The sequence below is a fragment of the Lygodium microphyllum genome, chromosome 26 (assembly GCF_053477565.2).
Source record: "Lygodium microphyllum isolate KBCC chromosome 26, Lygodium_microphyllum_v1.1.10, whole genome shotgun sequence".
Lineage (NCBI taxonomy): Eukaryota > Viridiplantae > Streptophyta > Polypodiopsida > Schizaeales > Lygodiaceae > Lygodium > Lygodium microphyllum.
Genome location: NC_141160.1, coordinates 84,557,755 through 84,625,848, shown reverse-complemented (window position 1 = coordinate 84,625,848; position 68,094 = coordinate 84,557,755). Strand labels below are relative to the sequence as shown.

At 39.6% G+C, this 68,094-nt stretch overlaps 1 protein-coding gene across 4 annotated transcripts; it reads left to right on the top strand.

The window, feature by feature from the left end:
- Window positions 1-29,426: 29,426 nt before the first annotated feature.
- On the top strand, window positions 29,427-34,643 carry LOC148013488 (KH domain-containing protein At4g18375-like). 4 transcript variants are annotated; one of them, XR_015688793.1, is made up of 10 exons: window positions 29,427-29,632; window positions 30,244-30,937; window positions 31,108-31,620; window positions 31,814-32,062; window positions 32,217-32,498; window positions 32,937-33,007; window positions 33,105-33,219; window positions 33,303-33,495; window positions 34,313-34,422; window positions 34,525-34,643. XR_015688793.1 is itself a non-coding variant. In XM_087667467.1 (9 exons), exons 2-8 carry the CDS (start codon window positions 30,257-30,259, stop codon window positions 33,468-33,470), a joined length of 2,079 nt encoding a protein of 692 aa, XP_087523593.1. In that variant the 5' UTR covers window positions 29,427-29,632; window positions 30,244-30,256; the 3' UTR covers window positions 33,471-33,495; window positions 34,313-34,643. The 4 variants fall into 4 exon arrangements, 2 of the variants coding, with proteins under 2 accessions (XP_087523593.1, XP_087523592.1); XR_015688792.1 differs by having other exon boundaries at window positions 33,714-34,422; XM_087667467.1 differs by having other exon boundaries at window positions 34,313-34,643.
- The last annotated feature ends 33,451 nt before the right edge of the window (window positions 34,644-68,094 follow it).

The following is a 68,094-nucleotide window of genomic DNA, read 5'->3' as shown; positions in this document are numbered from 1 at the left end:
TTGAGCTACATTGGATGCTTTAGAGCTTTGGCTTTATGTCTCACTTGCTTTAGTCATTGACATTATGGGTTTAAAGACTTGGGTTTAATGCTTCCAAATATATCGTGTATTCCGAATGGTCATGTACTCGATGTCTTAAGCTTATATTACTCATTTGACATTCAAATTTGTTTTAGTGAGAGCCTTCTTTATTATGTATTTGCCCACAGTTGGATTGACATATACTGCTGTCTTTATTTCAACATTGTTGCAATCATAGTTTTTAGCATTCTTTATGAGAGTAAATACTTGGATTTATTAGTATATTCCTTGCAGTTGGTGGATAGCCCTCTACTGTGGTGTTCCCCCGATTTCCCCTTGGTTTGGTTGAATTTTGGGGCCGATTTGCAATCGTTCTCTTGAAGTTTGCATTGATATGTTATTATTATGACTAGTTTGTGAAATGATAGTGCTATTTTCAATATTGAAAATATATGGCACTAATTTCACCTATTGAAAGACACGGGTATGGCAAGTATTGGTGCAAAAGAAGCAAGTTAGACCATTGAAAAATAAGAGTGTAAAGCCCAAGGATATTGATCAAGATAATTGGGATGAGTTGGATGAGCTATGTAAATCCCCTCTTAAATCGTCATTGTCTAAACAGGTTTATTTCGATGTTGTAGCACTTGAGGATAATGCTTGGTAGTTATGGAAAAAGATATACAATCTTTATGACATCAAGTAAAGTCATACTTCACAGATGTGTTGACCTTCACATGAAGGAAGGGACTAGTGTGTCTGCAAATTTGAACGAGGGTTCATTCAATTTTTAGATAGTTGACTTTACAAGGTATTGAGTTTAAGAATAATCTCCCTCCCTTGTTCTTGCTTGTGACACTTCATGAGTCATGGGATACTTTCCATACTACCATGTGTGCTAATATACATAAGGATGGTTTGAAACTCCAGGATATTGAGGGTGCCTTACTCACAAAGGATATAAATAGAAAGGAGATATAGCCTGCACTTCTCATGCATTAACTGCTAGGGGGATAGACATCATGGTAAGAGTGATAATGATTGTAATGATTGCCATGGTAGAGACTCTTAAATGTTTCAATCTTAGGGTAGTCTTGTTGTAAGTTCCATGGTAATAAGGCCTCTCTTACATGTCATTACTATGGGAAGCAAGGTCATATGCGAGAGAAATGGCGGGGTGACCCTTTGGGCCTCCCCCTTGCCCCAAAAATTGATGCAATACGGGGGGTGGCTTTTTTCTTCTTATTTCAGAAAAATGAAAAAATCAAGGGGAGGGGGGGCAATGATGTGAAAATGGAAGAGTGGGGGGGCATAAGAGCCATGGTATGCTGTGAATACCTATAGCAACACATCCTTTCTCCAAATTTTTGCTTCAAATCACCACCTTCACCTCCAGATTTGATAGCCTAAGTAGGAAGAACCAAATCTGGTCTTTCTCTCTCCTCTGTCTCTCTTCTCTTGGGGTCAATTCATGTGAGAAGAATGGAATAGAAGATCGAAATGAGGAATGGCTATCAACTTCTATATCCACTTGCATGGCAATGCATGTTTCCCACTAGACAAAGAAACTGTTGGGGTAAAAGGCCTCTAGGCCTACCCGTGTACACTGTGACCACCCATTCTTTATTCATATATAATATGATAGTGCAATAAGGTTGTCAGTTCAGTTGGACAACACCTACATTGTGTGTGCTCTTCTCTCCCGCATCTTCCTCTTCTCATTCTCCAGCGCCATTGCATCCCCTTTAACTGGTATCAGAGCTTTGGATCAGAGCTTGATTGTGGAGCTTGGCCCGGCATTACTTCAGCTCTGATTGAAGACCTAGAACTTGGAGCTTCAATGCCAGCCATGGCTTCTTCCCCCCGAGGTAAGATTTCATCTCGCACCTCTCCTTGGCCCTCATAGGATCTTTGTAGGTGTTCCTTGGCTTCATTGGTCACCTTGTATGCCCCCATTTGCCCCCTTATCCTCAGCATAACTAGCAGACCCCACAATAGTAGCTCACGTTTTTTTATGTATGTTTCAAAATCTAGCTCAAAAATCCCATTTTTTTTCATATCTCGGGCACCCGGAACCCAATTTAGGCAAGGTAAGAGTCTAAATTGGGGTTTTGGCACTCTCCCGACGCAATGGTGGTGCCAGATCTACCAAATTCTGACCACAAAATTTTTTGTAACAGATCTAAGTTGATTTACAATAAGACAATGTCATGCTCTTAGCTTATGTGATGCTCACAAGGCTTGATATTTGATTCCCAAATGCTTTGGGGATATTTGCCCAATGTTTTGAGATGCTTTGGGACTTGGTTTGAGCTTCCATAGCTTGATTTATGCAGGGATTTACTACTGTACATTGTTTGGGCAGCAAGGTTTTATCAGGGACGGCTTATGCATAATGCTCTTTGTTGACATTCGGGCATCCTATTATATGTATTGATGCTTGGTCATCATGGTTTAAGCCCGGATATGCTATTTGAGAGCTATTGAGCCTTGATTTGGATGTAGACACTTCATTGTTGGTTGGGATTTATGCTACCTTGGTTGACATGTTATTTTACCTCTAGTTTGGTTATGTCTATGGTCTACGAGTGCTCCCGACTACTCGGGATGATATGCTGATGTATTTGGATGATGCCACTTTGATGTTTATGCTCCTAGATGCTTCTTGAGCAAAGAGTAGAGCTCAATTCTTGGCTCACTGTCATTTTCTTTGTAGCTAGCATTTCATTCGACAAGGTTTATGCCCCATGCTACCCATTATGGGACTGATGTTTGATGTGGATGCTTTTGGGTTCGACTATAGTATGAAAAATGTTTGGGCTTGAATGGACTTGCATTTGAGAATTTTGTGGAGAAGTTTGCATTTGGTTGATTTATCACTTATGCAGCTTGGATGCTATTTGGTCCTTAATGCCTCGATTATGGATCTTGGATTTACTTGGATGCAAATACATGTTTGAGCAGTGCTTGCTCCATTGTCTTGGCAGTTGGTTATTGAGCTTTCATTGCTCATTGATGCTTGGTTCTTTGTGGGTTACTCCTTGATCAATGGACTTCTTGATAGTGCTTGGGTTTAGCAGCTATGGCTTTGTTGCTTTTGTGTTGCCTAGCTTCTATGCTAGTTGGGTTGCTTTTGCCCATCCCAATCAGAGAGCAGTTGCTCTTGATGCTTACCCTGCTATGCACTTTGTCTACTATCATTTACTTTATGGAGCAACTTATTTGGATGTTGTTGTACAGATACTTGGGCTTCTCCTAGAGCTTGACCATTGCAGGATCTTATGCCACTTATCGGTCCTGCATTGACTTGGATGCTACTATGTGGTCTAATGTATTGCAGAGTCTGTTTGCCATTATGGTTATGGGATGATTTCATGGCCGAATACCATAAGCTCTTATGGCAGATGTCTTATGCTTTACCGTATTGTGGTTGGTTATGTCATGCAATTGATTACAACTCTTCTTCATATGGGAGCTTTTGCATCCTTGGTTGATGCCTTTATGTTCTCTCGTCCCTTGAGGTTTCATGAGCCTTTGCAGCATGCTTCTACCACTGATGTACTTGCATATGATTGTCTTTATAAGCAGGTTCCCTCCGTTGGGATAGCCTTTGACTGCTTGAGCTCCGTGGATGTTATGGATAGCCCTATTCATGATAATTTGGAATCCTTGTCGTCTTCTATAGGTTCTTCTACTTTAGATGATGTTTGCTTCCATTGTGGGAAGCTTGGGCATGTTCAAAGAAAATTCTTTAGATGGATTAGAGAGCAGCAGAGACAGAAATAGACTCAGCATGAGCAGAGAGTCAGAGATACAGTAGATGCAATAGGTGTTACCACTCTTACTAGTGGTGAGGTACATGCAGTTACCCATGATGATGTAGTTGAGCATGTACTCCTATCATCTTGTTTCCCTATAGCTTACTTGCTTAGTGATCAGGACTATGCATTTGATTGGCTTTTGGACTCTATGGCATCATGTCATGTTACCCCTCATAGAGCATGGTTCTCTTCTTACACGGAGGTTGACAGATGTATTGATTTGGGCCTTGAGCAGTCTTATGCTATTGTTGGTACAGGGGATATACACCTAGCTTTGCCTAATGGGACTTCTCTTATACTAAGGGATGCTTTACATGTTCCCATGCTCACTAAGAGCTTGATTTCTGTCAGTCAGTTGCATAATGCAGGATATACTATTTCTCTTTAGGATAGGTCATGGAAGATCTATCGTGGTTGCTTGGTTTTGACCAGAGGTTCTAGAGTTGGTTCTCATTACCTAGTGCATGTCTCTCATGTGGGAGATTCTATGGTTGTAGTTATGGGGATACCACATGCATTATTATGGCATTATCGCCTCGGTCATATGCACCACAGAGAGATGGAGATCTTGTCTAGTTCAGGCTCATTGCTGCCTCCTATGTCACTTACAGATCTTGATGCTTGCCCTGATTATACTCTTGGTCCTTGCAAAGCCCCCTTGGCTTATAGCGATCGTATGAGGCATGCTCCTCTAGATCTTGTCCATTGTGCAATATATGGACCTATGCCTTCCCAATCACTTGGTGGAGCGTCGTACTTTGTGACCTTTGTTGATCATGCTACCCACCGTGTTTGGGCATTTCCCTTGGTACAGATTGAGGATGCTGCAGTTATGCTTGACAGGTTTATGGATTCTACTAGTAGCAGGGCTAGGTGCTTGCAGATGGATTATGAGAGTCATGCTCTCTCTCCTAGCTTTCAAACCTCGTGTCAGCAGTATAGCATTGATTTCTTGTGCCCACGGTATTATGGGATTGCTCATGGCATATGCCTGACCTTATAGGCAAAGGTTGCTTCTATGCTTACCACAGCTGGGTTGTCTTATGGCTTTTGGGTTGAGGCCCTTATGACCGCAGTCTATTTGGTTAATAGGATGTCGTGCTTAACCTTGGATGGTATTACACCCCATGAGGCATGGAGTGGCATGCAACCCTCCTATGATTACTTGAGGATGTTTGGTTGCCAGGCATCTATACGTATGCTGCATGATCCTATGTCACGAAGATGTATCCTCCTTGGTTATGGAGATGGTGACTTTAAGGCCTACAGATTATGGGATTTGGATTCCCAATAGGTCGTACACAGCCGTCATGCTGTCTTCTATGAGACGCAGACACCTCTCAAGCCTCTTGATGAGTTTTCAATATGCTTTATGGCTGATTTTACAGCAGCTATAGTGCCATTACAGCAAGTTGTTTATGCTAAAAACGAGGCACTTATTGGCCCAGATGACATAGCTATGCATAGCAGTCAGGGTCAGGATGTTGGTGGTCAATTGCTAGACCCCTTACAGGCTCATGAGAGTTATTTTCTTGTAGTTTTATAGGCTAGACAACCAACCATATGTTAGTCTTCCGCTTCGTTGAGGCCACGTGTAGTCTTGAGACCCTGTTGGACGAGTGTCCGGGATGTTGGCTCTCTTTCAGTGATTGACTCTGGAGAGTTTGACTGCTCTCTGTTGTCTTGTATGCACTACGATGATGCTATGCGTGACTCTGATGCTTTATAGCCATGCACTGATGAGTTGTGCTTGCTTCATGGGAAGCATTCTTAGATGGCTCCATTGTATGGAGCTGCAGGATCGCTTATCTCCTGGATGTCATGGACTCGGGGATGCTTGACTCTTCTTCTGCAAAGGTTCCCGACACTTCTTGCATAGCTCGCTTTCCGATTGGGTATTGGGTGAGATTTTATGATTCCTCACCTTGTATTTTTCTTTTCTTTTCTTTGTTTTCACTCCCTAGCCACATTGGCCTTTTAGTAGGAGGTTATTGGGGTAAAAGGCCTCTAGGCATGCCCGTGTATACTGTGACTGCCCATTCTTTATTCATATATAATATGATAGTCTGTTCGATTGGACAACACCTACATTGTGTGTGCTCTCTTCTCTCCCGCATCTTCCTCTCATCCTTCTCCATTGCCATTGCATCCCCTTCAGAAACCAAATCCTATGTATGGTTTTTCTATAGTGAATCAAGCTCATATTGCATGGCCCTCTTCCAAGAGTGACTATCATCTATGTGCATGGTGTCCTCATAAGTAAGGGACTCACCAAAATTTGTCACCATAACATAGTCCATGGAGGGTGCAAACCAATCAGGCTAACGTCTTCTCTAATAGACCATCTCAAAATAGATTGTGGGGCTTGTACACCCTATCCAACATCATGATCATGGGTCATTATAACATTAGTTGGCTAACTGTCTAGCTGCCTGTACGATAACATGAGGCTCCTCTTGAAATATCACCTTGTACACCTCAATTACATGCTAAGGTTGTTTATGTATATGACTAGCTGTTAACCCTCAGATGAACGTGGAAAATCTGGAAAAGCTAAAGCAGAAGACAAAGGCCAAGGCAAAGTGAAACGGAAGATGAAGGTGCGCCAAGAAAAATCTAGAAACACAAGAAGTGCAGAAAAGTCCTAAATAAGGGAACAAGGCGCACAAAGAAAAGTCCAAGTCAATACTTTTATAAAAGAGCGCAAGTACATCATGGTTTAATTCAAGGAGCGCCGAGCTCTCACTCGTGCAATTTGTAAATGTAGACGGGCGGTGGAAAGGAAGCTAGGAAGATAGAAGGACAATGGGGAAAAGGGCCTAGGCCATGGCCGGCCATGTAAAAAAGGAAATAAGGGGATGACCGCCCAAAAGGGATTTAGGGTTTTGTACATAAAGTTGAAAAGTGAATGAGAAGGTCATTCTTGTGTGTGGCCAAAAGTGGCTCTCATCTTCTTCTTCTTCTTCTTCTTGCTTGCTTGAGCTTGTGCTTGAGAGAGAGAGTGTGAGAGTGTGAGGGAGTGAGTGTGTGAGGGTGAGGGACCGAGGTGGAGAAGCTCTCCATCTTCTCCTCTCTTCTTCTCTTCTCTCCTCTTCTCTTGTCTTGCTCGCAGCTATGGAGCTTGGAGCGTGGAGCTTGAGGATGGAGCTTGCTTGAAGCTTGCACTTGGATCGTGGAGCTACCGGAGTGCGCGAAAGAGGAGGTAACTCGATCGGAATGGAGGTAAGCTCACTACACCCGTAGATATGGATGGCGCGTCGGCTATGTGAGAGGTAGCCATTAGTGCTCGGCTTGGAACGCTTGAAACAATAAGCGGTTCGTGGGTCTTGGTGGTTGAGCGAAAGCTCCCACATTTTGGTTCCGTTTGCCGAGACCAACGGATTCAAGCCTTGAGCACTTGCGCGCTTCAAATCGAGCATTGAAGTAGGGTTTTCCCCGAACCGGTGCTTGAGATAGATAGATAGGAAGCGAGGGAGTTTGAAGAGGTATTCGATCTCCTTAGCAAGTAGGTTTTTGTTGTTTTGGACTTGGGAAAGCATGATGGAGTTGTGTAGGTATTTTTCTTATAAATTTTTCTTGCATTTAGGAAGGATAGGAACAAAACCTTGGAACAAACAATAGGGTTTTCTGTTGCTGTATAACAGCCTGAAACAGGAAAATAGAGGCACAGATTCAGAATTCTGGGTGGAAGAGTGTGAGGAACTAACTTCTGAGGTCACAACAGGCTGGGATGGGGCAATAAGAGGCCCAGGCAACCAAGAAAGTCCACATTTGACATCCTGTCTTCTGAGAAGAGAGTGAGCTTGAGAGCCAAGGAGAGAGCGAGGGAGAGTTAGCGGCGGGGAGACTGTTGAAATGCTGATCAATTCGAGCACTGCATCGTGTCCAGGTACGACAGGCAGTTTCCTCTGTTGCTTTGCATCTATTTAGAAGGTATGGCACGTTTTGGTGGAGTAGACATTGACCTAGGGGCATCACTTGCAACTCGCGGACCGTCAGCTGCGCCGTCAGACCAGTTCATCCGAGTCCCAGAATAGGATTGCCCAATCTCTAGAGTCGGACCATCCGACTCCGAAAATCGGACCTCTCTGAAAATCGGACCTCTCCGAAAACCGTTCGACTTCAAAAATCGGACCACCTTTCCGATCCGATTCCTAGAATCGGACCACCTTTGCCTGCCTAATCGGACACTCAACCGTCTGATTTTGAAAATCGGACACTTGGACCCTGGAAATCGGACCACTTGGAATCGAACATCTGTCAAAATCGGACGTCTGATTTCAAAAATTAGACGTGACCAAAATCGAACCATTGGGCCTATCGGACCAACCAAAATTGGACGTCCGATTCTGATAATCAGACTCCTGAAAATTGGACATCTGAGAATCGGACAGAAAACTGTCAAAATCGGACAGGTATCTATAATACAAATTTTGACACATCTAAACCCTGAAATTGACCCCAAAGGCGACATAGAGCTAAAGGCACATCACAGATCCATCACTGGGCTGAAACTTAGAGCAAGTAGTTCAAAATTTGGCTATAAACGGTCCTTCAAATTGTGCATGGTGTTTACCATAACGGCCCTGCGGGTCGGGGGGGACTGCCCGCCCCCCCGGACCCCCGTAGAGGGGGTGAGAAAACGCACACCGTGACAGGTCCTCCAAATTAGACCCTAGTGTAGTAATGGCTCTACGCAAGCATGCACTATCACTTACAAAAGAGCAACCAAAAGCCCATACCCGAACAGAGAGGAACAGAGACCCTAGAACATCAATGGGCCAATCTAGCCAACAAGGGCAAAAAGGCCACACTGCAAAAACATGTACGTGTTGCATTCGGACTGCATCTAGTCAAAGCAAAAAGCAATGACATCAAGCTATAACAGTGAGAATGACTAGATATGAAAGTCCTAACGATAGATGCTCCTTGAATAGCACTGCACTGACCATCCAAGACATCATTGGAGAATCCACATCTGGTCGTGCAGTTGCGAACTCAAGGGCATTTGTGAAAAGGCTTAAATTTACAAGCCAAGACCTGGAAGACGAAGACATAGTACCACCTACTTATCTTAGGGTCAAACTCACCATGAAAAAGAGAGCACACTATCAATGCTTTGATTGATGAAGGAATAGATTTGAATATCTTGACCTATGAAGCATGGATCCTACTAGGCCAACCAGAGCTCACACCGATTAATGCAACTCTTAGCCCTTATGGGGGACACCCACGAGCGCTCATGGGGAAGTGCAAAATCCGTGCGACAATTAAAACTGAAAGCTTGCCTATCCTATTTCATGTTCCTCCAAATAGTGCTAGCTACGGGAAAGAAACCCTCTTAGGAAGACCCTTCAAAAGGGCGACCAAGTGTGAGGTCGACTATGTAGCACAAAGGATACACCTAACACAACCGGGGGTAAGGATAGTCACAACCTTTAGCAAGGGTGACCTCATCGAACCTCGAGGGAAAGGCAAAGAGGGCGCTGACATAACAGTCAAGCCTGCTAACGAGAGCAAGGGCTTGTTGGAAGAGTTGATACAAGCACAGGTCGAATAACGAGAACCAGTGAGTGAGGCCATGCCTAAAACAAGAAGGTCAAGAGACAATGCCAAGGACGGGCTTTGGACTTACAAATATCGTAGAAGACCCCAAAAGAAGCCCAAGCCTTATAGACGAAGGCATCGATGGAGGGTAAGCACAACGTCAAGATGGATATCCAAAGCGTTGCTACATGCTCAAGGGTATTATGCAAGTAATCGATGGGTCTGGGTACCAAAACCCCCTGCTAAACCTCTATCAGATGAAGGCCAGATTGCATCAAAAGCAACAAAGCACAGGAGGAAATCTAAGAGAAAATCCAGGTCTTGAGCCAAGAAACCAAACATGAGTGTTTGAAAGAATGAGCCTCATCCTAGCATGCTTAATAAGCAGATGTCATATGTAACCATTGAGCGTGCGCAAAGACCACTAGTGCTCAAGGAGCTTTTGACTTCCCAAGAGGATAATGAGCACCATAGGCACAACACTGCTCGTGAGAAGGCTGATTACTCAACAAAGAAAATGGCACAATCGCCTATTAGCCTCGAGCAAATCATTCAGCTAGTGCCACGTCCACCTAAGAGTCCTAGATCTCCTACAACCTCTTTTTCCAAATGGACACAGGAAGCACAGCAGCGGTCGTCAAGGGTGGCTGCTCACTCCCAATCTCTATCTCCATCTAAGCTTCCAAATGTCTAAGAGGTGGAACATGACACTAGCCGTAGCTCTCGGCCCAAGGATATGCCTATGCAACCTAATGTGACTAAATCAACTCATGCTTGATCTACACAAATGAATGCTCAAAGGGCAACAAAAGACACGACCACTTCCGATCGCCCTAGGGACCTGACACCGCAATCCACCAAGAGTAGCCAGCCCACTGAACTAGCCGCTACTACTTCCAATTAGGGATCACAGCAGTCACAACCCTTGGCCGTGACAATGCCCCTTGAGAAACGTGTCCTTAGTAGTTCACCTGTGGAGGAGGTGTCACAACCAACTTCCTTGGTAACTCCAGCGCTTCCAAAGTGCCTAAAGCCTAGGTTGGAGGAGTTAAACACAAGGGAATTGGCTGAAGAGCCAGACTCTCCAAAAAGAGAGGTAGTTGTACCCCCACAACCTAAGGAGGCTATTCAGCAGGCCACTGCTATGTCCCATAAGGACACACTAGAGAAAGAGAATGCTGAGGCCCAACCAAGCACATCAATGGTTGACCTGGTCCAGGGTCCTGAGTCATTGAGAGATACACCTTCACTGACCAAGAAAAAGAGGAAAAAACAATGAAAACAACAATAGTTAAAGGTGGTTGTGGACCCCAAGAACATTGAGGTGAAGAGCACTGGAGAAACCCATTGATGCCTCTTCTAGTAGCGGTGAAACCTCAGACACATCCATGTGCTCTGAAAAATCAAAGCAGTTGTTACCATCAATGGTTGCTTCCAACACTCAATCCACCGACAATAGAACTCGCATTGACCAATCAAGAGTGGATACAACGATGTCACAAGAGGGTGACAAATTTATACCAATCACATCCAAGGAGAACCATAACGCAATAACAAAGCCTCAGGACAAACATGGAAACCCCAAGAGCATAAGAAATCCTAGCGTTGGCCAAACTTGCTCATCTAGGCCTAAGCCCCCCAGCTATGCTAAAGCCCAGGCAAACTCCTAGAACCTTGCATGAGATCGCAATCGAGCAAGCCCTCGTTGAACATAGAAGCGTCACAAAATGCTTAACCGAGTTGGATGCTAAGCTCAAAGTGTTCGCACGTGTCTATGTCTTGGCAGACATGGGCGCATTCCCTAAAGAGCAGCTTGAAGAATACTTGCCATTTCCCTTATCCTGGGAAGAGCAAGAACATCTTGACGAGCACTATAACAGGCTCCTGTATGAACGCATGCGACTCATCTCTGACGAGGAAGCCAACGAACTACGCTTAACTGTAACATTCAATGATGTGCTCTGCCAACCAAATCTCTTAGAGATAGAGCAACTAAAGCGACTATCAGAGGGTTGAAGTCAATTTGAACAACGTTGATGTGAAAACTGCATTGCAATGGCCGAACTAGGAGCCCAGATCTTGACTGTCTCAGGGAGCGATTGGCCAAATGGCGGTCTCGAAGAGACCCAACCTATGTGGCACCAACTTCCTTTCGAGTGCTGACTACCATTCGGGGTACGGACTTAGCTGAAACTAGCTAAGAGAACTCTCTATCTGATAAGGTTCTCACTGAGGAGGAGTTACATGTTGCCAGTAGACTCGGACAAGGTTCCATGCTACTCGATGTTGCAAAATATCTATCGGTATTGAGTAAGCTGCACGAGTACTAGATGTGTGTGCCACGCTTCACCAGTACAATCCAGGGCTCTACAATTGGCTTTTATCCTCGTGAAGTGACATGGATTCGTAGATATGTATATAAATAAATAATGACTTTTGTGACCCTGTATAGACAATGTCAACACACACAAGCAATGATAGTCAAGCGCAGGGAGAAGAATTGGGTTCAACAAGCTAAGCTCCTCAGGTCCTCCTCTCACCACACATTTAGAAGTTGTGTGATCATTCACGCCTCCAGGTGAAGGGCATACAACCCTCATCACCACCATAGGAAGCTCTGACCAACATATCTGAGGGTGTGGACAGGGTACCGTCCCTTCCTATACACCTTTCCCCTGTATGGTCTATCCTTTCGAGGATGAGCCCCGCCCTGCTCCCTGACAACCAGTCCACGCAACTTAGCATAAGCCAAGATCTGCTAATGGCTGGAGGCCAAATGAACATCATCATAAGGGCCATCCCTCTACTACAACCATTGCATGCCTCACCACTCCCCTCCTCGTATGCGCTTGATAACCCACTATATAATCCCTTCCATGCGAATGGTTTTATCCTGTCTCAAGGCCTAATCCTTGGTTCGCATTTTGCAAGTCCCCCTACGTAGCAGACATGGAGCACCCAGTGCAGCTGGCTTGCAAAGACGCTCTCTGCCGTCGAAGGGAGCATGCAACACAAGCTCCTCCGCTGAAATGCTACGTGCCTAGCCTCAAAATGTATGCAAAGAAACGAGGCCCCAAGCAATAGCGCCCCGGACATAGGTCGAAAAATCCCCAGGCCAGGGGAATAGAAGTTCAAGGGAGCACACAAGGCGTGGCAACACCGGTTGTGCGGGCCCCCAATAGACGCTCGAGCACCAGGTGCTCGAAAGCAGAGAGGGTAGCTCGAGACAAGGAAGAATTTGATGCATTGTTCAAAAGCATTTTGGAAACAGTTGCACTACACCATTCAGGTCACGACCAACATCTTCCCTGCCCAACCTCACAAGAGCCCCTCACCAGCAGCAGAGCCTTAGTCACCTGACCAACCGGACTCACCCCACCTCGTGCAAATCGAGTAGCCCCTATGATATATAAGCAACTTAACAAAGGCGATGCATCCTGCCATAACTTTTTGTCTTTAAATGGTTAAAGGGGCATGCTCCCCACTTGTACACACTTCCCTTACCTATTGCTAATATATGCCACGTCTTTAACAAGCACCGGAATAGGCATCGCAATCAGCATCATAGGATTTTGAAAAAGTAATATCTTGACATGATTGCATTTGTTCGTTGTACTTGACGCATGCGACTTGCATACACTCTCATGAAGTGACAAGTGGATGCAAGATGACACAGGTCTTCATGCAAACGTGTTCAATGCCCAAGTTACCGCAAGACCACCAACCTCACAAAGAACCGCGACAATGCCACGCTGTCGAAAGCAAAAAATCACCCTTGCGAGTGCCCACATCGCATGACCCAAAGCATAGTCATAGGCTACGCTCTCTTTTTGGGTCAAGCTCTACAGTTGGCTCATGACAATTGTTACCTCACTTGTATCGACATCGCATGTCGCAAAGAGGTTTGCAATATCTCATGTGTATCTCCCCATCTCAACAACTGATTCTCTAACAATGAGGCTGGGACACAAAGATCACTATAATATCCATTTCCTGAGCCTTTGAAGCTTGACATTTCCCAACCCATTGAAAGGCTGATAGCCTCAACATATTGCAATGGTTGTACTCAAGCAAGTCAAAAAAAAAAAGAGAGAGAAAAGAGAAGAGAAAGAATGAAAGAAGAAAACAGAAAAGGAAAAAAAAAAAAGAGAGGATGAAAAGATAAGAAGCACCCACGATCACAGCACATCACCTAGGGGTCCTCAAATTAGGTGCGTCCAGTGACCTTGGTCGACTGGCTCCGCCCCTAGTCCCCTAGCCCCTTAACATCACCCACAATTGTTCCAGGCACATCAAGGGCAGGACATACCTAGGGAGCTTGTCTTGTCTATGGTTAGGCATGTCACCCTGACCCATTCACACGATTCCCTCTTGCACTCTACCTTAATACCATTGCAATCAATTGTGGTAAGCACCACACGAATGGCCATGAGAAGTACATTGTCCTCATTATGCAGGTCCAATAGCTACCAGACCGATAGTGCAGTGTCCCTGTGTTCAATTATGTTACATCGTGCAGTCACAATGCAAAGGATGTCGCATACACACTTTACGAGTACTTCTTCTCAACATGGACAACTTTGCTTCATCCACACATCGTTATGAGAAACCAGCCCACGGTCTTCTAACTACATAATATCTAAGTATGCACGAGCACTCACCTAATATCTGCACCAAAATATATACACAGTTTCGATCCTCAAGTGCAAGACAATACTCTCAGCTTGCTTAGAGTTCGACCTGTCTCCCAAACTAATTAAACTATGTCTTGTGCATGATAGAGAAGACTAGCATTACCCCTAGGGAGAGACCACCTATGAGAGGTTTTCAATTGCAGGTATTGAAGCCTCCAACGAAAGTGTTGTTCGCTCTTCATCGACACCCAACTCTGAATTCTTATCCTTTATCATCCTGCAAGCCCGCCAAGAATCGTCATGTACAGAATCCCCAACAAACCGCCACTTGTACTCCATCAGTGCAATCCCCACAAAGAACAGCCCTACCACCAACTCCATTAGCCCTACCACCAACCACCTAGCCACCAACGTGTCCCCAACAACCTTCCTCCCCACCACTACCAACACTCCTCCATGGCAACCATAGACGTCCTTGCCATCCACTTCTTCGGTGCATGCTAAAGCCTGCTACCTATGATAGTGAGTGCCATGGGACTAGCACTCGTCTAGAAGGGGGGTAATGTTAACCCTTAAACGAACAAGGTGGAAAATCTGGAAAAGCTAAAGCAGAAGACAAAGGCCAAGGCAAAGTGAAACGGAAGACGAAGGCACGCCAAGAAAAATCTAGAAACACAAGAAGCGCAGAAAAGTCCTAAATAAGGGAACAAGGCGCACAAAGAAAAGCGCAAGTCAATACTTTTGTAAAAGAGTGCAAGCGCATCATGGTTTAATTCAAGGAGCGCCGGGCTCTCACCCGTGCAATTTGTAAATGTAGACGGGCGGTGGAAAGGAAGCTAGGAAGATAGAAGGACAATGGGGAAAAGGGCCTAGGCCACAGCCGGCCATGTAAAAAAGGGGATAAGGGGATGACCGCCCAAAAGGGATTTAGGATTTTGTATATAAAGTTGAAAAGTGAATGAGAAGCTCATTCTTGTGTGTGGCCAAAAGTGGCTCTCCTCTTCTTCTTCTTCTTCTTCTTCTTCTTCTTCTTCTTCTTCTTCTTCTTCTTCTTACTTGAGCTTGTGCTTGAGAGAGGGAGTGTGAGAGTGTGAGGGAGTGAGTATGTGAGGGCGAGGGACCGAGGAGGAGAAACTCTCCATCTTCTCCTCTCTTCTTCTCTTCTCTTCTCTTCTCTTCTCTTCTCTTCTCTTGTTTTGCTCGCGACTATGGAGCTTGGAGCGTGGAGCTTGAGGATGGAGCTTTCTTTAAGCTTGCACTTGGATCGTGGTGCTATTAGAGTGCGGGGGAGAGGAGGTAACTCGATTGGCATGGAGGTAAGCTCACTACACCCATAGATATGGATGGTGCGTCAGCTATGTGAGAGGTAGCCATTAGTGCTCGGCTTGGAATGCTTGAAACAATAAGCGGTCCGTGGGTCTTGGCAGTTGAGCGAAAGCTCCCACACTAGCCAAATAAAGTGGATTATCACTAATACGCGTGGGTGGATCTCCCTTTACTTAAGGAGATTTTCCCCTCTCAAGAGGTCGACTCATTTTCTTCCTTGGCTGTCCAGCTATATCAAGAGGATGTTTCATTTCAAAGGGTCCCTTTCTAGTGTTAGGATTATTCATTTGACCCCGTGAAGGTATCCCTATTGGTGTACAATGATACCTCACTATTATACCAGTGTTGGTCTGCACAGGTCAAGCGTTAAAGAGGGATGTTATGAAATCACCTAGCCCTTTAGGGATTGTTAGTATACCTAAATAACAACACTATAAAATTGACATTGTGAAAAATGCTAAAGAAAAAAAACACATAGACTATGATGTAAAGGACATCGTTATTGGGTATCATAATAGAAAAGCGCCCCACGCCCACAACTATTTGCTTAAGGTTATGGCTTTGTATCTCAGCTCCATCAGGTCCCTTCCCATTGAAAATTTGGACGTACTCCATTCTACGAACAAGTAGGGATGTGGATAGATAAGCAAGGCTGATGGGTATGACAATTCTCCATAAACCTTGCATAGTCATCTCACAAGTTCGTTCTCTTAGTGAGTCCATTCGTCTTTTTTCTATACAAAATCTAAAGGGAGAGGTAATAACGTATGTAGGAAGGAACAAAATAGATCAGGCGAAACCAGGAACTATATATTGGCATAAAGACCCAATAAAGGAGCCCAAATGGGACACGTGCTGGTCTTCTCAGGGGAGGACGCATGACCAAGCTTCTCTCCCATACCTTTGTCACAATATCTAGCACAATAAGTTGTTGTTCATTGGATGAGAGTTTTTTACTTTGCTTTAAAGAATCACAAACGGATTCTTGAAAATAACGAAGGCACTGCATTAAAACCTGACTAAATACATATTTCATGACTCCAAAGGTGGTTATGTGGTTCATAAGATCCTTCGCTTATTAAATAGATTAGTGAAAGAAATAAGGAAGAGCCAAATTGAGAAAGGGTGTTAGTGATTAATCATCCCTTGGACTAGTATTTTCAAGCTACAATTGGTGCAGATAGTTTGGCTTAGGTGGAGCTATGCATTTTTCCTATTACTTTTGAGCATTCCTAATAGTCACTAGTCGTAGTCACCATTTCTTGGGTAGGTCATAGGCAACAGTGCCACATGATAGCTAGGATGAAAATTGTTGATTATTTTATTGATTGAGTAGCAGTCAACAACTTTATTATGCTAGTCGACCAATTTACTAGTTGCTTGCATTATTTTATTAGTCCTTTTCTTGCTATTTATAGTCAATGGGTTGCTTGCCTTCCTTGCTTGTCTTTTTAGGTGGTGGAGAGAGAGATCGACTCAAGGAGATACTTCGACAACTTGTTATATATCTACCTTCTTCATTTTATCATTCATTGATTGAATTTTTTGCATTCTTTTGTCTCTTTTCTCTCTCCCAACTCTCTTATGGTCATTGTCTTTTAGTATTGTCCATATGCTTTTGCATTCATTGCACTTTGAGTGCCAATGGAAGGACTAGTTTTCACTCACATTGTGACTTATTATTGCTAGATCATGGGCCTCCTAATTCAACAAAAATACTTATTCCAAGGATTCACAACTTGTAGTGTGACATTGATGATGACCTTATTCTAATTTGTTGAGTTGCTACTATGGGAGTGCTAACTGTTGGAGAGTGTTGATCAATTAATTGTTTGGCTATTGCAACGAGGCATTAATAGTTGAAAACTACAGGGTACCAAATAGTTGAAGATGATGATCACTTGATTTCTCAATAGCAGAGCAAGTGCTATGGGAGAAATGTTGCAATGACATTAATGCTACTATGGGGTGCTAATTGTGCTAATGATGATGACCCTACAATGGGGGAGATGTTGAGACAATGTGGGTAAACCTTGGTTAGGAAGGACAATAATATGGATGATGAAGACATCACTACTGTTCAAGGGTCTCACAACATTTTCAAAAAAACCTAATTGTGCTTCCTTTTCTCCAAGAATAAGATATGCTTTTCACAAAAAAAAGCACTATCTTGGGGCAAAGGGATAGTCAATAGTACGATGCTGCACATTAGGGCTACTACCACACCAAATTCATACATGCCTAGAGAAACTCAACTTATACTGATTTTTTACATGCCTAAAACACATGATTCCAATACACACACCCTTCCTTTTCTAAGATGGAGGTCTTTGTTTTTTGTAGAGAAAGGGAGAGACCCCTACTCCACAATATAAATTTTTAGGGGGGAGGGAGAGAGAGAGAGAGAATATCATCCCTTCATCTTGCACCATGAGAAATCATTCATCTACCTTGACCTACAATGCAAAAATAAGAAAAAGGCATAGTGTCTCAAGCCAACTTGCACAACCCTTAAATCTTGGATTGACATGATGAAGCATGCATGCTATAAGCTTATGGAAGAGTAGCTTAAGTACAACTTACTCGATCACTTTCCCTCCTTGCACCAACTTGTCAGTTGCCTCAACCTCCTCATCACATAGAGATCTCTCTACTCCAATCTACAATGGAAAAATAACAAAAAGCCAAAGTGCTTAGCCAACCTATGCAACCCTTAAATCTTGGATTGAGATGATGAAGCATGCACACTATAAGCTTACGAAAGAGTAGGTTGAGAACAACATACTTGATTGCTTTCCCTCCTTGCACCAACATATGGCTTGCCTCAACCTCCTCGTCACATGTGCACAGAGAGAGAGAGAGAGAGAGAGAGAGAGAGAGAGAGAGAGAGAGAGAGAGAGAGAGAGAGAGAGAGAGAGAGACTCGCCTCTACTAAACTCCTCATCATGTAGAGAGTGAGAGAAATAGCATGTCACTCACCTCAACCTCCATAGCTTTCACAGAGATAGAGAGAGAGAGAAAGAGAGAGAGAGAGAGAGAGTCACTCGCCTATACTAAACTCCTCATCATGTAGAGAGTGAGAGAAATAACATTTCACTCAGCTCAACCTCCATAGCACGCACACACACACACACACACACACACGTAGGTATACATACTCACCTTTCCTTTCAATGCATGTTGTCATGAGATACTGAGATAGATTGGTAAATTTAAATTCACAATGCATGCTCCTCAAAAAGAAAGAGGGGATCTGGGAGGAAAAGTTTTTATTAAAAGAACGTAAAAAAATATTTTATGTGTAGAGGCATTGTTTGAGTGCCGCATAAGATAGGAGTTAGGTTAGCTAGATCCATATATTATAATAGAATAGAATAATAGAGATACATTTAAAAAATATTCTAGGTTTGGAGTCATTGTTTGAGTGCCACATAGGGTAGGAGTTAGGTTAGGTAGATTCGTACATTATAATGTAATAGAGGTATGGAGTCATCATTTGAGTGCCATATAAGATAGGAGTTAGGTTAGTTAGATCCATACATTATAATGTAATAGAATATTATACCATAATATAATAGAAAATTAAATTTAAGTAATATCTCGAGCTTGGAGTCATCATTTGAGTGCCACATAGGATAGGAGTTTGATGCCAGGAGGCATATTCCACAGTGGATTCCGTGACATGGTGGATTCTGAGAGGTTTTACGGTGGATTCCGTAAACTTTTATTATATGGGCTCATACACAAAGTGGATTCTTTGTGCAAGAAGTTGATGGGGACACCTGTCCTTTTCGGGTGTTTTGTTAATTTTATGTGTACATGGGTGATTCCATAGCGAGTGATTCCGCAAAATACATATTTAATTAATAAACGTTTATGAGTTTAGAGTGCGCACACGTGATAAATTAAGGTTAGGATTGATTTCTAACCAATTTATTTATGTAGTTGAAGACTGCTAGGTATTCACTTTTGTCGGTTTAATTGTATTATTTTACTAACGATTGTGAATGCTTCAATTGATGTGTAGAGATAGCAGCGGTGGCAGTGGGAAGCATTGGAGGATAGCGTGTATTCAAGTTATTGTTAATATTTTGATGGGCGCATACCTTAGGCATGGTGCCTATATTTTATCGCACTTATTTATCAAGGCGTTTGATATTTATTTATTATTTTTGTATGCGCATGGGTGCATGATTTAGATATTTGTATTTGGACATTGTATTTGGATACGCTTGACTTCTTGGGCGCCCATTAGCTTTAATTCTTTATTGGCACAAAAGCAAACTCAAAAGCTAAAGCATGTTATTTTGTAATTTGGGCTATTATTTGAGCTTGAAGATGATTAATATATGAAATACATGCTTTGTGGAGCGCTCACACAAGGCATGGGGGGAGATTGCACCCAATTGGTCTCTTGTTCATGTTATGCAAGTTTTCTACATTGATTTGTGTGCAAAAAGTAGAGTTTTTTTGTTCTTGGGGACCTTCTAATGCTCACTACACGCGCTTACGGCATCCGATCTATGCACCAGTGGTATCAGAGCAAAGTTGAGATCGAGAGCTTCCAATCGCTTACCATCTTGCGCGAAGGCGGAGCTCCTGGAACAATTGAGCTTTACAGTCAATTTCGTCGCGAACGATCGATACCGGTGTGTTACTGGCGGTCAAGAACCCCCTTCTGCACTCTTTGATCGTGAAGGACCAGCCTGTGGAGGCGGAGGACCACATGGAAAGCTCATTCTTCAAGTCGTTTTTCAACCAGACAAACAGTAAGCTCCATATCTAAAAAGCTTTAAAGCTTAGTAAGCTTTATAAGAAGCTTATAAAAAGCTTCAATTAACAAAATTCACGAATGGCAGCAAGAGCATGAACTGGGCGGCATCAAATCGGCCGAGGACATATTCATGTCCTAAAAATCCACGACAGATCAAGAAGTTTAAAGCTCTTAAATCATCTAAGTATTCCTAATCTTCCAAGTTATACAAGTCCTACAAGTCACAGAAGTCATAAAAGACTTGCTTCAACCACTCCCATAAAGGTTGTTCACACGCAGAAGCACAGAATCATGGTATTGCTCTCTGGTAGACTCTGTTCACACCTGCAGACTTGCTGAACTAGTTTCAACAAACGCAGAAGGTCATATGCAGTTCATATGCAGTTTCTTTGAAAACAACGAATACCGCAATCGCAAAAGACAAAGACCATAAAAGCCAAACAAAATATACAAGCCTTGTATACCCGCCTTTGAGCTACGCTCATCCCGCTAATAAGATTTCGAGAGTGTGAGGTCTTTTGGAATTTACAGGATGACGGAACAAAATATGGACGATCTTATGGTTGAAGGTGATTTACACGAACAAACGATGAAGCAAAAGTTGGATTTGATTATAATGTAGCTTGATGAAGAACGAAGAGCCCGACAAGCTTTGCAAGTTCAATTGGCCAATCTGCAACGATCTACCATCGACAAAGATGGACCGCAACCCGAAGATCTTATACGACGTACCATCGATGCGACATTTGAAGCCCAATCCATCCGCAAAGAAACAAAGATAAGTAAAAGAAACTTCAAATTTCGTACTTTCAATGGATCACGAGATTGAAAGACTGTACTTGCATTTATCAGTCAATTTGATGATTACTTCCATGAAGAAACATATGCTGAGAAAGACAAAATTAAATGTGTCACTAACTATTTAGTTGATCGAGCATCTTTATGGTGGACTGTGGTCCGCAAGAGCATTGATTGTCCCACTACCTAGGAGAGTTTCCAAAAGAAGTTTTTGCAGAATTTCCTTTCTCCTCAGTTCCATGAAAAAGCCATAAAGCAATGGGATCTTCTATAGCAAAGAGATCGCGAACCTATTTCCCAATACACTGAACGTTTCTGGAATGCCCTACTGCAACTACGCATGCTTGAAGATGTACCTGAAGCGACTCACAAATGCAAGTTTATGTCTTGCCTACTTGGACATTATTATGCTGAAGTCAATATGTTCAAGCCAACAACCCTTGAAGATGCAATTTCCTTAGCTCATGACACTGAAGACAAGATTCGCGGAAGAGACAAGCGACCACAACAATTTCAAACTAATGGTAACTATGGTTCCAAACAATTCAATTCAAATTTTTGAAGATTCAATCAAAGTCGTTTTCTTTCATCTTCATTCCGTAAGTCTTGGACACGACCACCTGCTTTACCATCAAATACCAATCCAAACCCTAAGCCATCCTCACAGTCAAATCCCAACATTCCTAAACTTCCTGCCATTACCAACAATGTATCTAAAGCCAAACCCATAGTTTGCTACAAATGCCATCAACCTGGACATCTAGTAGCTAATTACCAAACCAAAAAGCCACCTGTCCATATCAATTATCTTGGAGCAATGGAAGAAGAAAAACGTGAGGAAATGCTTGACTTTACGGAAGATGATGACGACATTGGTACTACTTCGGATATTTTGCCAAGTATGCCAACTCCCCATTCTTTGCTAACAATGAAATGTTTTGTGCATGGTAAAGAAAAGACTATTTTACATGATGATGGGAGCACACATGACTTTATTTCTGCAAAGTTAGTTAAAGATTTGAATTTACAAACTGTTTCTACACATTATCACATTAAAGCTGCATTCCTAGGCACGAGATATAATGGAACACAAGAGATGCATAATTTAGAAATTAAAATTGGTGAATATACTGAACGAAGGAATTTCCTAGTTGTACCTTTGCAGTCTAGTGATATTATCTTAGGAATGCCTTGGCGTCATCAATATAATCCTAACATAGATTATTCTACGCATTCAATTAAAAATTAATTTTCAAGGAAAACAAATCACATTGCATGGTATGCACACTTCTAATAATTTTCCACTGCTTACTCATACTCAAGCTAAACGTGCATTACGTAAAAGTAGCAAATATTATTTAATATGGATGAATGAACTTCAAGCTAAAGAAAAGCAAATGCATCCTAGGCATACACAATTTCTTGCTCAATTTCAAGATTGTTTTGCTGATGATTTACCACCTGGACTAGCACCATCACGACCTGAAGATCACAAAATAGATTTAATTCCTAGAACACAACCACCATGTAGAACACCATATAGGCATAACCAAATTGAACAAAAAGAAATTCAAAATCAAATAGAAGAATTGCTTAACAGAGGATTAATTAGACCTAGTAGTTCTCCATTTGGTGCACCTGTCTTATTAGTAAAGAAGAAAAATAATACTTATCGCATGTGCATTGATTATCGTGCCCTAAATAAAATTACTGTTAAGAATAGATAACTGATTCCTAGGGTAGATGATCTTATGGATAAACTACAAGGATCTGTTATATTCAGTAAGATAGATCTTAAATCTGGCTATCATCAAGTAAGATTGGATAAATCTGATATATTCAAAACTGTATTTAGAACACAATTTGGACACTATGAGTTTCTAGTGATGCCTTTCGGTCTAACTAATGCACCAGCTACATTTAGTCGCATGATGAATCGCATATTTCTGAAATATCAGCATTGTGTTGTAGTATTCTTTGATGATATATTGGTATTCAGTAAAAATGAGAATGAGTATTATGAACATTTGTCTTTAGTTTTCAAGTTGTTAAAAGATAATCAATTGTATGCTAATCCAGAAAAGAGTGAATTCTTTCAAACAAAAATTAAATATCTAGGACATATTGTTTCATCAGAAGGTGTTAAGGTTAACCCTAAAAAGATAGAAGCAATTTTAAATTGGCCCATACCCAAAAATGTGCATGAGTTATGTTCTTTTCTAGGTCTTGCTAGTTTTTACAGAAAGTTTGTAATAAATTTCTCATTGCTTGCATTACCTTTGACTGAACTTTTAAAGAAGGGTATTGTTTATAACTGGACTAACAATCAACAAAAATCTTTTGATTTATTGAAACATGCATTAACCCATGCTCCTGTATTACAACTACCTGATTTCAATAGACCATTCTTTTTAGTAGTTACTGATGCTAGTGGATCTGGAATAGGAGCCGTCCTTATGCAAGATAATCATCCCATAGCCTACTCTAGCTGTGAACTGAAACCATCCAAACTTAAATACTCTACCTACGATAAAGAATTACTAGCTGTAGTACAAGCCTTGCGTCAATGGAAACATTACTTAATGGATTCTGAATTTATGATCAAAACTAACCAACAAAGCATTAGACATCTCCTTAGTCAACCCCAAATATCTGACCGACATATTAAATGGGCAGCTTTCATTCAAAGTTTTCATCCCCTCATACAATATCAACCAGGAAAAGAGAATGTTGTAGCCGACGCTTTGAGTAGAAGACCGACAATTCATAATATTTCTGTGATATCATTTGATTTTCTTATCCCTATGAAAGATACTTATCATTAGGATATTACTTTTCAAGCTGATTGGAATAAATTAGTTGCAAATAATTGGGTCCCTATTGATTCATTGTCTTACAATAATAGATTCATGTTTTATGAAAAGAGATTATGTGTGATAGTTCCATTTAGATCATTTGTTTTGCATGAGATTCATTGTCCTCCATATCAAGGTCATAGAGATATTATATCTACTTTGCGTACATTGACTGAAGATTTTTATTGGCCACATATGGACACTGATGTATCTAACTTTGTATCTGAATGTTTAGTTTGTCAACGAGTTAAAAGAGACCATGGTAAACAATATGGTTTACTAATGCCATTATCTATTCCATCACGACCATGGGAACAAATTTCAATGGATTTTATCACTGGTTTACCTAACACTAAAGCTAACCATGATATGATTTGGACTGTTGTAGACAGGTTTAGCAAACAAGCATATTTCATTCCATGAAAGAAAACTCTAACTGCATCTCAAGCAGCTCAATTGTTTTTGAAAATTGTGTTTATTAACCATGGTTTACCAAAAGGTATTATTTTTTATCATGATTCTAGATTCTGTAATAATTTTTGGATTACTTTGTTTGCTAACTTAGGAACAAATATTGATTTTTCATCTGCATTTCATCCTGAAACAAACGGTCAAACAGAAGCTACTAACAGTACTATTTTAGATCTTTTACGTGCTTACACTATTTCAAAACCACACACATGGGATACATATCTATATTTACTTCAGTTTGTATATAACAATACACCACACACAGCTACAAAGAAAGCACCATTTGAAGTTATTTATGGATATAGATTGTCTACACCTGTTGCATCATTATCAAACAAGATTCAGACTGCTGATGATATTGCTAACATGCATGCCACTATTTTTTATGAAGTTAAAGATATGATTGCCAAAGCCCAGCAATCATATACAAAGCAAGCCAATAAGAAAATACATGCTATTAATTTTAAAGTTGATGATTATGTTTGGTTACGAATAGAAAAACGTAGATTACAAAGTGTAGATAAACACCCAGTTGTGAAATTAACACCTAGATGGACCATTCAAGATCATACACAAAATCAATGACAATGCATTTAAACTAGAACTACCACAACATTGGAAAATCCACAACACCTTTCATATTAGTTTATTACAACCCTTTAGAGGGCAATTACCTGTACACCTTGTCTATGAAAACCCACCTTTGCTAGATGAAGAGACTGAAATCCTTGAGCCTGAAACTATTATAGATACTGACTTTATGACCACTAGAACTGGCCGTAGATATTCTAGATATTTGGTCAAGTTAAAAAACCATCCTGTTGAAGAGGCCCAATGGATGCACGCTAGAGACTTAAATGCTTTCCCCATTCTATTAGCTCCACATTGAGCTAATAGCAATTGAGGTCAATTGCTATCCCACCCCGGGGGTATGATGCCATGAGGCATAGATAGCAGCGGTGGCAGTGGGAAGCATTGGAGGATAGCGTGTATTCAAGTTATTGTCAATATTTTGATGGGTGCATACCTTAGGCATGGCGCATATATTTTCTCGCGCTTATTTATCAAGACGCTTGATATTTATTTATTATTTTTGTATGCGCATGGGCGCACGATTTAGATATTTGTATTTGGACATTGTATTTAGGTATGCCTGACTTCTTGGGCGCCCATTAGCTTTAAATCTTTATTGGCACAAAAGCAAACTCAAAAGCTAAAGCGTGCTATTTTGTAATTTGGGCTATTATTTGAGCTTGAAGATGATTAATATATGAAATACATGCTTTGTGGAGTGCTCACACAAGGCATGGGGGGAGATTGCCCTCAATTGGTCTCTTGTTCATGTCATGCAAGTTTTCTACATTAATTTGTGTGCAAAAAGTAGAATTCTTTTGTTCTTGGGGACCTTCTGATGCTCACTACGCGCGCTTACGGCATTCGATCTGTGCACCAGAGTTGGATTAGGTGGATCTATATATTATAATATATAATAGATGTTTTGAGTCATTGTTTGAGTGCCACATAGGATAGGAGTGACGTTAGGTAGATCCAAACATTATAATTTAAGAGATTGGAGTCGTTGCCATTTGGAGTGCCACATAGATTGCTATTCAAGGGTCGATAATAATGTTTTAAAACAAGTTATTTATGCTTCATATTCTCCAAGAATAGGGTATGCTTTTCACAAAAAAAGCACTATCTTGCAGCAAAGGGATAGTTCATAGTTAGATGCTGCACATTAAAGCCACTACCACACTAAATTCATACGTGCCTAGAGAAAACTTAGCTTACACCAATTTTTTGCATGCCTCAAACACAATGATTCCAACACACACACACACCTTTTTTTTTGTTTTTTGAAGATGGTCTTTGTTTTTAGCAGAGAGAGGGAGAGACCCCTACTCCACAATAGAAATTTTTAAGGGGTGGAGAGAGAGAGAGAGAGAGAGAGAGAGAGAGAGAGAGAGAGAGAGAGAGAGAGAGAGAGAGAGGATCCTCCCTCTTCGTCTTGCACCATGATAAATCATCCCTCTACCCCAACCTACAATGCAAAAATAAGAAAAAGGCACAGTGTCTCAACCGACCTACACAACCCTTAAATCTTGGATTGAAATGATGAAGCATGCATGCTATAAGCTTGTGAAAGAGTAGCTTGAGTACAACTTACCTGATCACTTTTTCTCCTTGCACCAACCTATCACTCACCTCAACCTCCTTAGCGTGCATGCACGAAGAGAGAGAGAGAGAGAGAGAGAGAGAGAGAGAGAGAGAATCACTTACCTCTATTAAACTCCTCATCATGTAGATAGAGAGAAATAACTTGTTGCTCAGCTCAACCTTCTTAGTGTGCATAGACAAATTGGAAGATTTAAATTCACAATGCATGCTTCTCAATAAGATAGAGGGGACTTTAGAGGAAAAGTTATTATTAAAAGAAGCTTTAAAAATATATTATGTTTGGAGTCATCATTTGAGTGCCACATAAGACATGAGATTAGATCCATACATTATAATATAATAGAAATAGATTTATAAAATAATTCATGTTTGGAGTCATCGTTCGAGTGCTACATAGGATAGGAGTTAGGTTTAGGTAGATATGTACATTGCAATTTTATAAATTCTTATTTAAAGAAACTCAAAAAATGTTTCAGGTTTGGAGTTAGAATTTGAGTGCCACACAAGATAGGAGTTAGATTAGGTGGATCCATATATTATACTATAATAGATAACAGAATAATAGAAAGAACTTTAAAAAACATTTCATGATTAGAGTCATTGTTTGAGTGCCACATAGGGTAGGAGTTAGGTTAAGTAGATCCGTACATTATAATGTGCAAATCTACTTAACCTAAGGCGAGTGATTCTCTCTCTCTCTCTCTCTCTCTCTCCTAAACTTCTCATCATGTAGAGAGAGAGGCAACCTATCACTCACCTCAATCTCCTTAGTGCGCGCGCACAGAGAGAGAGAGAGAGAGAGAGAGAGAGAGAGAGAGAGAGAGAGAGAGAGAGAGAGAGAGAGAACTCACTTTCTCTTTTAATACATGCTACCACAAGTTATAGAGATGGATTGGCAAATTTAAATTCAGGGGAATGGGGAGAAATGCTTATATTAAAAGAAAGTAAAAAATATGTTAGGTTTGGAGTCATTGTTTGAGTGCTACCTAGGGTAGGAGTTAGGTTCCATATTACTAGTCTTACTAGTATAATTATTTTGGTTGTAGGTTCGGAAAGCCCAAACCTCTAGAGGGCTTCCCAAACTTACTCCCTTTCTCAATTAAGACCCCCTCTTCTCTTCTCTTTCAAGTGTAATCTCTCCTTTTCTCTTCCCCCTCCCCTTTTCAATTAAAGGCTTTTCCCTTCCCCTTCATTCTCTCTTAAAACCCCATCCCCTCTCTCTCAAGTATAATCTCTCCCTTTCTTTTCCCCCTCCCCTTTTTAATGAAAATTCCTCCCCCTCTCTCTCTCTCACTCATGTATAGGGCCTAGGTTCTCTCTCTCTCTCTCCTTCCTTTAATTAAATCAAAATTTTCTCTCTCTCTCTCTCAGTTAGATTAAACTTTTTAATTTAATTATTTTCTTTGATTAAATATTTTCAAAATTTCAATTAAAAAAATTTTGGGCACTTTTTCACACTTAGAGAGAGAGAGAGAGAGAGAGAGAGAGAGAGAGAGAGAGAGAGAGAGAGAGGCAGAAGAAGAAGAAGAAGAAAGAAGAGAAAAAGACGAAGAGGGAGGAAAGAGAATAGTCTTTTTTAAATTAAAACTTTTTTATATAGTTTTTGACTTAGGGAGAGCCGAAGAGAAAATATATAATTTGAAAGAGAGAGAAAATAGGGGGAGAGAAAGGGGAAGAGAGGAAATAGAAAAATAGAGAGAGAAAAATATATATAGATAGAAAAGAGAGCGAGAAAAAAACTTGAAAGAGAAAGAGAGAGGAAAAGAAAAGAGAGAGAGAGAGAGAACAAAAAAGAAAGAAGAGGAGAGAGAAGGAGAGAGGGGGGATAGAGAAAAAAAGAATTATAGAGAGAAAATATAACATTTAGAGAGAGAGAAAAAAAGAAAAAAGAAAAAGAGAGGAGAGAGGGGGAGAAAAAAAGGGGGGAGAGAGACCAAGAAGAAAATGAGAGAGAATTTGAACACAGAAAGAGAAAATTATAGAGAGAAAATATAAAATTTATAAAAAAAAGAAAAGGAAAAAATAAAGAGAGAATGAAGAGAGAGAGAGAGAGAGAAGAAGAAAAAAAAGGAAAAAAGAAGAGAGGGAGAGAGACAGAAAAGAGGGGAAAAAGGGGGAGAGAAGAAAAGCAGGGGGAGAGAGAGAGAGAAAGAGAGAAGAAGAAGAAAGAGGAAAAGAGATGGGGGAAAAGAGGAAAGAGAAATGTCTTTTTAAAATTTAAATATTTTTTGAGAGAGGGGGGAAGGGAGAGAAGAAGAAAGCGGGGAGAGAGAGAGAGAGAGAGAGAGAAGAAAAGCGAAGAGAAAAAGGGAGAGAGAATCAAGAGAATAGAAAAAATAAATTAAAATAGAAGGCAGAGAGAGAGAGAAAATTAAACAAAAGGAATTAGAGAGAGAGAAAGAGAGGGTGAAGAAAAAATTAGAAACAAAGAGGGAAAAAGAAGAGAGATGGATTGTTGAGTGATCGCATGGCACTTTTGGTTGCCGCTTCGGGGCAGCCATGTTGTCATGAAGTCGCCAAGAGTTGGGCTAGTAGATCCCTACATTGTAATGTAATGTAATAAAATAAAATAATATAATGTTATAATAAAAATACATTTAAATAATATATCAAGTTTGAAGTCATCATTTGAGTACCACATAGGGTAGGAGTTCAATCAGATAGATCTATACATTATAACATATAATATAATAATAGAGGTTTGGATTTATCGCTTGAGTGCAACATAGGTTAGGAGTTAGGTTCAATAGATCCTTATAATGTTACATTATTATAATTATAATTATAATATAATGTAATAGAAGATAGATAGAATAGATAATGTAAGGTTAGGTAGATCCTTACATAGATAGATAGAATAGTTAATAGATAATAGGTAGATAAACGAACGTGTTCCTTGTCAAAGGAGCCGCACGTGTGGAGAGGCCTTAAAGCCAAGAAATTCTCACGTGTGCAGGGGGAAGGTCAAGAAAGGAACGAGCAACGTCTCATCCCGATCTCTCCTCTCTCTTTCTTTGTGTTGTGCGTGCGTGTGTGTAGGCTAGGCTATGTGTTTGTGTTGCGGCCCAGACGGAAAACTACGTTAGGGTTTGCGATAATCCTTTTTTTGTCGTCGTTGTTCTACGCGCATCGGGAGAGGCCTTCTGCTAGGGTTTTGCAGAAGGGTTTGCCGTCTGCGTCCTCCTTCTTAGTACGCCCAGCAGCTCGGTAAGAGTATCTCCATGTCTGTTCCTCATGTTCTTCTTGTCTTAATGAATCGAGACATCCTATTCCTTTTCCGTCACTCTCTGCTGAAGGGTATACTCAGCCATATTGCCATCGCTCTCTGTTAAAATTTAAGTACAGCTATAAGGCCATCGCTCTGTGCTAAAGTTTTTGTACATCCATAAAGAGAATCGAGGCATCCTTTTTCTTCTCCAGTTCTGCCTGTCATAGCGTAGATTCAGCTGTGCCCCATCGGTCTTTTGCACGGCAGCGGCGGTTCTTCTCTTATATGTACTGCCCTTCATTAGGCCAGGTTTATAGTATTATATGCTTCTGTACAGAGACGAAGCACTTGACATTTGTCCTCATTAGCTGTGAGTCTTGCAGGTGCAACCAGAAGAATTGCAATTCTTGCTCTGCTGTTGCTTTCTCTGTCTTCGTCTCTTTTGGTCATATTACCTGTCTTTTCCCTATCAACCATGCGTGCTCTAATTTTGGCCTTAGGTGCATCAGCTTACCTGAATTGTGAATTGCTGCATGTGAAGCCTCTCTGTTTGTCTCGATTTCTGATAGTGTCACTCACACCCTCACTTTATGTGCTCTACTATGTCAAGGTTTTTGAACCCAATGGATTCATCTTCTGGAAAGCGAAAACGAAACTCTGACTTTGGAGAAAGAAATAGCCAACAAAGAAGAAGAAACAGCCAATTCGGAGGAGATCAAGACCAGGCATTACCTACACCAGATGATACTACGTACAGGATTCTTTGTCCTGGTATCAAGATTGGCAGTGTTATTGGGAAAGGAGGGAACATCATCAAGCTGCTGAGGCGTGAAACACATGCCAGGATTAAAGTGTTGGATTCTATTCCTGGAGTAGATGAGAGGGTAGTATTGATTTGGAGCACTCCACAGGATGAGGAAAAACAAAGGGAGAGGGGGACTGCCAAGGATTATGAGGCCAGAGATGGAAGGGACAATAGTAGAAAGTCTCGAGACTACTCCCTCCCTGAAACTGGAGATTTTCTCTGCCCAGCTCAAGATGCTCTCTTCAAAGTGCATGCAAGGATTCTGGAGGATGACAGAAACTTTTCCAACGATGAGAATGATGATGATCGTGAAGAAGGTGGGCAGAAGGCAACTGAGGTGACAGCCAGGCTACTTGTTCCGAACAATCAGATTGGGTGTCTGCTTGGCAAAGGTGGAAAGATAATAGAGAAAATGAGAAATGAGACAGGGGCACTGATCCGAATCTCAAGTAAAGACACGCTTCCTGGGTGTGCTCTACCTTCAGATGAGCTAGTGCAGGTCCTTGTCACTTTTATTTTTTCACTGCTTGCTTATGTTGCTTATAGAGCTTCAAATGCTCTACAGGCATGAATACATTAATATAGAAATGACGTGATCGTGTCTCTATTGTCTTCAAGAATTTGTTGCTCCTATGGTTAGCCTCATTCTATAGCTTGATGGCTTCGCAGGTCTCTGGAGAACCTGCCATTGTTAGGAAAGCGTTGTATGAAATATCTGCTCGAATTTATGAGAGCCCCCTCAGAGATCGTCCACAAGGAGCAGCCAGTGTTGTACCACCTCCTATGTTGCCTCCAGGAGGACCCCTATTCCCTCAACCTGGTGCATTTCCACCAGTTAACCACATGTTTGGTCCAGCCAATGCTGGTGGGCCTCTTGTTGGACTGGGGCCATCACCATTGTCTGGCTATGGTCGTCTTGATCCAGTCTCTCCCTGGCCTATGAATACACCTGCACTTCCTGTTTATCCTCCAACTGGTTTACCTCCTGTGGATAGAAAGGAAGGTGGAAAGGAGGAAGAGTTTATTATTCGCCTATTGTGCCCTAATTCTAGAACTGGCATTGTGATTGGCAAAGGTGGAGGTGCCATCAGGCTTTTACGAGATGCAACAGGTGCTCGGATCAAGGTTGAGGATGTTGTGCCAGATGCCGAAGAGAGGGTTATTGTTCTATCAGCTTTAGAGGTAAAGCTCTTTCTTGTGCCACAAGAAAACCCTGAAGTGTCTTTTAATCTCTTGGGTAAGGGACTTCAAGGAAGAGATACTGTACAATCTTTAGATTGCATATGCACAAGCCCAATCATACAAATTTGAATGTTAGTAGGAAAATAAATCTTGGGAGTCAAAGTTAAAAGGTTTTCTGCTGCTGAATGTGTAGCACGTAGAAGACCATTCTCCTGTTATTGAGGCTGCAGTGAAGCTGCAAGTTAAGATGTGCGAGTTTGGCGAGGATAGAGAGAGGCTTATCACCACCAGATTGCTTGTTCCTTCAAGGCAGATTGGGTGCCTTTTGGGTAAAGGTGGCAGTGTTATCACTGAAATGAGGAAGAAAACAACTGCTGGCATCAAGGTGCTCCAGAAATCTGATCTGCCTAAATGTGCTCAGGATGCTGATGAACTGGTTCAGGTAGACTCTTAGAAATTTCTCTGTTTTTTAGCTAGTTGATAAAGTTAAGTGTCAGATTTTTTTATCTTATCCACCAATAATTACAGCCTTCCTGTCTGTAGTGAATGTACCTGCGACCATTGTTGTATCTTAAGGCTGTGGATTTCTTTACCAGATTACAGGAGATGAAAATGTGGCCAGACAAGCACTTATTGAAGTCCTTAGCAGGCTCCGAAATAATGTTTTCCGTGATCAAATCGGTGAAGTGGGAAGTTTTGGTGGCCTTCCATCACCATCATTTAATGGGCCTCCAATGAAAGGTGGATTCCCTACTGCTCCACCTAGTCTTATGAACAGGCCTGACATGGGTTATCCTGGTAGCATGCCTTCTTTCAATGGGCTTGGTATGCAGGGTGGACCATTTGAGTCTAACTACAGCTCTGTTGCACCTCTGCAGGTAGCCCTTTGTTTGAGCATATCTGAGTGATGTTCTCTGTTTGAGTCTTCAGTGCAGTCTGTGTTTTATGCTGAGTAACAATATTTGTTTACTTTTCAATGCTGTTTTTCATCTATGGTGTACACATACAGATGTCTTTGCTATGCACTATGTTCTATACTGAATAACAGAATCTGTTTACTTTTCAACGCTGTTTAGATACACAGACTTCTTTGCCTTGTTTAATTGAACAGTCTTCTTTCCTATAGTGTAGTATAGTTTATACATCTTTAAAGTACTATTTGTCCTGTCCCTTTTGGGAATGGATTTATCGCCATTTTTAAATTATTTTTTGTTGAAATCATGGAAAAATATTTTGTTACTGTTTGTCCTGTTCTGTGATTATCATTTTAAAATTGTTTTCTGTTGAAGTCCCTGACATACCTTTTGTTGTCAAAGGGAACTGGTAGTGCATATGGAGGATTTTCCGATCTGGACAACAGTGTATACAGCAGTCGTGTACCTGCAGAGTAAGTGCTTGCAACTGGTTCATATTTACAATGACTAACTGCTATCATACTGTACCAGTCACTCAAAGGCTAATAATTAGTGTGCTTGGTGATGCAGACGGACCGGCCATAGTGATGTACCAACTAGAAAGCCTTCCAATAAAATTGTTGAGATCACCATTCCGTCTGCTTCTGTCAGTTCTGTGATGAATGGCTTGAGCTCAATCCGAGAGGTACCTTGTATATTTACTCATTTTCTTTTACCAGATTTCTGTAGGAATCAATTATATACTTACTTAATCTGTGGGACTTCCAGATTTCAGGTGCGAAATTGAAAATTCTTGATCCGAATCCCATCTCAGGAGATCGAGTGGCTGAGATATTTGGGACTGCTGAACAAACACAAGCTGCCCAGAGTTTGCTTCAAGCATTTATCTACACTGGGCAAAGTTCAGCTGGGTCAAGTCTGCGGGGACTGTATTGACTCTTATACAGCTTCTGTGATCAAGGTAGGTGTTCATGTAAAAATCTTTGAGCTTCCTCCATTTGCATATGTGTTTCATAGTAGCTGGAGACTTCAAATTTTCCTGTTTGAGCACATAAATTGTGAAAGAGTATTGCAAGCTTTTCCGCTATATATGTCCTTTTTAGTCCTTCGGTAAAAATTTCGTAGTAATTCTGATACACTTCCTTTATATTGGCCGCCTCTCCTCAAATTCCATTTCAGTCGCAGTTCAACAAAGCCCTGGAGCCAGACCCATGCTGCTGTGTCAGTCTAAAGACTCTAAATTCTCAATCGATCTGAAGAACAGGCTGTGGAAGCCCTTCTTTTGGAAGTTCAAGATAGATGGACTTGCTTTTACCTTGACATTTAACTGAGGCCTATGATGTAAACTTTTTTATCCCAAGAATGAACTTCACAGTGATTCTGTCAGGTCACCTTTCTCTGACTTTTTAGTTTCTCTGGCTTTTTAGCTAGTTGATTTTGTAGAAGAATGTCCTTTTATCTGCAAGAAATAGTCATTGAACCTTTAAGCCGCTTGGAGGGACTTCTCTTTCCTTCTCACAAGCAACCTTGGTCCAGTCACTGTTTTGGTACAATATCCGTGTCCTGAACAGACTCTGTAGACATGGCTGATGATTTTTATGTCTGGTAAGTTTGTTTGTGAATCAATGTTACACCTTTAGGGAGTAAGGTCCTCGTGCATAGCAAAATTTAAAGTGTAGGCTCAAGAATAAGTTCATAGAGCTTTGTTTGTTTGTTTGTTTGTTTTTTGGTGCTTTCTTCCTGGTCGTGTAACAACTGTCATCTCATTTCTGCTGGAGAGATCAAGCGCTAGTCTTGACACGGGGTAATCGTGCAAAGCAACTGCTGTTGAGGCTTGGCCTTGGTCCTTTCTGCTCAGGAGGATTGGAATACATGCTTTGAAGGGGAGGTTTGGTTTCTCTCACGTATCTTCAATGGTTATTTGAAGTGTCATTAATATCTTATGGATGGCAAAGTGTTTATGCATTTTTTGAAAGTTCCTCCTGGACAGTGAAGCAGGACAAGTCAAAGTCTTCCATTCGAGGTAAAAGTGAAATGCGGAAGGCCGCACAGGTTGTCACTGGCACGGCATCAAGAAGTCAAAGCTCTTAATGCAATCATTTTTTTCAATGTTTTCTCATAAGATAATACTTGCAGATATGGGCTAGTGAAGTGCAAGTCTTAAGCATAGGCTACTGTCCTGCAGTCATGCCATATGTTTCTGTGACATTTGCTGCTGTAAGAGTAAGTCTTGTCACGTTGAAGCTTTTGACATGGCATATTGGCAGTGGGCTGCCTCATTTCCAAACTATGTTAAATAGCATAATGTGTATCTGTGACTTGTCCCTCAGAAATCTGGAAATGAATGCTGTTCTGTTCATCTTGTATATTGTATATGTAAATTGTGTTCTCTAGAATAGAGCGATAGAATGGCATTATGCAAACATGTAACTGTTAATGAGTGTCAGCTCTGGCATGTCATTTTGTAGATCATAGATCCTAAATCTGCAGCAGTGAGTGGTACAAGGGCATGTATGGTAATGGTTTTCGTGCAAATTGTAGGCATTTTATTTGTAGAGTTCCTGTTAATCAAACTAAAGGCTAAAAGCTCACTTTTCCTTCCTCTGGTTTCCTGCTTTTGGTGATTGGAAAAACTGTCAATTTTACAGCTTTGACTTCAATATATGTTAGATTTTTCTCGATCAAACCATGTAAATTTTTTGAGCCATTCCTGTTTAATATTCTGCCTGATATGACATGTTCTATCACTTATCACTAGTTTGGTAGGAAAGAAGCCAGTTTTGTGCTATTCTGACACCTGCACAAATAAATTTCATGTTCTCTTCATCATTGAAGAAATCATTAGATACCATTAAAGGTTCTCAAAAGAAATGTTGCCGTTCCTGAATGTAAAGCATTTAAGAAATGTCCGATAAGCTCCCTGCAAGACAAGTATAATTGGAGGAAAGCTGTCAACCTTTTCAGTAGTTAGAAAGAGTGATGTTTGGTGGTATCCCTATCCTTTTTCTGCAACATGTCAAAATTTAAAATATAATGTTTGTAAGACCTGTTGAATATTCTAATTGCCAACACCACAATTTTGAAGTGCCATCAAATTGACCTTGTGTGCACTCTAGGATGTAGTTCTCTACTCTTTATTAACAAGACTAGTGGTATTGTTGACACTCCAACCAAACAAGACTATTGGCATAGCATAGTTCACTAACCAATTGCTAATACAGCTACCGGTCGAGTTTTTGAATGAAAAGTTTTTGGTGTTAGCTTAGTCTGAATCTAAATGTAGTGCGAATAAATATTGTTCTTGGTTTTCAAAAGCCTATGCACATGGAGTGAAAACAACCTACTTGAATTAATCATTGTTCTTGATTTGTGAAAAGCTTGTGTACTCCAGTGAAAATAGCCACATGTGAGCCTCGGGTGGAATAGGGAATTTTGTCACTCTTAGGGCTATTAATATCTGTTCTATATTGTATTGATATATTGTGTGGATATTTCTGTGGGGCAAAAAATCTTTTTGAACATGCTGCAAGGTTTGCAATTGATCTACAATGTGTATTGATGTCTCTCTCTTTGATGCTTGCTTTTGCATACTGTCTATATTCTGGTGGTATTTAAGACATGGCCGAAAACTAAGGCACAATGGCCTTGTCTTGTAACAATTGCCTTGTCTTGTAATGAAGCTTGACAAAGCAGCTTATGTGCATGATGAGGGTAGAGGGAAAGTTAGTAATGAAGGCGGCCACAAGGCATAATAAGGAAATGATGATGGGAGCAATAAAATTTTCTTAAGGAAATTGAAACGAGGAGGTAGATTGACATGCAATTGTTGCAAACCTTGATGTTAATGTGATTTTAGTTGCTTCCTAGCCATGTGTTAGTATTGTGTTTGGCCTTGATAATTGTTCTTTTTGTTAGTCAATATCAATAGCGTGTGAACTTTCAAAGTTGCCAGTTTCTTTCAATCAAAGATAAAACAGCAGTCATGTCTAAATTGAACTATTGGCAAGCTGCCTACAGTATAGAAGGAAAGACAATACCATCTACCAGGGAAAATGGGGTTGGTGGTGGACTACCATGGAAAATCAAGGAAAGAATAAAGCAATTTGAGAGATTGGATTCATGGAAAAGAGAGTTGAATTGTGTTTCTTGGGAACTTAATTGTGGATCACATTAAGTGCATTTCAATATAGTTCAAAGTAAGACCATATGAAGTTACTAATATCAGCATTAATTGTTTAGACAACAAAAGAAAACGCATTAAATGTAGTATGCTTCATATCTATAAGTTAGGGTTGGAAATAAGTGCTCTCTCTCTCTCTCTCTCTCTATCTCTCATATCCTAGGTAGATGCATGTGGAGTTTCTTGAGTTGTGGATTGAATTGTGTTATTGATGGGGAATTGTTGATCCCAAGCTTGAAACTACCAAGTTTTAGGGTTTTACATGGTTGTGTTGGGATGTGTGTGCATAATTCGGTGTAATGTAAAGGTTGTGGTTGCAAATTTAGTCAATGGATAGTAGATTCAATGAGGTAACAAGATATTCCAACTGTTTCAAGAAAACTAGCTTGGTCAATAGAAGAAGTGGAGACTCTAGGATTTAATCTCAAGTTGTTGGAAAAGGCTCACTCTTTTCTAAGGTTTGATTATTTTCTTTTTTAGGGTCAAGTTAGCTTGTCTCAAATTTTTGAGTGCAATGTTCAATTTTAAAAATGTATTTTGCTCGTAAATCCTTGAATATTAGTGTTATATAGGGCTCCACCATCTTTTCATATACAAGAGTAGTAAAAGACCAATGATTGCATGTATTGCTTATAAAGTAGTAGTAAAAGACCAATGATTGCATGTATTGCTTTAGACCTTGTGCTCTCCATTGCCCTTTTGTAAAAAGAAAGGTTGGTTCGCATGTGCACGTGCACGTGCACGCGCACGCGCACACACACAAAATACAAGAAATGTCTTTGATTAGATAGTAATAGACCAATGATTGTCTTGATTGCTTTAGAACTTGTGCTATAAAGATTACACACACTGAACAAATGTAAAAAATGTATTTTGTTAGGTGGCAAGAGATTATGATTCTCTTTGTCCTATACGTTGGCAACTAAAAAGATGTTAGTAAAACTCTCCCTATTTCTCTCTCTCTCTCTCTCTCATGAAAGGTAGTATATATATTTGATTGGGTTGCTTTAGAAGCTAGTACTACAATAAACTTGTCTTTGTGGTGCTTACAATTGTCCTTTGCCAAGGCCCCATGGTCATTAGTTCTTTTTTTCTTGATGATGCTAAGGTCTCTTTGATAGTTGACTCGGCTCTAGTAATTGTTCTTTCAAGTCTATTTTGTTAGTGAGAGAATGGGATTACTTGAGTTTTTCCAAAAATTAGTCAATAGTGACACTAAAAAGAATCGGACTTTCTTGCATCTTCTACATTTAAATTGTATGCTCAATTGTAAAGTGACTTACAGGAATAAAGAGAAGAAAATCTATATTTCTATCAGTGCTCAAGCTTTACTAAATACGAAGGCCATATTTATTAAATAGCAACCGTTTGTACATGGTAAAATTCATCCTTAGGTGACTTTTTAATCAAGCTGTAATATTTGGCCATTGATGTAGTATTCAGTTTGCTGTTATGAGGACCCCCCTTCCCCCTTCCTTTATTTCCAAAGTAGAAATGAAATTTGTTATTTCGTTTCCCCCCACTTGTCAACATCACCAATTTGGCGGAGGGAGGGGGAGTCAAACAATGAGATGGATAGGGGGGCCGTAATTTAGTAGAAGTAGGTGAAGGGGAAGTCGAACTAGAAGTCGACGGAGGGAGTCGAACATGTAAACGAGGGGTCAAGAAGACAATGATTACGATGGGGGGGCGGGCACATGTGTGCCCCCTGACTCCCCACCTTACTATTTGCCCCCCTTTGTCACTTGTGAGAGAGGAAAGATTCTCAGAGGGAGATTCCATACCCCCCTTCCTAAGTGTCTAAGGGAGCACCACCTTACTCCTTCCCCCCCCTTTTACTACCATAAGAAAGAGAGAGAGATCCCCTTGCTATTGGCACGAGGAGAGAGAGAGAGGAAGAAGAGAAAAAGCGAAGAAGAGGGGGAGAGAGAGGAAAGATTCTGGGAATTAAAATCCCGTCGCAATCAAGGGAAGTCACCTTGGTGCACTTTCTTCAATGGGAGACAGAGGGGGAGAGAAATTCGTAAGTCGAAAGTATGGACCCCAAACAAAGGAAGACATGCATCAATGATAATCCCGCATTTGACAATGGAGCCATCGGTCAGGGCATTTCCATGAATATGAATGCATCGGGTATGGATAATTCATATCCAAACATTTATGTATTAATTGCAACGGGAGACACAGGGAGAGAAATTTGTAAGTTGAAAGTATGGCCTTTAAATGTAGGAAGACGCGCATCAACGGTAGTTTTGCATCTAACAATGGAGCCACCAGCCATGGCATTTTTACGAATATGAATACGCCAGCTATTGATAATTCATATATGAACATTTGGGTATTAATTGCCATCTCTGCTATTCATTGAGACATAGGGTATGTCGCCTAGCATGTGCACGAGTTCTTTTAATAAGTAGTCTAAATTATTTTTCAGTAGTTAATAAACTTGTAGGGAATTTTAGGAAATTCTTTCCGTATCCATTGATGACCGAGCGTAGATTTACTCATATGACGCATTGAGGTTCTTCCAAATCCTTCTATCCGAATACAAACATTAGGATAAAAATTACGATACCTTGAGGTCTGTCCAATAGCGAACTATGTCAATCCTATTCGGGAATTGGGCCAGATACAAGCAACATCTTCAAGCCTCAAAAGGCAAGAACTTTAGGGATTAGAAAACCCTTAGTTGAATAAAAGACAGATGCTTTTGTACCTATTGGGAAGAAGGCTGGGTTATTGATCAATATAAGTGATTAATAGAACTTTACTCGATGAATACAACATTGGGTATGGATATTTCATATCCAAACATCTAAGTATTAATTGTGATTGGAGATAGAGGGAGAGAAATTCGTAAGTCAAAAGTATGGCCCCCAAATGAAGGAAGACATGTGTCAACGATAATTCTGCATCTGACAATGGAGCCACTAGCTAGGGCATTTCTGCGAATATGAATATGTCGGGTATGGATAATTCATATCCGAACATGCAGGTATTTTTTGCCATCTCTGCTATTCATTGAGACATAGGGTATGTCGCTTCGCATGCGCATGAGTTTTTTTAACAAGTAACTTGAATTATTTTTCAGTAGTTAATAAACTTGTAGGGGATTTTAGGAAATTCTTTACGTATCCATAGATGACTGAGCGCAGATTTTTACTCATATGATGCATTGAGGTTCGCACAAACCCTTCTATCCGAATACAAACATTAGGATTAAAACTATGATACCTTGAGGTCTGTCCAATAGCAAACTATGTCAATCCTATTTGGGAATTGAGCCAGATGCAAGCAATATCTTCAAGCCTCAAAAGGCAAGAACTCTAGGGATTAGGAAACCCTTAGTCAAATGAAAGATAGATGCTTTTGTACATGTGGGAAAGAAGGTTGGGTTATCGATCAATATAAGTGATTAATAGAACTTATGTCATGTACAATGTTTAAACCCCTAACATATGCCTTAGCCGAGGAAGGGTGTGTTAAGTAAATTTTACTCAGAATTGCTCCTGATCCTAAGGGGGAGAGCAAACATGCGATGGAAAGGTTATTGCGACTATTCTTGCAATGTTTAGAAAAGGATACCATTGTTTTTGTTGATTGATCAAATAATGTTCTAAATGCTTTTGCATTAAACTGATTGTGGGATGTGAATTGGATGATTATTTCAAGTGCTTGTCTTGGTGGTAAATGCATGTCAAGGGTATGTGATGACAAATTGCCATGGGAAATAAAGGAACGTTTCGTTGGAAGGTGATATTAAGTTAATTGCTTTGATTATGCTTGATTCTTAATTGGATTAATTAAGAAAGGATATTTGTATGGGTGGGTCATCTCCAAGATCGCATCGTCGATTACCTTGAGAGGGCACTGCTCGATTCACGGGCCGAAGGTTTAGTGAAAATGCCAACCACGGAAAGTCTCTCTCACTCTTAGGTCGCTTGGGGTTAATGGAGCTCTGGATACCCCTTGCCGAGTTTAGGAGGGTGTTGGTAGATCTTATTCTAGATAAAGGATAGAAATAATGGTGCCATGTGATTTGGACCGGGATTTCTATTGGACATGAGGGATATAATTCTCTTATATAGGCAGGAGACAAAGATTAACTTGAGATAACTTGAGGAACTTGTTTGAACTTGTTTGTCAAAGGACTGCTTGCTCTATTTGTGTCTTTGTGACATATCTGACGTAAATGAACCCCGTTTTTTAAAAGGCTTAATTTAGGAAGCTGATTTTAAATGTCACCATAAATATGATAGGACCTAATTAGAAAACTAAAGCTATCAAGGGAAGCAGATGGGCAGAACCTCGATGGGTTTGTCCTATGGCAGGGTGGTCTTAGAGGACCGGGAGACTTCTCACAAGGTTTTATCGTCGTTTGACCTTTAGGTATGGTTAAGTTAGAACCCGATTCATGCCATTTTAGGGGATCGGAATGCGCATCCCTCTCATTTTCCATTCTCTTTGAACCAAGTGCGATATGGATTTGCTTCGGATTGGGTATCTTTGCGTAAAGTAAGATGTCCAATACTCGATGCTAGAATATTGTTAGGAGACCTTGATCCCTAGGAACTCGGATTTTAGGTCGATCCTAGTAGGTTTGGCTACGAATGTTTTGTTGTGAGGTGGACTCGAAAAACCCGAGGTGACAAACCTCGAAACATTCCATGGGAGTGCCAGGCGACGATGCTTAGAATCATTTCTTGATGGACCGTTAAAACATGCTTGGACAACCGATAGGTGGGCACGTTACACAAGCCTCTTCCCTCCAAACGTTTGAAGTATCTTAAAATGGCTTCTTAATACCCTTGTTTTGTCACCTGTTGATAACTTTGCAAGATATTCGTGCTATGAGTTAACTAATGCATGCAACTATAACTAATATAAATAGAATAAGCAATAACAATTTATTGAAAATATACAAGTGACAACTCTACATATTTTAATCTTATGAGGTTTATATTATAAAGGCATATTGCAAACTATAGTTTATTTATATACAACCATTTGGTCTTTCTAGATACATATATGAAAATTGTCACCTGTTGATAACTTTGCAAGATATTCGTGCTATGAGTTAACTAATGCATGCAACTATAACTAATATAAATAGAATAAGCAATAACAATTTATTGAAAATATACAAGTGACAACTCTACATATTTTAATCTTATGAGGTTTATATTATAAAGGCATATTGCAAACTATAGTTTATTTATATACAACCATTTGGTCTTTCTAGATACATATATGAAAGTATTATGTAGAAGGTGCACTAGAGCATTGCCTTTGAGATGTGCTTTTAAATAACTTTGCACTCCCTAATGGTGATTAAAAAGTAGTAGTAGAATTAGATTGACATCATGTTTGTAATGCATAAGTTATTATAACATATTGTAGTGATGGGTTGACCAATGATAAAGTTACAAATGATAGGGCTAAGAAAACATCAATAACAACAACATGATATATAGAATGATATGAATGATTGGCCTCCCTTCTCCCATAGTAGTTGAAGTATAATTGGAAGTATAGAAGGAAAGTGAAACATAGGAGGAGGTAGACTAACAAGTATAGAAGAAAATTGAAACAAGAATGGAGGTGGATCAAAAAGGTATGACATGCCATCTTTTCACAGTAAACAAAGTTGTATTGCAAAAGAATACCTTCCAAGAACTTTTTGGAGGCCTTCTTGAGCGATGGCATGAAGAAACACACGAGGGAACAATTAATGAAGAGTTCTAAGGATGCTAAATAGATATATAGGCAAGATACCAAAATAAGGCCAATGTTGGATGAAAAAGGGTTCAATTGGATAACACCATGGAAAATTATTAAGCAAGGATAGAATCAAACAATGTTAGAGTTTTGAAGCATGGAAGATGAAGTCAAAGTATTTAAGTAATCATAATGTTTCAAAGGAACCAGTTATGGATCACAGATGAAGTTATACTAGCACAACTCAAAGCACAAAAGAGTGAAATTGCCAAGATGAATGGAGATAGAAAGGAGGACGAATGGGTAGTTTATTTTAGTAACCAAGTCATCATAGAGAAGCTTAGAAAGCCTAAGCACCAAGTTATTTTTGTGACAAATGAGTAGTTTATCAAGGTAGCAAAATCATCATAGACAGGTTAGAAAGCCTACGCACAAAGTTAGTTTTGGGTCATGATGTATCAATAACCATGTTAATTGTAGTAGTAGGTTTATTATTTGGTGCTAATGGCACCTTAATGTGGGTTTCTTTTTGAGCCAATGGCTCCCCAAAGTAGATTGTGACTAAGAACTTTGGGGTGTGTCTCTTTGTCCTATATGCCTCCAAGGCATCTAGATGGATGTTAGTACATCGTTCTTTGCTCTCTCTCTCTCTCTCTCTCTCTCTCTCTCTCTCTCTCTCTCTCTCTCTCTCTCTCTCTCTCTCTCTCTCTCTCTCTCTCTCTCTCTCTCTCTCTCTCTCTCTCTCTCTCTCTCTCTCACAGTCTCATAGTTAACAATAGAAAATTTATACAAATTTGGATTTTTATCAAGCTTGAATTAGGCATTAGGAATGTGACATGTTTTACTCTAAGTGGACTATGACAAAATAGGTCTCAAATTACCTGTTAATAAAGAAATATTAAAATGTGCTATTCTTTGTGGACTATTGGGATAGACTACCATATCTTTCAACAAAACTATTATGCAGCTTCGGATAGCACATAGTATTTTAAGCTTATGTCTAGACTTAGATACCTTTTGTGAGAGAAGTGGTTTGGAGCTATTTATGCAAAATTTTCCTTTCATATAATGGTGGTTGCGATACTTATCCCTTCAGATAATTGCTACTCTACTAGTGTAGCTTTTAAAAAACTATATGCATTTGTGCGTTTCTAAAAAGAATACACTTCTCTATTTGTGGAAAAATAATGTATGTGAATGCAACTTGTGTGTAGCAACTCATTATTTGAAGGGATGATTGTCAATTGCTCTAACCTCTAAGCTTACCAGTATGATTGAATTGTAGATCATGGAGAGTTTATAAGATTTGCAGAGGAGTCCATTCATGTAGAAGTAGAATGGGACTCAGTGGTTGGTAGAGTTATATATGCATAGGAAATTTGCCTTCTTGCATAGTATTGCCACATACTCAACATTAAAGAACGTGCACGTGTGCGAGTGCGTGCACACACACACACACACACACACACACACACACTCTCTCTCTCTCTCTCTCTCTCTATCCTACTTTCTATGTAAAAAACAAATAGTTTATTTTGTAACCTGGTCCATTGTTGCTTGTAAATGGGTAGCCACATATAATATGCGTTAACATGTTTTAGAAAAAAGACTCATCTTTCTGTGTTGTACTTGCTATGTCACCAACAAACAAATTTTGCAATCATTGGGATCGTGTCCATGCTTTTTTTCTCCTTTCATACTAGTTACACATGATATGCATAGATCCATAATCTTTTAGAACCAAAGACATGATATATATCCAAGCTACTTGCTTTGCTTATGTTTTTCTATCTAGACAATAAAAGCAATATGATATGTAAGAAACAACGTAGTGTACACTATAAGCATTGGACCTACATCCATGCTACACATTTTCAATGTTGGCTTAAAGGCAATGGAGACGAAGAGAGAAAAATAAATTTTATTTCTTAACCAATAAAGCAAAACCATAATATTTACATCCCCTTTCAAATCATCGTAAGTCCGCTCTCATATTTCTTCTTGGAGGTCTAGACAAGACTAGATACCATGAGTAGACAAGATCTAGAACTAAAACTCGAAGTTTTTACTTGGAGGTCTCAACTCCTTGAGCTTCCAAGACTAGCATTGGTAAGATGGAAGAGCTCTATGGTGAGCCCCTCCTTTTATAGGTTTTAGAGGGTGGCTAAAGATATTCTAGAATGTTTCATGGTGATATCATCGATGATCTAGGCGATGACATGGCATAACTTCTAGAAGGTTTTATAATGACATGGCAGTGGTGGGTTTGCATGGTTGGTTGGAGGATGTCTTATTAAGGTTGCGTTTGCATGGGGTGTGGATTCATATGTGTAAAGTGCTCGCCCCATGGGTTGTCTAGGCATACTTTTAGCGGTCTATCGAGAAATGAATCTAAGCGTCGCTGCTCGACACTCCTATGGAATGTTTTGAGTTTTTTCCCTTAGGGTTTTCCAAATCCACCTCACAACCGAATGTTCATGGCCGAACCCACCAGGATCGACCTAAAATTTGGGCTTCTAGTGGCCAAGGTCTCCTAACAACATTCTAGCATCAGATCATGGACATCCTACTTTATGTAGAGATATCCAAGCCAAAGCAGACCCATGCCACACTTGGTTCAAAGAGAATGGGAAACCAGAGGGATGCGTCGCTCAACCTCTCTACCTGTGGGCATAGTCCCATTCTCGTTTCCTATAAAATGGCATGAATCAAGGTTCTATCCTAACAATATCTAAGGAGCCTCTTAGTTCTCTGGGACCACCCTGCTGTAGGACGGACCCGTCGAGGGTTCTGCCCACTCGCTTCCCTTAATAGCTTTAGTTTTCTAATTAGATCCTACCACATTTATGTGCGACATTTAAAATTAGCTTCATTAATTAAGCCTTTTAGGGAACATGGTTCATTCGCATAACTTACAGCACAGATACGAAAATAGAGCAAAGTAATCTATTGACAAACAAGTTCCTTAACTTATCTTCAAGTTAATCTTTGTCTCCTGCCCATACAGGAGAAATTATGTATCCCTTCTATCCATCTATTGACAAACAAGTTCCTTAACTTATCTTCAAGTTAATCTTTGTCTCCCGCCCATATAGGAGAAATTATGTATCCCTTTTGTCCAACAGAAGTATCCCTTCTGCCCTACAGAAGTAACTGGTCCAAATCACATGGCACCACAAATTTAATCCTTTATCTAGAATAGGATCTCCCAACATGCCTTGATGTTGGGGGCCACAGAGGCCTTCAACTCCATTCTAGACCTGGCAAGGGGTGTCCAGAGCTCCGACTGACCCGCAAGCTATCTAGGAGCAAAACATCATTCTCGTGGTTGGCCTTTTTCACCACTTGACTTTTAGCCCGTGAATCGAGCAGTGCCCTCTTTGGGTTAATCCACAGTACAATCACGGAGGTGATCCACACGTGCAATATATCCTTTCTTAATTAAAGTCTTTAAGAATCCAGCACAACAAGGTATCCAGCCCTAATATGAGTTTCTAGGAAAACATTCATTTATCCCCATGGCAACTTGTCATCATAGACCCTTGCCATGCATTTAGCATAAATCACAAGCACTTGGAACAATCTTCCAAACAACAAATTGACAGCCAATTGAATGTAAAAGCATTTAGGATGTTGTTCGATCAACTAACAAAAAACCAATTGTATTCTTCATAAACAATGCAAGAATAGTTGCGATAATATTTCCATCGCGTATCAGCTCTTCCCCTTGGGATCAAAGAGCGATTCTATGTAAAATTTACTTAACTCTTATATGCACAATTTTTAATGTCATGATTATGCCATCCATAGCCCCTAACCAATTCTTCCTTGTAATTGCTGTATCAACGACTAAGTCATATGCGACTAGGTGCAATTAACTTTCCTTAATACATGCACTTTGCAAGCTTGATCTTTTGAATACGTGAGATAAAATTTATCCCTTCCGATGACCTATACTCGTGCATCATAGTATGGGGCCTAACGTATCTCATACGAGAATCAAAACAAACATATATCAATTTGGAAATACATTACTTACGACCGGAACCTCAATTGGATTGATAGTGATGCCTTTGACCAAAGCTTCGTTTTTGGTTGTGGGATTGCCATCCGCATGCAACATGCTTTACTTGGAGGCCATCATCCGCAAGTAGACTCAAGAGATTAAGTGGGCGGAATAGATTCAAGGTGGGAGAGCATAAGAGAAGACGGCTAAGTCGAGGATTGAGATAGAGAAATTGTGCACCCTCTCGAGGTAACTCTTCTCTCTCTCTCTCTCTCTCTCTCTCTCTCTCTCTCTCTTTCTCTCTCTCAAGCTCTCTCTCACAATCTCTTGGAGGGTATCCTTCTCACTACCTCTCTCTCGCAGCGTCGCAGCCTCTCGGGGTCTCCTTATCCTCCCTTGTGCCTCCCCATGCCTCATATTTATAGTGAATTAGAGGAGAGGGCTTGTGGCTGAGAAGCGGAGCTCTTTGTGGAGGGGGATCTTGGAAAGATTAGTGATCTGATGCTTAGATCATAAATCTGATGGTTTCGTTGGCTCCGAAAGGGGGGTAAAACCCCTAGACACTTGATTAGAAACCTCTTTATTCACTCCTTTCTCTTTTCTCTGTTCGAAGTGCTGTTTTTTGTCTGTAGACTGCGATTGCGGCACCTACGATTTTGCATGTCACTTTTTTTTTTCTTTTTATAAAATCTCCAAAACTAACTAAAGCATTACTTGTCTTTTCTTTTAAATGACATCTAGTTCTAGAAATCTCCATATCTTTTTATCTAAAATATCTAAAATATTCTAGTTTTGCCCAAAATCTAATATTTTTGGACCATCCAAGCTATACACATTAATACTAGTGATTAATATAGCCCACAAGTTTCATTGATGTTGTAACTTAAGTAAAGGGTGGCTATGGTCCTTATTAATCCGAGAAAAATATCAAATTTATGACTTGATTTTTCTAAATAAAATATTTTAATTAAATAAAAATTATTAGTTATTAATGTTAGTTAGTTTTAATCTTAGTCAGTCTTTAGTTAGTAATCTTACTAGCTTATTATTTGACTAACTAACTTTTGAACTAACCAACTAACTTTTATTGCGTGGAAATATTACAATATGGCATGAGCAGAAATTAATCCGTACACTTGATCATGGCATGTTTGTGACATCACCCCCTCCTTTAGCGACAAGTTCCACGGGGAGCGGCTTGGTGCTTTGGTCCAAGTTTTGTTGGATTCCTCTTGTGAAATTATTGAACTTTGAGAGGTGCTCTTTGGAGATATCCTATAGGTTCCGAAGTGCGATCATTGATGGCATATTGTTTTCAATGAACAAGGTATTCGGATCGATCTCAAGTTTTTCATGATTTTCAATTCGGACAAGTGGTGGGGGATTAGATCCCCCCCCCCCCTCCCAAGTGGTGAGCTAGGTATGGCTTGATCAAGGAAACATGGAAGACCAGATTCTATTGGTGAGGCCTTAATTCTTCTCACCTTTCTTACTCCCTCTCAAACAATCTATTATCACACTATATGGCTTGCACGATATAATCATTGAGTGTTTTTGCCATAGGTATAGTGAGCATGAGGTCCTTGATGTCATCTTGCATGCCCCATTTGAGTTGGCTGATAAAATATTCCTCATGCTGCCAAGTAAGGTCATAGATTAATTGCCAGAATTCAGATGCGTAAGTAGAGGCATGGTGGTTACCTTGTCGTAGCTTTCAAAATTTTGTTTCCACTACTTGACTAGTGTCTACATCTCCAAATGTGAAAGTGAGCTCACAAAGAAATGCCTGATAGTTATGAAGTATTGGCATATTCTTTCTCAAGATTGAGGTGAACTATGATAAAGCTTGACCATAAAGCAAACTTTGAATGAATCCTACCTTGGAAGCATCATCTAGATACCTATCCAGTTGCATGAGGATATAGAGCTATACTTGTTGCAGGAATCCTTTGAACTTCAAACAATCACCATTGAACTTCTTTGGTATGTTGATCTTGGGTTCTCTTGTTGGGGGTTGATAAACATGTAGAATCATCTAATCATTTCCTCTGTTTTGCAAGTCTTGAATTTGGTTTTGTATCTCTTGAAGCGTAGGGCCTAGATGTATAGGGTGTTCTATTTGAAGTTGTGCTTATCGTTCATTCAAGTCTTGAATTTGTTGTTGGAGGTTTTGAAGGGAGGCCACAATTCTTTCAAGGGTTGCCTCCATGGTGCTTAATAGGGCTAGAAAGTAGTCTTGCTAAACTATTATGGGAGCACTAGATAATCCCACGTAGGGGCACATGGTATAATGATAACTTAACAATATACAAAAAATCCCATACTCTGAGACCATAGGTATAGACAACACAACTTGATAGGATATGGAGGATTCCACAACCTGCTACTGTAGGTATGGATACAAGATATCAAAATTACAAGTTCTCCCTCGATGGGAGTGAACAAGATACAATACACTACTAGACAAGATCTCATACTATGAGATTACAATGTGACACGACAATAGGAGTGTAATGGAAGACAAGACAAGACATGACAAGATATCATGACTAGACAAGATCCTTTAATGGAACTCGAAGCTACTTAGTTCGAGGACTCAACTTCTTGAGCTTTGAAGACTGGGATTAGCAAGGTTGAGTAGCTCTATGGTGAGGCCCTCCTGTTATAGGTATTGGAGGGTGGGTAAAGATCTTCTAGAATATTCCATGATGACATCATCGATGATGCAAATAATGACACGGCATATCTTCTAGAAGGTTCTATGATGACATGGCAAGGGTGGCTCGAGGATGTCCTATTAAGGGTGCATTTGCACGGGATGTGGATTCATATGACATGAGCAAGAGTTGATATGTACACTTGATCATGTCATGTCCGTGATACAACCAATGTCATCTTAGTTTATTCCCTTATTTATCCTTTCAATTACCACCATTTCTTTGCTAATCCAAGAAATGCCTATCTTGCTTATTTTTATCCTTTAGATACTATATATTAAACCCCTAACTAATCATTTGATCAATCCACTGTTTTTAATCCAAAAACCATTTGTCATATCAAGAAAGGTTAGAGGAACTAATGTGTCTCAAAGAGTTCACTACTTTTTGACTACCTTAGGGATTACTTATCTAGCCATCTACATCGACTATAATGCCACCAAAAAGACATTGTGACTCAGAAAAGATTACACTTCTTCTCTTGGTAGCTTATTTCTTTTTACTTTGATCTATTGGAAACTCGAGGAGTGAGTAACATACCTAAGTGCGTAAGCTTTCATCCCTAGCCAAAAATAGATCTTCCTTATGGCATTCAATATGACGTCCAACCACTGGGTTGTCATGTGCTCTCCATAGGATTCTCTTCTTGACATCTCAACATTAGGGAACACACAATCGATATTGACACTATAAAAGCTCTCCTTCAATATGATAATCCTGGAATTTGGGGTAACTCTCCTTTTGCTTGGATTGTCCTCTTATCTTAATATACTCTAGGTCATTGGTTATGTTTGTAGCTATTGCTTTGAAAATTGGATTATTGGGCATGGAGATTTGACTAGCAAGAAATCCTTGATTTAAGGGTTCTTCCATTAGTAAAGAATTTAGGAAGACATTTTAGTTGAGAGCATCAGGTTAGTAGTAGCACATTGTCATTTGTTGGACGATATTTGATATCAAAATTAAATTCTTGGAGTACTTCCAACCCATCTTCTCTGCCTCATACTAAGATCTGGCTAGGCATGGGGAATTTCATGATTTGTCACAAGAATGAATCTCCTACTAACTAGGAAGTGACACCAAAACTTTAGGGCATTGGATAATAAGCTAATAGCTCAAGATCATGAGTGGCATTGTTCTTCTAATAAGGTATTAGCTTGCAAGAAGAATAAGGCACCGAATGACCAACATCACTTGTATGACTTCCAAAATCTTGAGAGAAGTCAAGTAGCTTTAAGACATGGTTAGTAGTTAAAGAATAATTTTTGGTAAAGATAATGTACCATCCTATGAAACCTAGAAATCCTTTGAGTTCTTTTACATTCTAGGGTGGCACCAATCTTGCACATATTGGACCTTAGTATGATCAACTGTTGTCCCTTCCTTCAAGATAGTAAAACCTAAATACTCAAGAATGTGAATTTTCTCTTCTTTGCAAAGAGCTTAGGTAATTAGAGGGTCTCCTAAAGAATTTGAAGATCACCTAGATAATCGTTTTCTTCTTTAGAATATTTCAAGATATTGTCAAGGAATGCGAGGGAAACTCATCAAGGTATGGTTTCAAAATGTCTTCGACCATCCTATTGAAGGTAGCTAGAGCATTTTTCATAACAAAGGACATTGCAGTGAATTCATAATGGCCATATCTCCTTTTGAAGGTTGTTGTCTTTGGAATGTATTTTTCTTGATTTAGGTTTGTTAATACCAAGATCTTTATTCATTCTTTGAAAAGATTGTGGCACCTTGCAATTTATCTAGTAGCCCATCAATACCCGAGAATGGGATATTTATTTTTGATAGTCACTTGATTTAATCCCTTGTTGTTAATGGAAAGCCTATGGGTTCCATCATTTTTCTTTTGGAAGTGTACATGAACACCCTAGGTGAATTACTAGGATAAATAAAAGGTTGGTGCTCAAAAGGTATTTTAATTTCTACTTTCCTTTGATTGCCTCTAGGATAGATATCTCAGTATGCCCTTTTTGCTAAATGACTCTCCTCTTGGTGTCAACTTGATTTCATGATCTATTTCTTACTTAGGGGTAAGTTCTATTAGTTTCTCTATAGGAATGTATCTACATCCTCACTTGGCCAAGAAGGTTCGCCTTTGTCTTTTGTATGGTCTACCTTGTCTTTTGTATGATATACCTTATATTGAGATTAATTAGGTAAATAGGAAGCCCTTTTCCCATCTTCTTGAGAATTTGGCTTACCTTAGCTAACTAGATATTTTCCATAGGTATGTACTATCTCTTCAAAAAGGTTACTAAATGTGATTTGACCTTTCTTGTAATGTATGTTGAGTTAGTTGCAATGGAGCTTTTGTGTAGAGATGTAGGTTGAGAAAGAGAAGAGATAGAGACACATGATTTTTGGTACTGAAGAGTGTACCTCAATAATGATTTTAGATAGGTATATGTACTATGTACAACTTGGTCCTTACGGGTAGACACAGCAGGCATTGCCATTTATTCCAACAACCTCCCCCTTAAAGGCAATGTGCCCAAAGGTAGAGGAAAAGAATTAGCTAAGTCTAAGTATGTACAAAGCTGAAGAGACTATACCTATCCAATACCCATCATTTGCCGGCAATGGGCATAAACCTCTCTGCTTGAAGACCCTTTGTGAGAAGATCTATAGGGTTATCATCAGTGTGCACCTTGACCAGCTCAATGCTCTTGCTATCAAGTACCTCTTTGATGAAATGATACTTCATTTGTATGTGTTTTGTCTTTGCATGAAATACAAGGTTTCATGCTAACATGATAGCACTCTGACTATCATAGTGGAGAATAGGAACCTTAGTAATCCCAAGCTCAACAAACCAAACGTGACAACCATAAGGCTTCTTTGCATGCCTCGATGGTAGCCACATACTCTGCCTTTGTAGTAGACAGTGCATCACACTTCTGCAGCATGGATATCCTCTTACTAACTTATTAATTGACTAACTAATTTTCAAACTAACCAATTAACTTTTAATTGCGTGGAAATATTACACTTGCTGGTCATTTCCAGCACAATTTCTTGCATTTTTGGAGTGTTTATAGTAGGTATACGTTGCTGTCCATTGGGCACAAATGGCTATCTAAAAGGTACATCCTCCTTGAAAACAACTCTCTTGAGTTCCTTAGTCTTCTTGGGCTACTTATGCATACGATCTTCATGGAAGATGACGTCATTGTTGTGTATTATGTTTCTTTTCTCAAGATCCCAAAGTCTATACCCCATCTCACCCTCGTCACCGTATCCTAGTGGAAATATGCGTTTATAGGACTTTGGTTCCACTTTGCTACATTCTTCTATTCGTATGTGCACAAAAGACTCGCAACCAAATACTCATAAATGAGCATAAGAAGGTGGCTTGCTCGACCACTGTTCCTGAGGGACTCTCCTCCCAAAGACCTATCCAGTGACTTGTTAATCAGATGAATGATTGTCATAAAACAGCCTTTGCCCAAAAGCCATGGGGTAATGTAGCATGAGACAACATCATACGGACCTTATTCTGTATGGTTCGATTCATGCGCTCTGCAACTCCATTTCGGGGTGGATTATGAGGGGTAGTGAGCTTCCTTTTTATCCCCTTGCTATCACAAAATGCGTGAAAGGCTTTGGACACATACTCCCCACTATTGTTAGAGCGAAGACACTTAAGTGTCTTATCAGTTTGGTTTTCAACCAATGCTAGGAATTTTTGAAACTTGTCAAGTATATCCTTGCTATGAATAGGGTAAACCCATACCTTCCGAGTAGCATCATCGACAAATGTGACAAAGCATTTCTTTCCTCCTAGAGATAACCCTAACATTTGACATACATCGGAATGTACTAACTCTAGAGGTAAAGATTTTAGTGTAAGAGACTTTTTATGAGATGTTTGCGCATGCTTACCATAAACATAATGATCACAGTGCTCAAAATCAACATAATGAAGACAAGGCAAGTAACCAAAATGAGAAAGTGCTTTCATTCTTGTTTGACTCATCTGTCCAAACCGGCCATGCCACAAGGAAATACTTGGTTGTTCGATCAAGACAACAACATGGTCACACACACTAGATACATGGAGAGGACACAAAGTATCGCTCTTTGAGCCTTTAGCAATAACCCTAGATCCTCTGCAGATCTTCCATTTCCCATCACCAAAGGTGGTATGAAATCCATCGTCATCTAGCTGTCCATTACTAATCAAGCTTTTCTTGAGTTGAGGTACATGCCTTACATTCTGAAGATTAAAGACAAATCCATGCTAAAACTATAGTTGCACACTTCCAATGCCTGCAATGCCACATGATAATTGTCCCCAAGATGGACAACACCATGTCGACCTCCTATATAGTCTGTAAACCACTCACAGTGAGGGGTGACATGAAAAGAGGCACCTGAATCCAATATCCAAGTGTGCATGCCATCATTTGTATCGGCTATCAAAGCACGTGCACTGAAATATGAGGAGATGAAGAGTACATCATTCCCACTACTGTTGCTCTCATGGCTAACTACATTCACCTCTTTGATCTTTATAATGCTCTTCTTAGCAAGCTGACTCTCTTTATTCTCTTCCTTGTTGTCATCCGTCTTCTTGCTCTTCCCTTTCTCTTTCTTCCATTTATAGCAGTCATGTTTAAAGTGACCCTTCCTGCCACAATGATGGCATTCAACATCCTTATTACGTGATTTACTATGTCCCTTGCTATTAGATTTTCCTTTTTGTTGTGACCTGCCTCTAGTATGCAAAGCACTGGAAGACCTATTGAATGCATTGTTCTACCGATTCATTTCTTCCATGAGTAGAGCACTCTCTACATCAGCATACAAAAGCATAGCATTAGAATTGCTTATAACAGTCATGAAGGTATCCCAACTCTCTGGTAGAGTGCAAAGCTCTTATGTAACTTTGAACTCATCATTAATATTGAACTTCAAAGTGGAAAGCTAGCTAAAAATGGAGTTAAACTCACTAAGGTGAGTAGACATTCTAGTACCTCTTTCATACGCAAATCCATGAGTTTCTTTCGCCAGTAGACTTTGCTTGCAGCACTCTTTTGGGCATACAATTCTTCTAGTTGCTTCCAAATGTCTAAGTAGAATCCAACCCTTCAATGTCAAACAGCAAGGCATAAAAAATTGATAGCTCAATGGTCGAGTGTGTAAGCTCATTCAGCTCATCCCAGTCCTCCTCCTCTACATTAGCTGGTTTTGTTCCCTTTACTTTAATCGGCTTTGCTTGCTTCTGCAATAAGATATTACAGCACTGCTTTTGCCAAACTGCAAAGTTGTGTGCTCCTTCAAGCTTCTTGATATTCATAAGATGATTGCCACTGCTGCTAGCCATGATTCACAGCCAAATAAACGTATGATAGTAAATGACAGCTAATGCCAAGCAATGGAAGCTCCAAAATCCACTTAGTAGTATGTTAGGAATGTCCCCAAGTATGTAGAAGCAAGAACATACATAATTTCATTGCCTAAAAGGCCTCAAAAGCATTCAATGATAGCAAACATACCAATTTCCTGACAAAAACAGAGTGCACTCCTGAAATTCCTAACAATACAAGTGGCTGTCCTATAATTCAAGAGTGCAGTCCTAACATTCGCGAAAAATCTATCATGAAAATTCAGAACTGAAATAACCGCTTAGACTGATTGATATTGAGCTCCAAAGATCATGAAAATTTGCTCAAAACATCAACATAATTTTCAAGCACAGAAACATATCAAATTTCCTTACAGTGAGGTATGCTATCCTAAAAATGCAATAAACTGTCTTGAATGTACAACAATAGATCTGTAGGTAAAGCTGATCCAAAAATGAGCTTAAATAACTGCTCAAATACATTTCGGAATCAAATCCAAGCATATAACATCAACCATAAGCATGAATACTTGGTTTAGAATGCCCGAGACTAAGTCTAGAAGCAAGATATAATGCATACGCAGTCAAAATGTCATTTAGCCCTGTTATTCCAATAGCCAAATCTTTGTTAAAACTAAGCAAAATGATGACTCTAATCACCCCAAAATGATCTCTAATCATGGAAATAACATCCCCAAGTCATGTAGTACTGAATGGGCATCAAACAGTCATCACATAAGTGAATCATAAGCATTATTCACTCAAGAAATAGTTGCTGCCCTATTTATTACAGATCTAAATACTGTGTATTTTAGACTTGAAGTTGAATGTATATTAGCGCCAAGTGTAATATTACACTTCAATGCTCAATGCTAAGCATTAGATGCAAAGTCTAGAGCACAATCATGATTGCAAATGAAGAGGAGTAGTTGTAGGTCCTGAGCATGCTGAAAATTAGATCTGTATATCCACGCTGATGGTGTCTTCATTCGTGAAGAGATTGGAATGATGGTCCAAGTGTTGGAGATGATGGGGAGGGTCCCCAGGTGGCCAATGATGATTGCCAAAAAGCCCAAATGAAGAGGGAACCTTCAAGCTTTAAGAAGAAGCTTCAAGCTTCAAGAAGGTTGGGTATTGATCACTCCATACATAGAAGATAGTCATATAGTCCTAATTACATAACCTTGAAATTGGTTCTTGTAGTCTCTCCTCCTAATTGAAACTTATATATTGTTGATTATTTGGGTCGAGAGAGTCCTTTCTCCATTTTCTAGATCTACTAGAAGTTTCCTAATTGCTTTCACTTGAAATATTTTTATATGCTTAGGAGAAACAAATGAATAGATAGCCCCATAGTCAATAAGGTCATGAAAAAAAAAAGCCTTGGTGAACTTTAGGAATGTGCATAATAAAGAATTAAGTTTGGCACTTTGTTTATTTGTTGTAGTATGGATGGATCCTCTCTCCACTTTTTCTTCAATTGAGGAATCTATTTCATCATCACAATGACAACACATATACAAATCAAGCTCCATACCCTATAGCTCTCCCATATCCTTGGTTGTTGAAATTTCCTTTCCTTTGAGGAGTGTTCGTGTTAGTGTTCATTCCATTGTTAGTACACTTGGCTCAAAAGTGGTAGGCTAATTATAGCAAAATCATCATAGATGATTCCCTCTATTACCATTATTGTTGTCATTGTTATTATTGTTGTAGTTGTGATTTTGAGGAGTGTTGGCAAAATTAGCACGGCCTCAACTATGGTATCTATATTTTTGGTTCACTTGGGCCCTCTTGAGAAAATGAAATTTGTGTTTAGGCCGTCGGTATGAGTTGAACTTATTCTTCTATCTAGAGAGAGTATTTATCAATGGTTGCACCCTCAGTAAAACATTTTCTAGATCAGTCGGCTACATTACTTCAATTTGGCCATTGAGGGGTGGATTTAGTCCTTGAAAAAAGTGTACATAAATTGTTTGACACACAAAGAAATTGTCCATCACATGAGTTGTTCATCACATGCACTGAAACCCCCTTCACATGTTTTAACTCTCAACTCTTCATCGCATGACTTGAATGGATCTTCACATGACCTAAACTGATTATCACAAGGCTCAACTCATCATCACATGTTTTAGTTCTCAATTCCTCATCACATGACTTAAGCTTATCGTCACAAACATTGAGTTCCTCATCATAACACATAGGATTTGTCCCATCATATGAATTGTTTGCATATAGGAATTGTACATCATATGAATTGTTCAAAATGTAGAAATTATCCACCATGGGCAATTATTTCCTCGTAGGCAGTTTATCTACAATTTGAATCAAAACTACCCAACACTTGCTTGAAATCTGAACTCCAAGGCGAAGAAGTATCATTTCCCTATCCCTTTCACAGACCAACTGTTGGATGACACAATGGCATGCCATGAGCTCTATTCCCTTTTGGATGGATTTAGCAGATACAACTAAGTCCAAATCGTAGAAGAGGACCAATCCAAAACAACCTTCACTACAAGTTTGCAAGCATGCTAGATCCCCTACTCCTCTTCAATAGGATTATACCCTAAGCATTGGTTACCTCTTAGACTCAATATATTTGTGGGTTTTCTTCCAAGCACAGTTCTTTCTATTCTCATGATGGAAGTGTGGCTACATCCAATGGAGTGTTAAAGGGTTTTGCAAAGTCCAAACTAGTCAATAGTACTTGACTTTTAAGGGTTCGAAAGTAAGAACACCAACCTTGTCATGCATGCTTAACCCTAACACTTCAAGTATGGTTTCTCTACATGCAATTGAGTCTCTCGTGTTAAAGAAAGTGCATGTACACCATGTGTAGCATAGGGACTCTTCTAGAGTTCAAGTTAGTTGATGACAACCTCCCAAAATTTATGTGCTAGACAATTCATGTGATGAACAATTCTTTTATGCCAAAACAATCCATGTGCTAAAAAATTTATGTGACAATGAGTTCTTATGTGACATATGATTCATGTGCCAAATAGTTCTTGTGGTGAATAATTCACGTGACAATTAGTTCATGTAATAGATAGTTCATATGGCAAATAGTTCATGCACAAAAAGTTGGGCATGTGATGAGGAGTTGAGTACTTGTGTCAAACACACATGCATGTGTTGGAACTCTTGTCCTAGAATTGATAAATTGCCAATTATGCTTGCCTTGGAATAAAAATATTGCATGTGCTAAACATTTCATGGTTTTGCATGTGCCAAAACTCTTGCCCTAGAATTGACAAATTGCCACTTATGTCTACCTTGGAATAGAAATTTTTCCCTATGCTAAACAATTCATGGTTGTGATGATCACACATACAAGATCAATGACTTGTGATGAAAATCATGGTTATGATAATCAAGCTTCCCTAAAAGTAAATGCCTTGTGAATAAGATTCCATCCCTTATATTGAATGTTTCAACCTTGCACATGGGATGGATGATGCCAACATTGGGGAGTGAGCACCTTAAACTTCAACCCCTTGCACTGGGCAAATAGTGCCTATTTTGGAAGGACCAAGTTTGAGCAAGCATGATTGCCTCAGTACTAGAAGGATTTGGTTACATTGAACTTGTATGGAATAATTCAAGCCCTTGTGTGTGACACTTCTAGATTGTGATGATCATCACACCTAACACTTGAGAAGAAGCAACTATCTTGGCACATTGGGGGAGACAATGTGTACCAAATTGCACATTATTGCACACCAACTAGGTTGAGTTGCACCCCTTTTGGAGACTTCACTATATGTTGGTGCGGTGGAATATTGAAGTAACGTGCTTGAATATTGAAGAGGTGCGCTAGAATATTGAAGTAATGTGTTGGAATATTGAAGACATGTGTTGGAGACTTCACTGTGGGTTGGACAATTATAGTACCTATATGCTGGGACAAATCTATGACATGATTGTTACGACTATTTGATGGCGACCATGTGATAGAAGGCTCATCTATTGTCTATTGATGGTGGACAATTCTAGAATAAATTAGTGCACTTAGGACATTGGACTAGAAGGAGTGTGGTGGGACTTTTGCCGTGTGTTGGACAATTTGTGGCTTTTAAACTCATAGACTCTTATGGAAATGCATGAATCCAAAAATGAGTTGCTTTTGGAGGAAATTTCAAGGCCTCAACCTCAAGGTGAACCGTAGCTTTTGTACTCATCAAACTCAAGGATATGCATCTATTCTCAATTATTATTTCTCTTACTCTCTAGAGAACTCTCTTCCTCTTATTCTTGACATCTCTACCTTTTGCCTATGTTGGATAGATGATGTGCTATTCATCTCAAGAACATAGCTTCTCAACCCTTTCTCTTAGTTGAAGCTCCCCTCTAGATTACAAAGAAAAAGATGACAAAGAGATTAAAAAAAATTTAAAGCATAAAAGGATACAAACCAAGGGATCTACTTGCACGTGTGAAGACAAACATGACAACAAAGCCAATGATGGTTGCAAAGTAATTTCCTCTCTCGCTCCTCTCTCCTCCTCTTACTTCTCCTTTTGCTTCTCTTGTCACTTCCCTATTGAAATATACTACTCCCTCGCCAAAAGCAAAACTCTAAGGCAAAAGCAAAACTACAAAAATATAAAAACCCTATAGGCAAAATGAAAAGTAAGGTTTTCTCTTTTCTCTCTCTACTTGCACCCCATGCCCAAAAAAAAAAATCAATTTCTTTGCATGCTACAAAAGACATGTGCTTATGGCGAGATGTTGTTCTTATGATGATGACACTTTCATGTGACCGAATACTATGAGATTTTAAAAGTTTAAATTTTTGGTCATTTTTTATAAATTTTTGAGTTTTTATGTGGTTTTCTTCATTTTTCCACTTTGACCCTATCCTAATTTGACAAAATCTCAACAAAAATATCCATTCAAATGAAAATCCAACAAATTGATTGTATCTCGATCTAATCCCTCTCCTAAACTAGTCATATAATAGTTTTGAGTGCCTCCATCATCGACAAGTCTCCTATTCTGTCACATAGTAAGAGTATATGCATGTACAATCAATTTTGCCTTTGTTCTCAAAATTGAAGCAAAGCGTTAGTCTTTTAGCTCAATAACAAGACATTGGCAGAAACTCTTATTGTTTCAAGAGTCTCAATTGCGATGGTAGAAACTCTTATTGATTCAAGAGCCTCGATTGTGATGGCTATGTGATCTCACCAAGCAAAAACACTCATTCTTTACCCAATCTAGCACTCACCAATCCATAAATAGGATAAATGCAAGATTAAGTGTGACTTCCAGAGAGCTTACCCACTTACCATCTCATTGTAGTCTTGTCATTTGACTATTTGTGAGTAGCTCCATGAATATAGTGTGATGTTCCTAATCTGCTTCTCCATAGCTTGAACTCAATCCATTTGTAGTGAAGGAAGAGAAGAAGGAGAAGAACAAATGGAGAAGATATTCTCCAATGGTCCTTCAAAAAAACACACACACACACACACACACACACACACACACACACACACACACACACACACACACACACACACACACACACACACACACACACACACACACACACACACACACACACACACACACACACACACACACACACACACACACACACACACACACACACACACACACACACACACACACACACACACACACACAGAGTCTCTGCCTCTCTCAGGTGTCTAATGGATAAGGATCACCTCTCTATTAAAATTTGAACTTTTTATGCATGGACCCAAATATTAGAATATCCCCCCAAAAGGTGCACAACTGATTTCACGGGTTCTCAACCAATTCTTATAGTACTAGTACATGCATTTAGAGGCTTAATTTTGAACTCCACTATGGACTAAAATTAGTATAACTCATATCATTGGCTTGCCTCTCTAGCATCTTTGGGTTGAATTTATCTAGTTTTGTAAATTGAATTTCAAGTTGTTGCATGCTAAGCTTAGAATTTACTCTATACAAGGTAGGCCAATCCTCATTCAAAGGGTGAGCATGAGTGAGAGAAGTGCACAAGAGGAAGCAAGAGCAATAGCTATAGAGGTTTCAATAAGAGTGAGCAAGACCGGCATGTGGGAACTTCCAACAATCACAATGTGTGACATGCATTTCCTCTATTATTCTATCATAGTAAAGAATAACGAATAAAGATGACATTGTATTTGTCTCCTCACTCTCAAGGCATTCAATTTAAGTGGGACGTGGCTAGGGGTTAAAGGTGCTTATGCCTAGTTGTGAAGCTAGTGATAGCCCCTAAGGCCTAAGGTGGACTAGGACTTGAAGATCCGAAATAAAACGTTATTAGGTTGGTATTTTAGCTACTCAAAAGGCTTGATTGTACTTAGTCACGGGCAGTTCTTATAAGGCATTGTGTGTTAACTACCAGACTCTAGGGAGGACTATGGCTGCGACTCTCTCTTACTATGGCATTTGTAACATACAAGAGGATCTAGGATTTAGGGTTTAGTATGTAGGATTTAGTGTTTAGGATTTAGGGTTTAGGGATTGGTTTAGAGTCTAGATTTTTGTTTATAGGGTTTACGATTCAATATTTAGTGTTTAAGGTTTAGACTTTAGGGTTCTCCTGTGCTTTGATGGGCAGTACTTTGTAAAGTGGATACATTATTTGCCAAGGTAATATGTGAGAGGGATTCTAGCAAGCAAACTAGTAGGATTGTCATATGTAAAGACCTTAACAAGCTCTATATGCTTGTCTTCAGTCACCTCTTTGATGAAGTGATAATGCAATGTGATGTGCTTGGTCTCTGCATGAAAGATTGGATTTCATGACATCCAAATAGCACTCATAGAATTCGAATGCAAGGTAGGAGTCATAGAGGTAATACCAAGGTCTACAACTAGATGACCTAAGTAGAGGGCCTCCTTGCTGAGCCTCAGTGGTTGCAATGTACTCAGTCTTGGTAGTAGATAAGGTAGTGTATTTTTGCAACTTAAAGTGAAAAAAGTGAAGATTAAGCCATTGAGACATGAGGGTGTAAAGCCTGAATGATTTGATGTAGAGGATTGGGATGAACTAGATGAGTTATGTAAATCTATAATCATTTTATCCCTCTCTAAGTAGGTCTACCATAATGTTGTCTCTTATGGAAAGACTGCCTCACAATTATGGGATAAGATTTGTAATTTCTACTATAAGTAGAGCCTTGCCTCTTAAATGTATTGGTTGAAGCAACTCATGGACCTTCGTATGAAGGAGGGGACCTCTATGTTCACCCACTTGAATGAGTTTCATTCTATTTTTAGCCACTTGTTTTTGCAAGGAACTGAATTTAAGAACAACCTTTCTTCCTTCTTCTTATTGGTTACATTGTTTGAGTCATGGGACACATTCTATACTACTACGTGTGCAAATATGCCTATTGATGGGCTAAAACTGTAGGATGTACATGTTGTGCTCTTGAATGAAGAGGTTAATAGAAAGAGATGCTTCTTGCATCTCTTATTCTTTGATAGTAAAAGGTAATAATGGTAGGAGCGATAATGACCCCGCTGTGGATGAGACTCTTAGAAGTCTTGTTATTCTCAATCATGTGGATAGTCTCATAGTAAGTCCTACGGCCATAAGTCCGCATTGACTCGTCACTATTTGGGAAGCAAGGTTATATTTGGACATAATGCCATAAAATGTGTGATGATAAGCATAAAGATAAGGGAAAGGGTAAAGTGCAGGAAAAGAATGATAATCATAGCATTGTCCTTAACAAGTCCAATGTCAAGATTGAAGAGATTAATGACATGTAGATAGATTTTGATGAGGACTATATACTTATAGGTTCTTCTCTTGAAGCTTTACAGTTGACTGATGCCTTGTATATCTATACTTAATATTGGTTGCTTGATTTAGGGGCTTCATTTTCATGTTACCCCTCATCATGAGTGGTTCCACTCCTATCACAGCATGACATGATCTATTAGATTGGGTAATTACTTGGCATTGGATATTATTGGTATTAGAGATGTGTAGATTCAGTTTCCTTCATGCAGTATGTTTACTTTGCATTATATACACCAAAGCATGATATACACCATGTTTCAGCTTTGACTAAAAACCTACATTTAGGTGGACAATTGGATGATGCAGGTTATACTATCTCTTTTGGTGTTTCCTCATGGAAGCTTACCTATGGAAATCTTATCTTGGCATGAGGTGCCAAGTTTGGCTCTCTTTATCTCTTACTTGTATCTAGGTCTATCGACCATGTTTTGGTAGTAGCTATAGTACCACATGTATCGTCATGGCATTGCCACCTTGGGCACATGTCCTTAAAGGGAATGAAAATGCTTACCCATTTGCAATATCTTTCATCCCTTGACTATTAGTGTTTTGATTCTTTTGATCATTTTCTTTATGGCAGGCAAAATCATAGTTTACACAAGAAGTTTGGCATTATGTATATGGGCGAGCCTCTAGCTCTTGTTCATTTTGATGTTTTTGGACCTATACCCTCCAAGTCTTTAGGTTTGATTCATGGACCCCACTATTAGACACTAGATAAGGCATTTGACTAGGTGTCTTGAATCAACTATTAAAAATATTGGCTACTTTTCCTTTAGCATGCTCTTGATAGATTTACAATTTCTATTGTAGCACGTTAGCACTCTCCTAGAACTCACTTGTTATACTAACACATCTTTCATCTCCTCGTCATTGCTAAAGAGTTGGGCTCAATCCATGGCTTCTTGCTAGACACTTTTCCTCTGAATCAAAAACTACAAAAGAAGGTTCAGATTTAGTAGGATGGAGTGGCATGGGTGCTAATAGAATATTTGCAAGGCAACATACAAAACTACATCAGCCAATCAAGAAGTAGGAGTAGTATAAGACTTCTTTTTTTCAATATGCAATAGACCATTAGTAGGTGAAATGGAGCTCCCCAACATAGCCCAAGTAGTTGATTGTGCCTTTTTTCAAATTGATCCCTATATTCCTTGCATTTACAAGTGAATTCTTTTGCTTTCCTTAGCCTCAATCTATTCTACTTGCACTAGAGTTGCATTCAATGGTGATTCCAACAATATGATTCCAGAGAAAAAAAATTCATATTCTTCCATTGGGAGCAAAGTCTCCAATACCACACAAAAAAAGTGCATTCCATCTCACAATCACAAAGAGTTCAAATGCAAGTTTTCATTCCAACCTTCCTTAGTATTTATTTTTCCAGCTAGAGGCCATCCCTAGGAAGACAAGGCATCGGGTGACTCATCCCCAGGAACCTACCAAGCCTTCACAAGGCAATGCAATTGTCCTTAAAAATTTTCTTTCTTGTCTTTTCTATTTCAGGGGTTAGAACCCTTTTTACACGCACTCTGTATTTTTATATTTTAAGTATGTTCAAAATTTTCTCTTCTTTTTATTTTAGGAGGCTTTTAACTTCAATGGTTTAACTTGCCTCTCCTACACCAAGACTTGCCATATCTGCATTTGGAGTATTGGAAGTTATTTCCATAAAGATTTTCAATGTTGAAAATAACACTATTGGCTAATGAACCTACCATAATGACTGCAAATGTATGAAAATGACAAGAGTATGAGCTATTGTAAACTCGGGAAAATAGCCCCTAAAACTAATCCAAAAGAGGGGGCAAAAGGGCAGGAACAAATGAGACTAAATATGTCCACAGATTGCAATAAGTGTCAAAGTAAAATGTTTGCTCTCCAAAAGAATGCTATTATCACAAGGTATCAAAGGAGAGGCCTAAAGAGCAAGTGTAGAATAATGAAGACTCAAAAGGAAATAAGTAAGGAAAAGCCAAAGTGCTTACATAAAATAGAGATAAGGTCAATTAATTAAAATCAAATATATTTTTTGTTAGCTTCTACAATATTGAATGGTTGAAAGAAACATCTAGCTCCTTTGAATGTGTAGTCTTTTAGTGTTCATTGCGCAATAATCAATTATTACTAAAAAAATGATAGAATACAAATTAAGAAAGAGAGAAATAGAAGCAAGAGTACATGACAAGAGAATGGGATCGAGTAACATTAGTGACCACTAAAAAGAATGATTGTAAAATGTACGATACATGATTCAAAAGATACTTTATGGTATCAAAGGATTTCTATTGGCTAGTTCATGAAAGGATTTCTATTGGCTAGATCCCCATTTAAAAATAGTATTTTTGCACAACAATATGGTTTAAGGTAAGACTATGAGAAACCTCTAACAAACACTTTCTATTAAACTCAACTAGACCAAGGAAAGATTGAACCTCATAGACACTATTATGGTTTAAAATTTTCTTTAGACTAACAATATTCCGTCAGCTAACACTATATATCCTAGGTATTGTATTTGATATTGAAAGTATATGCTTTTGTCAAGATTAGCATAAAAATAATTTCTATGAAACAAATCAAAGATAATTTGAGATGCTTTTAATGTAATTTCTCTAACTTATTGAAGACCCAAATATGATCAAAGAAAAGAATAACAAAACTCTAACTTGTAACTTGATCTTGTTTTCATGCACTTTGCTTCCTTGTTTTTAAGTATTCATATGTAAAGAATGTAAGTTGGCTCATTGAAAGATTCTCACAGAACCATCCACTCAATGCATGAGATACTCTCAAGGTTTTGTCTTGTAAGAGAGTTCTTTACCCAAGAAAGATGCACTCCCCGAGAGACTCACCCAAAAGTTGGACACAATTGATACAAGAAATGTAGTTGTATGACCAAGATCATTGTGGGAATCAAAAAACGTCTCCCTCTACCGAGAATATATGGGTAATAATTGGGATTTATAAAAGAAACTACAAGTGAATAGGCATATAACCGGTAGTAAAACTTATCATGAACTCAAGGTGTCTATAGCCAATACATCCCATAGGCATAGACATTGTGCATGTAAAAGATCTCAAGATCAAGTGCAAAGACCCATCAAATACACAATTGATTGAGTAGAGAGTAATGAAGCTCAATACATAACTAAGAAGCATGTATACATCACTAAAATCTTGTTGTTGATAGAGGTAAGGGCTGGTGCCCAAAGCATACAAAGTCAAATTAGCCTAGAGCGAGAGAGAGAGAGAGAGAGAGAGAGAGAGGGTGAGAGTGAGGAGAGAGAACAAGAATGAGAGATGAGAGAGAGAGGGAGAGAGAGGGTGCAAACATAGGAATGGAGAGAGAGAGAGAGAGAGAGAGAGAGAGAGAGAGAGAGAGAGAGAGAGAGAGAGAGAGGGTGAGAGTGAGGAGAGAGAACAAGAATGAGAGATGAGAGAGAGAGGGTGCAAACATAGGAATGGAGAGAGAGAGAGAGAGAGAGAGAGAGAGAGAGAGAGAGAGAGAGAGAGAGAGAGAGAGAGGGTGAGAGTGAGGAGAGAGAACAAGAATGAGAGATGAGAGAGAGAGGGAGAGAGAGGGTGCAAACATAGGAATGGAGAGAGAGAGAGAGAGGGTGAGAGTGAGGAGAGAGAACAAGAATGAGAGATGAGAGAGAGAGGGAGAGAGAGGGTGCAAACATAGGAATGGAGAGAGAGAGAGAGAGAGAGAGAGAGAGAGAGAGAGAGAGAGAGAGAGGGAGGGAGGGAGGGAGGGAGGGAGAGAGAGAGTGAGAGAATGAGAGGGTGAGAGAGTGAGGAGAGAGAACAAGAATGAGAGATGAGAGAGAGAGGGAGAGAGAGGGTGCAAACATAGGAATGGAGAGAGAGAGAGAGAGAGAGAGAGAGAGGTGTTCACAAGTAGAGAGAGAGCAAGGGAGAATGAGAGGGTGAGAGAGTGAGGAGAGAGAACAAGAATGAGAGATGAGAGAGAGGGAGAGAGAGGGTGCAAACAAGGGAATGGGGAGAGAGAGAGAGAGAGTAAGAATGTGCGTGTGAGGGAGAGAGAGAGAGGGGGAGGAGAGAGAGAAGGATAACAAACTATTTATATCTAGAGGGAGAGAGATATATATAGAGAGAGATGAGTAGGGCACATTGTGTCTAGGTAAACACACATATACACAGAGAGAGAGAGAGAGAGAGAGAGAGAGAGAGAGAGAGAGAGAGAGAGAGAGAGAGTGAAAGTAGTGGTGGTAGTGGCGATGGTAGTGGTGGAGCTAGTAACGGTGGTGGTGGCAATAACAAGGATGGCAGTGGTGGAGCTACGAGTGGTGGTGGTAGAAGTGGAAGTGGAGGTGGATATATCTAAGGGTGGAATAAATTAACTATGTGGAACAAGATTAGAGGGTTTTCCCAAAAAAGCTCACTCAAGAAGCTTGCTTCTTAAGCTTTCTTGCAGTGGCTCATTGCCTACTTCTTTGGCTATGGTGATACACTTGAATATATAAGCAATCATTTGCATCACTCTCGACATTGCTAATGTGGCTTTGGCATTAACTTGAGATCTTTAGCTTTAGTTATTTGCTATATATAGTAGTAGGTCTACTATACATAGGTCTATGCAGGGTTTTTCTTTAGAGCTTGAGACTTGTTAATGTTTCTATTCATGCCCATCAATGTCTGGATCATTGGTGGATGCTAGGATAATATATTGGGTTACTATTCAATTGATTTGAGCTTGCATTGGCTCAGTCTTAGCAAGGTTTTCAATGTTGTAATACAATGGGCAACAAGCATTTACACAGGGATAGTTTATATCTATTGCTATTTGATGCCATTCGGGTACTTCATTGGATATATTGATGTATGACATTGATGCTATGTGCTTGGATATGTTTATGGAATGCCTTGAGCTTGGTTACATATATTGGATCTTTATTCAATTGCCACAATGATGGTATCTCTTGCAAGCTTGAAGATTTTATTGGGTTTTATCCTCTCGACTATGTACTTCATGTATCTTGAATGCTCGAATGTCATGTGCATGATTTATTGAGCTTGTATTGCTTAGTTGTCACTTAGTTTTGTTTCAGTGGGAGTAACTCTAAGCTACTTGGATACTTTGCATTTGAGCATAGCTTTAGGTTTTATATATAGTTGAGCTTAGTCTATTGAGATAGTGGGACTCATTGAGATATGTACATGCTCTCTTTATGCTTCTTGGATGCAAGTACTCTTCCATGGGCTGATTTGATTTATGCTTTAGATCTGGCACCTATCTCTATATCGGTGTGATATCAATGATATATACACACTACTTGGCTATGTACTATGCTTCATTACCCTTCCTCAATCGATCATGCATTTGGCACTTTTCTTTTATTTCTCTTGAGACCTACTACATGCATGATATCTATGCCTATTGGATGTATGCTTTATCAACTCGTTGAGATTGTGATAGATCTTGGTACCAGTTATATGCATCTTCACTCCTGGTTGCTTATACATATCCTAGTTATTTTTTGGATATTCCTAGTAGTGGGAGCTTGGATTTTCCCACAATTGGTCTCATACTGCTACATTTATTACAACAGTGCTATAATTGCATGTTTATGCATCATCTGTGAGAGCAAACGTTTTGATTTGGTAATTTATTACTGATAGTTAGTGGGCAGCCCTACAGTTTGGTGCTTTCTTCCACTTAGACTTTGTCTTGGTGCCAGTGATTTGGGACTAATTTGCAGTCATTTACAACAACCTGTTTTCTTGTACTATATGCTTCACTTATTGGCATGAT

Excerpts from the sequence above, each read along its gene's own strand:
- LOC148013488 (XM_087667467.1), top strand. The coding sequence starts at position 30,257 with ATGGATTCATCTTCTGGAAAGCGAAAACGAAACTCTGACTTTGGAGAA. Across the intron at positions 31,621-31,813 it reads TTGTTCTATCAGCTTTAGAG|CACGTAGAAGACCATTCTCC; the intron begins GTAAAGCTCTTT and ends CTGAATGTGTAG. Across the intron at positions 32,063-32,216 it reads ATGCTGATGAACTGGTTCAG|ATTACAGGAGATGAAAATGT; the intron begins GTAGACTCTTAG and ends TTTCTTTACCAG.